The sequence below is a fragment of the Heptranchias perlo genome, chromosome 14 (assembly GCF_035084215.1).
Source record: "Heptranchias perlo isolate sHepPer1 chromosome 14, sHepPer1.hap1, whole genome shotgun sequence".
NCBI lineage: Eukaryota > Metazoa > Chordata > Chondrichthyes > Hexanchiformes > Hexanchidae > Heptranchias > Heptranchias perlo.
This window is the reverse complement of record NC_090338.1, coordinates 32436868-32497815: the sequence shown is the minus strand read 5'-3', so window position 1 is coordinate 32497815 and position 60948 is coordinate 32436868. Positions and strand designations below refer to the sequence as shown.

Below are 60948 nucleotides of genomic sequence, written 5' to 3'. Positions count from 1 at the left end.
TGGCTCCAACTTTTCAAATTCAGGCAAGTGCACGTGAAATGTGGATGCAACCAAAAACTTGCATTACTATTGCCTAGAAACATGACTGGTTAAAGGTTCCTGCCGACGTGAATCAGGCATTCATTTAAACTAGACTAGCATCAATATTATTTTGGTATTATCCTATGGGCGCAAATAAATTTTAAATGGTTTGCCAATATCTGGGAATTTGGTGGTGGGGGAGAAGAGGAGTTATTAAACTCTCAGATTTACTCTGGAGTAAAATTCATGTCAGATTCTTGCATGAAAATACCAGGTTAACTGAGATTAAACTCAACTGATATTTTCAGCACTGACTTAACAAATGGTAGAAACAGTAGAAATGTTGAGGAAACAATAATGACCTTACAAGTCCCAAAAAGCCTAAAGGAATTAAAAATCTTATTCCAAATGAATCCCCCAAATTGTTGCTTCCATACATTGACACTTTCCAAGTCTAACATAGTCATTTTATTTTTTTTTAATCAATTACTCAGATCAGTTTCCATGCAATTATTTAGTAATAGTCACTAACCAAACTGTAGTTACTTCAAATCAAAACTCCAATATATAGCATATGCAGGCATTGCAACTTTATGAGTGCTGCCCCACAGCATTGCCTGATTTCTATTTACACTCATTAAGTTATTTCTCTGCTCCTATAGTTGCAATCTTATGATGGAGCTGAAAATCCAGATTTTACCAGGTTTACACACATACAAGTGGACCTCAAATAATATCAACTTAGAATATAACTTAAAGTTGATTGATTCAACACGTGTAAATAGGGTAGCTTAACTCAGAGTAGTATAACACTTCCAATTCTGGATAAATGCACAGAAATTGAATAGACTAAAATCTGCCTAAATGCATCCTGTGTAAATGCTGCAGCTTATTTTTAAGTTGGTACAAGAATAAAAATCACCTTAAAGCTTAACTGACATTTCTAGCACACAAACAAAATAACTAAGATTTCACAACAGGATAACCGTGCTTAGTCTAGAATTTAAAAAAAAATACCATATCGCTGTTTCTAGCTTATCACATATAAACTGGGGCAGTTATTCAAGGATACTCAGGCAGGACAAGATAGCTGATGCTACATTTTCCATAACACGGTAGTTTCAGTTCTTCTGATTTGTTTTTGTTTGCTTTTGGCAACAAGGCTTGTACATTTTAGTAAGTATACTATTGCTTGTATATACAATGTTGTAAACCCTGCCAAGGAATTAAAAAAATTCACCCACATATAGGCTAACGCAAAACCAATCTGCTTCAATGCCTCTAGTTCATTGTACACATTTAAAAGGGCATTTATTGGGTACTAGTCACAAATGAATGTCAGTTAATTTGTCGGCCTATTCAGGTTCTTTCTTCCCCATAAGCAAAGGGGAGGAAAGTATTAATCTACAGGCTCCATGGGCTTGATCACTCCACAATATTCCGTTTATTTCTGTTATTACTAAGTATAGTGGACCTTCTTCAGAGTCACAATCATTTACTGAATCAGTTCAGTCCATAAGCAGAAGCCACACAAGATCTGATTAAAAATAAGCCAACATTTCATGCTTTGAAAAATGTTAAGATACAATCTGTAAGTAATTAGACACACAGTCACATTTGTCAACATTTGAATCCTGACAACAGGCTTGAAAAGTGCATTCAAATAGGTCTTCGACTTTGCAAATATTTAGTTGCATTAATACTTATTCAGCAGTCATTTATAGTTTTCAACATGCACATTTATCATTATCAATTTATCTGTGTGCATTAGTCATTGATGAAAGCATTGTGAACCATCTCTTTGGTCCTGTTGAGCCACTAGCTTAAATAATCTGCACTTGTACAAATTTTACCAGGTGGGCATCATATCTGGGAACCATATCCTTCCTAGATAATTGGAAACCTCCCAGTGGATTTGCTCCAAGTTATATTTCTGATCTGGTATCAGCACTTCCTCCATGATGGATAGCTGAGTCAGCCGTCCTCCACACATCTTCACAAACTCCACCAACGCACTGCAAGAAATCTCACATTCACCCAGACCCACGGCAGTTAGGTTTTTGCAACGCTCTGCAATGCGGATCAGTTCGTCGTCCAGAGGCTGAAGACCATTTGCACAGACTACCAGTTCGATCAATCTTGGGCAGTTCATTCCAATACGACCCAAAATCTCCTTACTGACTGCATGGCCAAAATAGATGTGCGTGACTGGAGTTTCATCACAGAAAAATGGGTCAAACTCTTCTTCATACAGAAAGAAGTACATGACGATGTTGACTTTTGGAGAGTGTTTCACAAGAGCATCCCAGCTACACATTTTGATTCTGTGGAACTGGGTCTGTCCAGGGTTCTCACTCACCACATCGATGCGAAGGTGTTCCAGATGAACGTGCTTCTCGCTGGATAAAGCTAACAGCAACTCATCGTTCAGAAGGTAATAGCTTAGTGCCAGCTCTCTGAGGCCATGGCACTGATCTGCCACACAAAGGACACCTGTAGAGGAAATAAAATTTAATACCAATGTTCCATATGACTAACAAAAATGCACAGTCAATATAAAAATAAATTTACAAATTAGGCACTGGTAATTTGAACTAGATGGTCAAGAGGGCCAGGATGATTATATTTTTTCCACTTTATAGACTTAGGACGAAATTCTCCTTTCTCTGCTAACCAAGTGTTTCAAGCGAAATGAGCTTTGGCAATTTCATTTCAGTTCATGGTGGGAATAGCCCATATTCTCAAACAAAATTAGCAATCGCCCCGAGATACAAATAGAGACTAGCAATGGAAATGTCACTTTAGTGCAAAAGGGGTGTTTTCTGAAGTTATCATTATTCATAAATATTTACATCAATTTTATTTATTTGTGCAATTAAAAGATTTTGTTTGGGGAGGAAATAGATGTGTAATCAAGATGAAGAAGGCTTCTCTACTTTCTGACAAACTTAGTTATATTAGCACACCTGATCTCAATTGCATCAGCAAAATACACAAAATATTTAGTAACTTCCTCTACCATACAGGACTCGGTCAGTACGGAATTCAGGAATGAGCAATGTGCGCCATTGGTTTCCTGTTTGAAAGGATTTAGTTATCAGTGCAAGTGCTCCCTAACCCACCCCATGGATCTTTTACAATCAGTAAGCCAAGAGAAGGAACAGTTGAATTTTTTAAGATCACAGGCAAAGTCTAGAGAACAGCATTATTTCTTAGTAAAACTGTCAGACAACTAACTCTTATTACAACTTTTCTCTAGCATCATGTAGCCACAAAAGTGGTGACATTACTTAAAATAGTAGAGCTGCAACACAAAAATTCTGCAAAAAGTAAACTAAAATCAATTTACCCTATAAAAATAAATCATACTTGATATTTGTTCAACTTCAATTATACAAGATTCCAAAGCTGTATTAATCAAACTATGCTTTTTGTGAATCATCCCATCCACTCGAATGGCTTGAGTATGTCATCAATAGTCTAACACACTAAACATTACTGCTCTCTTCAGAACAGCAAAATCATTTGAGCAATCATTACATAATGTAATGCAATTTTTGCATGACAAACTAAATTAGAAAATGGGAACTTCCAATGTTATTCAATAAAAATGACGACCTGATGTAGTAGGGCTCCATGAAAAGGAGTTGACATAGATTCCACAGGCCCCTCTGTATTGACTTCCCAATATCAGTACGCAGTGGAAGAGAGACACAAGACACATCATTTCAGTACTCCTAAAACATTTCTTGCTGATTTGCAAATTACATTGTGAGCAAGCTTGGATTTACCTGCAGGAGAAACATGAGGGCAACTGCACATTTTCAACAATTTCAGGGTGTCACTGTTATTAGCCACCAAAACTTTGAGAGATGGATCATCTACCGGTGTATCATCAATCTTGATTGATGACAGTGACTTTGAGTTCACAAATACCACAGTCAGAGCCGACACAAAACGTGACTGTGAAAGCAAAAAGGAAGGTAATGAATATTGTGTAATTGTAGTCAGAATTTTTATGACAGTTAAACTAGATTTAACATTTTTAAAAAGCTACCTTTAACAAATTCATGAAACTAGGTTTTGCTGTGGAGATCAACCCTAAGGTCTTTATGGAACAGTTGACCAGTTGTGAAAGAATATCACAGGCTGCCTCTGCAGACTCAGTGCTACTGTCAACCTGGAAAAGGCAAGAAAGGAGATTTAAATGATGCAAATTAGGCTACACAGTACACTCAATTCTGTAATTTATAGTACAACCAGATATATGTTGCTACTAATAACTAAAGGAGGGACAAAAAACATTCAAAACACCACTCAAGACAGTATTGAAGCTGTTATTAATATTGCTTAGTGGATGAACTTGGTATTTTGCCTATAGTAGCAACTTTTGTGGTGCCTTTATCTTACATAAACTATGAAAACTTAATTAAAATATCACAGAAATAAGGTTGAGGACACAATGGTCACTTTACTGCTTTACATGCAGTTTGTAAAATGTTAACTTGGACCAATCCCAACTCTCATGAATGCATTGATCAATTTCAATCATGCCCCACTTCATAGTAACACTCCCGACTATTGAAGTGTTTCACGGACAATTGTAACCTTAAAGGACTTAGTTGCAGTTACAGGAATCATGGGATGAAAGGAAATCTAATAGGCGCTCAACTAGTCCACTCCCTTCCACATTAAATCACAGAAATGAACACTACAGAATTTTGATAGTAGAGCGGAACCTCCCCATTATTCACCATAATCAAGAATTTCTCTCCCCCCAAATGAAAATTGGCAGATAATTAAATTCCCAAATTTTGGTCTTGCATCTATGGCACAGTAATACCCTAGTCATCAGAATGAAGTAAAGTACAATACAAATGAATCTAATGACCCAGGTTATCAACCTCCTCCCCAGTTACATTTTGTTTTTGGCAGACCTGGGGCATGAGGAAACAGAATGTACTGTTGTTTCCCCGCCACTTTCTGATGGTCGGACTTCTCAACTGCCCAATGTGGGAGGGGAGGAGTCAAATGGCAACTATAAGTAAATGAGGCAAATACAATGTCCACCATGTTTCCTCTCTGTATACTAGCACGAGCATCCAAACATCAGAAGAGGGGTTGTGCAAGAGCTCTCAGAGCACTGTCATTCACAGACCCCATTATCCAAGTTAACATTTTTTTGCAAACAAAAAAAGTTATCTTTTGTTTAAATTTCTGCAGCGACCCCTACGCCCTCTCTCCTCCCCTCCTTCCAACACCACCCCCGCCCCACAGAAGACCTGCCTTAGAAACTCTCTGCTTCCACACTGGTGAGATCCTTGGCAGGGACTGGGAAGCTAACCTTCTGTATATATATTTTTTTATTCGTTCATGGGATGTGGGCATCCCTGGCGAGGCCACCATTTATTGCCCATCCCTAATTGCCCTCGAGATGGTGGTGGTGAGCTGCCTTCTTGAACTGATGCAGTCCGTGTGGTGAAGGTTCTCCCACAGTGCTGTTAGGAAGGGAGTTCCAGGATTTTGACCCAGCGACGATGAAGGAACGGCGATATATTTCCAAGTCGGGATGGTGTGTGACTTGGAGGGGAACGTGCAGGTGGTGTTGTTCCCATGTGCCTGCCGCCCTTGTCCTTCTAGGTGGAAGAGGTCGCGGGTTTGGGAGGTGCTGTCGAAGAAGCCTTGGCAAGTTGCTGCAGTGCATCCTGTGGATGGTACACACTGCAGCCACAGTGCGCAGATGGTGAAGGGAGTGAATGTTTAGGGTGGTGGATGGGGTGCCAATCAAGCGGGCTGCTTTGTCCTGGATGGTGTCGAGCTTCTTGAGGGTTGTTGGAGCTGCACTCATCCAGGCAAGTGGAGAGTATTCCATCACACTCCTGACTTGTGCCTTGTAAATGGTGGAAAAGCTTTGGGGAGTCAGGAGGTGAATCACTCGCCGTAGAATACCCAGCCTCTGACCTGCTCTTGTAGCCACAGTATTTATGTGGCTGGTCCAGTTAAGTTTCTGGTCAATGGTGACCCCCAGGATGTTGATGGTGGGGGATTCGGCGATGGCAATGCCGTTGAATGTCAAGGGGAGGTGGTTAGACTCTCTCTTGTTGGAGATGGTCATTGCTTGGCACTTGTCTGGCATGATTGTTACTTGCCACTTATCAGCCCAAGCCTGGATGTTGACCAGGTCTTGCTGCATGTGGGCACGAACTGCTTCATTATCTGAGGGGTTGCAAATGGAACTGAACACTGCAATCATCAGCAAGCATCCCCATTTCTGACCTTATGATGGAGGGAAGGTCATTGATGAAGCAGCTGAAGATGGTTGGGCCTAGGACACTGCCCTGAGGAACTCCTGCAGCAATGTCTTGGGGCTGAGATGATTGGCCTCCAACAACCACTACCATCTTCCTTTGTGCTCGGTAAGACTCCAGCCACTGGAGAGTTTTCTCGGATTCCCATTGACTTCAATTTTAATAGGGCTCCTTGGTGCCACACTCAGTCAAATGCTGCCTTGATGTCAAGGGCAGTCACTCTCACCTCACCTCTGGAATTCAGCTCTTTTGTCCATGTTTGGACCAAGGCTGTAATGAGGTCTAGAGCTGAGTGGTCCTGGCGGAACCCAAACTGAGCATGGGTGAGCAGGTTATTGGTGAGTAAGTGCCGCTTGATAGCACTGTCGACGACACCTTCCATCACTTTGCTGATGATTGAGAGTAGGCTGATGGGATGGTAATTGGCCAGATTGGATGTGTCCTGCTTTTTGTGGACAGGACATACCTGGGCAATTTTCCACATTGTCGGGTAGATGCCAGTGTTGTAGCTGTACTGGAACAGTTTGGCTAAAGGCGTGGCTAGTTCTGGAGCACAAGTCTGCAGCACTGCAGCCGGGATGCTGTCGGGGCCCATAGCCTTTGCTAGATCCAGTGCACTCAGCCGTTTCTTGATATCACGTCGGTGTGAATTGAATTGGCAGAAGACCGGCTTCTGTGATGGTGGGGATATCGGGAAGAAGCAGAGATGGATCATCCACTCGGCACTTCTGGCTGAAGATGGTTGCAAACACTTCAGCCTTGTCTTTTGCACTCACGTGCTGGACTCTGCCATCATTGAGGATGGGGATATTTACAGAGCCTCCTCTTCCCGTTAGTTGTTTAATTGTCCACCACCATTCACGACTGGATGTGGCAGGACTGCACAGCTTTGATCTGATCCATTGGTTGTGGAATCGCTTAGCTCTGTCTATAGCATGTTGCTTCCGCTGTTGACCCTGTGACCGGATATACAGCCAGGATCAAATGGGACATCTCAGGTGGTGGTGGGGGGTTTGGGGTAGGGGACAGGGGAGTCCTGTCCCACCAGAATTGTTGCCCAATCAGGGAAGGGAATTGCCCAGGCCAAGCTTTCTTGGGTTAAGGTCAATTTACATCAGACATCGTAAAATTGTGTTTGGTGAACTGTGGAACGAGGAGACATAACATGCAAGGCATTATCCTGCAAAAATTCTAGTGGTAACCACAGTACAGAAAATGGAGGTTCTGCTGTACAAAGCTTTAAGACTTAAGATATGTACCTCCAAAATAAATCTGATTGAGAACTGATAAAATAATATCAGCGCACATTCGAGAGCAAAATTTCCTTGGTTATTTCTGAGTTGCAATTCATAGATATTCAGCATTTTTTAAATAAACAATTTGGATTCTCCTCCCCCCACATGGCCAACTTCTACCCCCTTCCCCCACTCCCACACATATTGCATCTTGAGAGTGCTTTTAAAAAAACAATTAGGCTTAGAATCAGATTTTACGGGAGGCAGCCATTTGCCCATTGTACCTGTAATGGCTCTCTGAAGGAGGTACCCAGTTGGTCCTATTCCCAGATCCTTAGAATCCTTCACATTTTCTTTTTCAAATATTTATCCACTTCTATTAAAAACTATTATGGGTTCTGTTTCCACTACTGATTCTGGTAGGGCATTCATTTATATTCATCCACTTCTCTTTTAAAAGCTATTATTGGTTCTGCTTCCACTACTGTTTTTGGTAGTGCATTGCATGTCCTAATAATCCTATGCATAAAAACATTCTCCTAATCTCTTCCTTTGTTCCGATGTGAGTTTGGCAATGATCTTACGTCAGACTTCATTAAATTGAGTTTGGTGAACTCCAAATTCATTCACTAAGGTGATACCAGGCATAAGAGGCTTTAGTTATGAGGATGAGAGAAACTGGTTTCATTAGAACAAAGAGTACGAGGGTATCAATTTGTTGTGTTCAAAATTATTAAATTTATGACCGAGTTACCAACTCACTAACCAGTAAAAATAGGTTTTCCCGATTTACCTTAATCAAACCTTTCATAATTCTCCTGATTTTTGTTCTGTTATTGTGCCTCTTATACCCAAGTCTAGATCATGTGTTTAAAATGATTAAGGGATTTGAAAGGATAGATGCAGAGAAATTATTCTCCTGAACTATTTTCTCTGATGAGGAATTTCATAGCAAGGGTGCATAACCTTAAAAGAGTTAGGCCATTTAGGAGTGAAATCAGGATTTTCACACTAAGGGTAGTGGAAATATGAAACTCTCTTCCCCCAAAGGGACGTGGTTGGTGGGTCAATTGAAATTTTCAAGACTGAGATCATAATGGACTCTTAAGGGGGTGAGGGAAGGAGAAGAGATTGGGGCCAAATAATGGTCTCAATATCTTCTCCCCCCCCACCCCCACCACCTTAAAATTTAACTACTTAATAATGTCCTTTCCTTATTCTTCCTCTCCCAAATGTGTATACATGCATACTTCTAGATTTCCCAGGAACTAGGGTGCAGCTTTGGGTGCTTATCTCAGTTCCACAGCTCCCTAAAAATAACAATAGTTCAGTTACACATCATTGGAAGACTGTAAATTTATTGGAGGTATCACACTGACTATAGGCAAACTGTTTATACATAATACCATTTACCTAATTCTTTAGCAAAATTAAGATGCAAGCAGCTCTCATTTATTCTTCCCATCTCAAAATCTCATTCACATTATACAATTTTTTGCCTTAGCGTATTTACTTAAAATGAAAGTTGTTATTTATTGTTTTACTCTTTTATCCTCTCAGTTCAAACCTTTTTAAAAAATATTTAAGTATCAGTCCCTCCTTTTTAAAACATTTATATGTTTTTTCCCCCATTATCCTTACTCTCCACAGTGGACTTGAAGCTCTTGCTGTGGATATCTGTATAGTAGTGCAACTTTAAAATTTCTTGCAACAGCACTCCCTCACCCCACCCCCCTCCCACCGCAGTACGTTCCAGTCACAAAGACCACAAATGGTAGTTCTTCACCCTGCCCCAGGCTTGGCTCACTGTCTCTGAACGCAATGCCTGAACTAAGCACCAAAGCCTCACATTTCCCTTTCTGGCTCCACTGCCGACATTGCTACCAACACCACCCCACCCCCTCATCCCCGCAACACAAACACTAATCCCACCATCAACTTTAGGTCAAATTTTTTATTTAATTGCTTAAGCTATATAAATGCCTAAAAAAAAAACCTTTATTTTTGATTCTCACTCTGCCCCTAACTGCTTGTACCTCTCAGATACTGGTGTGTTTATCAGTTTTTTTTTGCTGTTCCCAGAACTTAGAGAGGGGTAGAGAGAGATGAAGAAAAGCACTAGCAATCCTGCCTTTGATCACAATCAAGTGATTTCTTCCATGAAGTGGAAGAATGGATAGGATTAAACTCAGCTGTGATGTCCCCCACAGTCAACCAGTCTTCTGACACTCTCTCAACTGAACTCATTTCCACACCACCTGAGGAAGGAGGAAGCCTCCGAAAGCTTGTGGAATTAAAAATAAAATTGTTGGACTATAACTTGGTGTTGTAAAATTGTTTACAATTGTCAACCCCAGTCCATCACCGGCATCTCCACATCAGCAACTAAATAGTCACTGTTAAGGTACCAGAGGACTGCCAGCACACTGGCCTTCAGAAAAGGAGAGAGACGTATTGGGGGATGGGAAAGAAAGAGAAGGATGAATTCTGTATGTCAAAATAAATATTAGCATTATATTTTTAAAACTGTATGGTTCACACTATCTTTTATACCTTAAAACTGACATACTGCAGATGACCTGCATGCCTTTTGATTATCTGCTGGATCAGACCTGGGTGGGTTGATTTCAGATAGGACGTGGCTGGCTGGTTCAGTTCAAACTCAAATCGTCTCCATAGCTCAGGCATGTGAAAGACTTCATGCCATGTTCTACATACTGATGACGCATAGGCCCGATCTACCAATGGCAAGTACTGAAAGATGTGCAGAATCACATCGTAGTGCAGGTTTCCCCAGTCTACATGAGAACCAGCCAAAGTCTCAAAGGTTTGAGCTGAGCTAGTCTTCTGTCTTTTATTTCCTTTATCAACACATGAAGCAGGTTGGGTCTCAACTTTTAGGTCAACTCTATTTTGCTTCATTCTGAAAAAAAATGAGGAACAAGAAGTGATTTGTTATTTTTGTTGAAGGTGAGCATTTTGTACTCATCAGTTGTAATTAGCAAATCTTGTATCCAGATAATCAGCTTCAAACTTAGCTGTATTTAAATAAAATCAGTCTAGTCCATGGGCTGATGCAGTTTAACAAAGTAAAAGATGGGATGTGATTTTGTTAAGTTTATCCAACACCAAAAGGTGTAGATTAATATGTAGTTTCAAAGAATTTTTAAAAAATTTCCGTCGCATTTTTTCTCTCAAATATGTCATTGAAATAGCATGTTATTTTGATTTCATACAGAAAACTGCCAAGAGAATTTCAGCAGTTAATGCATTTCTCTCTATTGACAATTTGCTCCTTCACAGTGTTGGCTCAACAGTGCAGTCGTCCCAAATGATATCAATGCTTGAAGCAGGATAAAAATGTACAAATCTTTGTAACAATTCTTTGGTTCAGATTAATAGTACAGTATGAGTTCAAAGATCAATCAACTAAGATCAAGGTCATATTAAAACTAAAACTGTGGCTTGGCTGAGCAAAAAAGCAGAGATGTTCAGATACAAAAAAAACTGTTGATAATAAAAACTTTATCTTTTAATCTGTAGATAACATTCATTCTGCCAGGAAACAATGCAATTGCCAAGTACTGTAATGGATACACCAACTGCTTTGTTCTCGTGACTAGCACATCACCTAATAAATGTTACCAGAATCCCAAAGTTTAAAACTTCAAACAAGTCATGGAACAAACTGGCAACAATGCATAAAGATAAATCCTGAAATGAGCTAAATATGCCAAACATGGACTTTCTTCCACATTTCTAATACATAAGATTAATTAATTATTGCTTGAGTGAACATTGCAGCCAGACAGATGTATTACGACATCAGTCTAATGAGGGGGTAAACTTTAAGAAGGGACAGTTTCCAGTTTATTTGGCAATGTGCTCCACAATAAAAAGAACTTGCATTCTCTGATACAACTTATCAGAGCCTCAGGATGTCCCAAAGTGGTGTACAGCCATTGGATTCTTTTAAGTGCAATCACTATTGTTGTAGGCAAATTCAGCAATCAATTTTGGCACAGCAAAGTCCAACAAACAGCAAATAAGTGAATGACCATCACCACAAGGACTGCAGCAGTTCAAGGAGTAGGCCCATCACCACCTCAGCGCAACTAGGGATGGGCAATAAATGCTGCCTTTCCAACGTCTTCCATATCCTAGAAACAAAATAATTAAGAAACAATCTGTTTCTGGTGGTGGTTGAGCTGGAAATGTTGGCAGGATATCAAAAGAACTTCTTGATCTCCTCTCAATAACCTATCCAAACATGCAGACAGGGATGCAGTTTAACATCGCATACAAAAGCCTTACAAAAATACATGACCAATATACAAAAATTATTTATGGTGATGGTAAATTTAATGTTTGTCACTCCAAATTTAGCCAGAAGCAAGTTCAATAGAAATGATCTCTGAGGCCTTTAAAATAAAAAAGCAATCAACCCAAATAGACAGCTTATATTGTTCAAATGATTTATTTGCATGTGGAATTTTGAATATCATTCACCTAACTACAGTAATCCCTAATGTTTGGATAGCAATTCTGGACAAGGATACAACCAACTGCCCTACTATAATTTTGTGATCAAAACTAAAACAATTGTGCACAAGTACCTTTTAAGCAGTTGCCATTATACAGCACATTACAATTATATAAAACAAGTCATATTTTCTGCTAATACAGGGCAAGCAATTATATAATACGAAAACATAGAAACATAGAAAATAGGAGCAAGAGTAGGCCATTCGGCCCTTTGGGCCTGCTCCGCCATTCAAAATGATCATGGCTGATCGTCTAACTCAGTACCCTGTTCCCGCTTTCTCCCCATATCCCTTGATCCCTTTAGCATTAAGAGTATATCAATCTCCTTCTTGAATACATCTAATGACTTGGCCTCCACTGCCTTCTGTGGTAGAGAATTCCACAGGTTCACCACCCTCTGAGTGAAGAAATTTCTCCTCATCTCGGTTCTAAAAGGTATACCCCGTATCCTGAGACTGTGACCCCTGGTTCTGGACTCCCCAGCCATCGGGAACATCTTCCCTGCATCTAGTCTGTCTAGTCCTGTTAGAATTTTATATGTTTCGATGAGATCATCTCTCATTCTTCTAAATTCTAGTGAATATAGGCCTAGTCGACCCAATCTCTCCTATACATCAGTCCTGCCATCCCAGGAATCAGTCTGGTAAACCTTCATTGCACTCCCTCCATGGGAAGGACATCCTTCCTCAGAACCAAAACTGCACACAATACTCCAGATGTGGTCTCACCAAGGATCCGTATAACTGCAGTAAGACATCCCTGCACCTATACTCAAATCCTCTTGCAATGATGGCTAACATACCATTCGCTTTCCTAACTGCTTGCTGCGCCTGAATGCTCGCTTTCAGCGACTGGTGTACCCAGCCCAGCACTGAGGTCTCGTTGCACCTCCCCTTTTCCCAATCTATCACCATTCAGATAATAATCTGCCTTTCTGTTTTTACAACCAAAGTGGATAACCTCACGTTTATCCACGTTATACTGCATCTGCCATGTTCTTGCCCACTCACCCAACTTGTCTAAATCACATTGGAGCCTCTTCGCATCCTCCTCACAGCTCACATTCCACCTCAGCTTTGTGTCGCCTGCAAACTTGGAAATGTTACATTTAGTTCCCTCATCCAAATCATTGATATATATTGTGAATAGCTAGGGCCCAAGCACTGATCCCTGCGGTACCCCACTAGTCACTGCCTGCCACCCGGAAAAAGACCCATTTATTCCTACTCTCTGTTTCCTGCCTGTCAACCAATTCTCACTCCATGCCAGTATATTCCCCCCAATCCCATGTGCTTTAATTTTGCACACTAACCTCTTGTGTGTGACCTTATCAAAAGCCTTCTGAAAATCCAAATACACCACATCCACTGGTTCTCCCCTACCTATTCTACTAGTTACATCCTCAACAAACTCCAGTAGATTTGTTAGGCATGATTTCCCTTTCATAAACCCATGCTGACTTTGTCCAATCCCGTTAATGCCCTCCAAGTGTTCTGTTATCACATCTTTTATAATAGACTCTAGCATTTTTCCCACTACTGATGTTAGGCTAACTGGTCTGTAATTTCCTGTTTTTTCTCTCCCTCCTTTTTTAAATAGTGGGGTTACATTTGCCACCCTCCAATCTGTAGGAACTGTTCCAGAATCTATAGAATTTTGGAAGATGACCACCAATGCATCCACTATTTCCAGGGCCACTTCCTTTAGTTCTCTGGGATGTAGATTATCAGGCCCTGGGGGTTTGTCAGCCTTTAGCCCCATTAATTTCCCTAGCACTATTTTTTTTTAACTAATACTGGTTTCCTTCAGTTCCTCCCTCTCACTAGACCCTTGGTTCCCTAAGATTTCTGGCAGGTTATTTGTCTCCTCCTTTGTGAAGACAGAACCAAAGTATGTGTTTAATTGTTCTGCCATTTCTTTGTTCCCCATTATAATTTCCCCCATTTCTGACTGTAAGGGACCTACATTTGTCTTCACTAATCTTTTTCTCTTGACATATTTATAGAAGCTTTTACAGTCAGTTTTTATGTTCCCTGCCAGTTTACTCTCATACTCTATTTTCCCCCTCTTAATCAATCTCTTTGTCCTCCTTTGCTGAATTCTGAACTGCTCCCAATCCTCAGGCTTGCCGCTTTTCCTGGCAATTTTATTTGTCTCCTCTTTGGATCTAATACTATCCCTAATTTCTTTTGTAAGCCACGGTTGAGCCACCTTTCCTGTTTTATTTTTGCGCAAGACAGGAATGAATAATTGTTGTAATTCCTGCACACGTTCTTTAAATATTACCCATTGCCTACCCACCGTCATCCCTTTCAGTAAAGTTCCCCAATCTATCATAGCCAACTCGCACCTCATACTTTCGTAATTTCCTTTATTTAGATTCAGGACCCTAGTTTCGGATTCAACTACTTCACTCTCCATCTTAATGGGGAATTCTATCATGTTATGGTCGCTCTTCCCTAAGGGACCCCGCACAACAAGATTGTTAATTAATCCTTTCTCATTGCACAATACCCAGTCTAGAATTGCCTGTTCTCTCGTTGGTTCCTCAACGTAATGGTCTAGAAAACCAGCACGTACACACTCCAGGAATTCCTCCCCCACAGTATTATTGCTAATTTGGTTTGACCAATCTATGTGTAGATTAAAGTCACCCATGATTATAGTTGTACCCTTCTTGCATGCATCTCTAATTTCCTATTTAATGCTCTCCCCTACATCTCCACTGCTGTTTGGGGTCCTATAGACAACTCCCACCGTTTTCTTAGCTCCACCCATACAGATTCCACATAGTGATTTTCCGAGCCAATATCCTTCCTCACTATTGCATTGATTTCCTCCTTTACTAACAACGCTACCCCACCACCTTTCCCTTTTTACCTGTCCTTCTTAAATATTGAATACCCCTGGATGTTCAGCTCCCATCCTTGGTCACCCTGCAGCCATGTCTCTGTAATCGCAACTATATCATAACCGTTAATATCTATCTGCACTGTTAATTCATCTACCTTATTGCGAATGCTCTGCGCATTTAGACACAATGCATTTAGACTTGTCTTTTTAAGATTGTTAGTCATCTTCGTTTTATTTTGCACTATGGCCCTATTTGTTTTTTGCCCTTATTTTCTATGCCTTCCATTATTGCTTCTTCCCTTTCTGGCTTTTGTTTCTATCCTTGTTTCCCCCTCCTCTGTCTCCCTGCTCAGATTCCCATCCCCCTGCCATTCTAGTTTAAACCTTCCCCAACAGCACTAGCAAACACTCCCGCAAGGACATCGGTCCCGGTCCTGCTCGGGTGTAACCCGTCACGCTTGTACAGGTCCCACCTTCCCCAGAACCGGTCCCAATGTCCCAGGAATCTAAATCCCTCCCTCCTACACCATCCCTGCAGCCACGCATTCACCTGGTCTATTCTCCTGTTCCTATACTCACTAGCACGTGGCACTGGTAGTAATCCTGAGATCACTACCTTTGAGGTCCTGCTTTTTAATTTATCTCCTAACTCCTTAAATTCACCTTGCAGGACCTCATCCCTTTTTTTTTAACCTATGTTGTTGGTACCGCTATGGACCATGACAACTGGCTGTTCACCCTCCCCCTCCAGAATGCCCTGCAGCCGCTCCGTGACATCCTTGACCCTAGCACCAGGGAGGCAACATACCATTCTGGAATCACGTTTGCGGCCGCAGAAATGCTTATCGGTTCCCCAGAAAAGTAATTATTCATCCAAGACCCATTAGGTGCCAAGGAGAAAAAAAAACTGGATCAACTTTAGAAGTTGGGGCACTTGGGTTGATTCTGCTCGTGCTCACACAGGTTGGCTAATTTGAAAATATTAATGTTAAGCAAATTTTTTATGTGCATAGGGTGGACTTTTTCACCTAATTTGGGGGAGGGGGCAGGCAATTGAGTGCAGCAGCTCCTAAAGGCTGCCTGCACTTAAAATGGAGGTGGCTGTTCTTGTTTGCCGGCTAAGTGTTTTCGTGGACAACATGGCTAGAGGAGCAGATAGTACTGCCCCTTCACAGAAGAGAGCCAAGAGGTCCTTCTGGATGAGGGGCACTATACGGGAAAGTGGCCATTTTAGGGCAGAAGGGACCCGGTTAAGAGTTATGGCAGGAAGTAGCAAGTACATGACAAAACAATTGCACATTCAGCTCTAAAGTGAACATATTGTTTCCTGGTAATCGCTGATTACTTGATAAACATGCAGCAATTACCTCAATTAAAGCTTCAGCATTTGGTCATTGTGCATCAACTACAATTAGCATGCTGTCCATTTACATCTACTGGAACCAAAGCTAAATAAAAATCCATAGCATGTGCATTACAAAATCAGATACACGGGAGCTATAAATTTAATTTCAGCTTCAGGTTACATATATGAAAATCAACAGCAAAGGTTCAAGTACATCATTGGAACCATTGAGAATATTGCCTTATCCACCTTAACTATGCATGTTTTCTTTGTATTAGCTAACAAATAAAACATTAATTGTAATATGTTGTAAGAGTAAAAAAGGCAAAGTATTACAAATACTTCAGCAGATACACAATACCTCCCACTGTGCAACAAAACAGAAAAATGCTTGAAACATTCAGGTCAGGCAGTATCTCCTAGGTTTCGCTCTAATACTAGGAGAGGCTTTGGGGAGTCAGGAGGTAGGCCACTCACTGCAGAATACCCAGCCTCTGACCTGCTCTAGTAGCCATGCACTTATATGCTGGTCCTGTTGAGTTCTGGGCAATGGTAACCCCCATGATGTTGCTGGAGGGGGATTTGGCAATGGTAATGCCATTGAATGTCAAGGAGAGCTGGTTAGACTCTCACATGTTGGAGATGGTTATTGCCTGGCACATGTGTGGCCCGAATGTTACTTGCCACCTATCAGTCCAATCACCTGGGTGTTGCCTGGGTCTTGCTGCATGCGAGACCTGGAATTTGTAGTGAAGCCTGCCAAGCCAACTAGATCTAATCACTCAATAGCATCCAATAGTATACAATTCTGAACTAAGCAAATCTCACTGCAGCTCCATCTGATTTTTTTTTGTCTGTTCTATTGATATGTTAACCCTTAATGTTTTGTCTAAATTCAGTACAGGTTGCACAACAAATTCAATGCAAACAATACTGTTTGAACCTGAAATCAGAATGCTATATTAAAACAGAGATGCTACAGGTTTTCTCAGTCTAAACAAACAGCCTAAATAAAATAAAGAAATACAGAAGGTAATGATTTTTTAAAAATTCACATAGGCATGCTACAACATCATGACAACTTCAGAACAAATTCCATGACTGAAGATCAGCCATAATCCGATTGAATGGCGGAGCAGCCTGAGGGGCCACATGGCCTACTCCTGCTCCTATTTCTTACGTTCTTACATCACTTCTGGATTCAGATGGATCAGCAAGTAAACAAGCAGAAATTAAGAATTATTTTTTCCACTCAATTTAGAGTGTAGCAAATAAATTGAGGAAACAATGCCCTAAGTCAATTTTTATTAGTTCAAAAGTTACTCTTTAAAAGGACATGGACAGATGAGATTTGTTTCGCTGTTGCTGCTTTCTGGCTTCACTATAAATGGACCCATTATTAACAAGTAGGTTTCATCCTTGAGTATGAAAGGCTCCAGTCATTATATGTGAAGGTCAAAAAATAGTTTATCATCTTTTATTTAATGGTACAATAAAGATCTATTTTTTTTAAAAACTCAAGATACACATATAAAAGTGGCAAAACTGTTTCTCCTCCTAATGACAACTTGCATTTATATAGCACCTTTAATGTAGTAAAACATCTCAAGGCGCTTCACAGGAGTGTTATCAAACAAAACTTTAAGCCGAGCCACATAAGGAGATATTAGGACAGGTGACCAAAAGCTTGGTCAAAGCGGTAGGTTTTAAGCAGCACAAAGTAAAGAATCAAACAGAACATAGAGAATAGTAACATCATTGTACTGTTAAGTGACATCCTGAGTGCCTAGATTATAAAAACTGGTAGTTTACACAATGCTTTTCTTTTATTAAAAAAGTAAACAATTAACTGCTGTATCATTAGATCTTATTCTTTACATTGAAATATAACAAACAGAAAGTTAAGTCAACATTCTGGTGGCTAATTTACTTAGAAAATGCAGTACTTTTGCATTTCATTTGCTTTATCAAGTGACAAATGGGGAGGCATCATAGTTTTCATTTAGTGGGCAAGACAGGGGTGCACCTTTACAAAGCATGATCCTCCTGAACAAAACTAATAAAAGAGCCCCTAATCTGGAACTTGTGCATGCTTGTGACTAGTGACTTGTCCAAAACCAACTCTGTATTAAATACACATCTGTCCATCACATCATACCATAAACTGTATGAAAACTTTATCCCTTACCATGTTCTCAAATTTACAATTACACATTCTTACATAGAATAATAGAGTTGCCTCCTTTAACCTTCAATTTCATACGTCCATGGAGCTACTGAAACTCTGATGTAATACACCACCACCACTAACAATCTCCTCATCCCTAAACAATGCCATCTAAATGTTTCCTCTTAAAATTTGTTTGAAAAGGAAATTTGAAAAGCAAACAATGTAAATCCACATTATACAACAGCCAATTAAGCATTTGCTCAGCCGATGGCTGCAATTAAACCATTTCATGAAGGAAGATATCGGATTAATTTTTAATATATGCTGTAAACAGAACACATGCTAAAGGCCTACTAAATATTTATACATCACTCACTTCACTAACCATAATTAATTAAAAATTGCAACCCAAAGGCCTTTGCAGTGTTTCTTTTATACTCTGGACTCATTCAGAACCACATGCACATCACATTGTTGTCGAGATCTACAAGCAACACCTCTTTTGTAGTTTCAACTTACTTTTGAAAGAATGAACAGTAGACTTCATGTTCTTAAATTTTAAAAGTACAAAAAATGAACTCACACAGATTTTTACTGTTTTACCATCTCCTTATAATGCATGAAGTATAGATAATAAAGATTATACCATATGTCCAACAGCAACACTGTAGAACAAGTGTAACATCACACCAAGGGCTCGATTTTCGCACCCGCGATCGGGTGCGTTCGTGGCGGGGGGGCTGCGAAAATCGGGGATTCCCGGGGCGGGTCTGGAGCCCGGCTCCAACCCGCCCACTTCCGGGTTTCCCACTGACACACTCACATGCGCGCGCAGCCCCCGCATGTGGGACTCCCGCCGGCAATTAAAGCCGGCGGGGTGCCACTTAAATTACTTGAACAGGTACTTCAGGCTGTTTACAGACCTGATTGACCTGTTATTTTAGCAGGGATGGGATTTTGCAATTGACTGAGACTGTTTCCCATACCCCAGTTCAAATGGACGTGTTGCAGCCACCAGCCTGTGGCAGCTGCAAAGGTCCATTTGACAGGTTGGGGGGGGGGAGACCCTCACTCATCGCAGGAGGCCACTCTGTTAATTGGGACAAAGTTTTGGCCTCCACCACCCTCCTCCGAACAAGAAAATTCACAAACTTACACACTTACCCCGGTGTCCAGACACATTTACCTACCTTGCGGTCCCCTCAGATGTACATCTTCTGGATGGGGGCCGCCGTAGCTGCAGTCATGACCTCCTCGGAGGGCGAACAGCATCACCAGCCTCGCCATCCACGCCGTCCACCTCTGACACGTGGAGCTCCACAACACAGTGCTGTGACACATCCACCTGCACAGCAGGAGGGAGGGCAACCGCAGAGAAAGATGTGTCGCAGGAGGCACTACCCTCGCCACAGGGTCCACAGACCGAGGCTCAGCTTCCTGGACCTCTCTGACCAGCAGGGCACACGGAGGCTCAAAGTCACTCGACAAGTAGTCGTGGACATCTGCAGCCTCCTTCATGCCGAGCTGCTCCCGGCTGGCCCAAACACCATCTTCTTACCTGTCGCTGTCAAAGTCACCACTGCCCTCAACAACTTCTCCTCCGCATCCTTCCATGGTGCCACCAGGGACACCGCTGACATCTCTCAGTCGTCTGCACAAAAGAGCCCTGCAAATACACCTACGCCCACTCTGCAGTGACACAATGGGTGGCATCAGGTGTGGGTCTTCATCGTGATCCTCAGGAAAGGGCATTATTGCACAAACCAGACAAGATTCGCAAAGACGTGGCAGTAGTGGTGACAATATAATATGTGATGTGAGTTGGTCAGAAATTAAATATAAGTAAAAACCATGACAAACCCTCAAACACCCTTGTGCATCCCCTTCATGCTCACGACACATTTGCCTTACGCTTCCTACTGCACATATGTGATGCATGCCCTGTGGCTGCAGCACCGGTAGTGGCAGGTTGAGTGAGGCTGACCGTGAAAGAGATGCATGAGAGGGTGAGTAAGGGAAAGAGATTATATGAGGATTGGGTTGAGTGGTAGTGGCGGAATGAGTACTGGCGAGGTGAGTAAGCGCAGGTAAGATGAGGATGAGCTTTGAGTGGGTGTGAGGGGTGATGTGACAGAGTAGCGTTGGCATTGCAGAAGGAGATGTGGGGTGGGGGCGGTGATGTGGCAGACGGAAGTATAGGGGAATGAGTAAGTGTACTCACTTCGGCTGACCCACTTAGGTCATTGAAGCGCCTCCTGCACTGTATGCAGGTGGGCGATACGTTGGTGGTGCTGGTGACCTCCTCTGCCACCTCGAGCCAGGCCTTCTTGGTGGCAGAGGCAGGCTGCTTCCTCCCGCCCGCTGGGGGGAAGATCTCTGTCCTCCCCCTCCTCCTCACCCCATCCAATAATACCTGGAGTGAGGCATCTTTAAACCTGGGAGCAGCCTTCCCCCTGGGCTGCTCCAGGCTGTAATTTTTCCTATTTCCTGCAGCATCAGTCAGTGGAGGACTGCTCCTTTAAATAGTGCTCCTCCAGCAGACAGACCTTACTGCGCATGCGCAGTCCGCCCGCCGCACAGCTTAGCAGCTGGAAACCCGGAAGCACAGGTAAGTGGCTCCAATTAGCCTGCGATTGCGTGCGGAACAGACTGATTTCACCAGGCATTCGACCCCCTGCTGCGAACCCGCCGCCATGCTAATATCAGGCCCCAAATCTATTTTCAGTCAAAACAAGGCTTACTATCCACTTTTTCTGCAAGTCTTGTAAATTCCGTAACACTTAACTTTTTTCCAAAAGTTACAAAAGCAGCTTGCAACTTCTAAGACTGCTCTCCAAAATGTATACCTTTCATAAGACTGCTACCATAACCAAACTGCAAATTAGTCACTTGTTACTAACACAAATTTTCTAATTAATAGCTACCACGGGAATCATAATATTTATAGGGATGAGAGCAAGGGGTTGTTATATGTAATTGCAGGAAGAAATTTGATATTAACAAATACTCATTATGACTTTAGGTCTTCGTAAGTGCCTTACTTATGTTAAATAGATACACATCATTACGAAGCACATATCTCCCTTTAAGAGAATTAAATTTCACAGAAATCAATTTCTAAGACACAAAAAAAATACTGAAATCTACCACTCCCTTTAACCTGTTGGCAAGTCAGGGAAACTTATTTCTCTCTGCAGGATTTTTGAAGTGTTCAGCTCATACGCTCTGATGCTGAAGTAGAGATGAATAAAGCTACTGAAAGATCAGGACTCACTTTAATACTGCAATTATACAGTACTAATTGAAAAAAAATTCTCATTTTGTTGCCTCTTCCATTCCAACTCTGGCCTGTTTTTAACTTTTTCTTCTAATCAATCCAAAAAAAAACTTGCTTTTTTCCTTTCTAACTCCCACCCTAGCTAGAAGGAACCTTAACAGAAAAAGTAGAGTTGATTGGCTAAAATAATTTCTCCAAAGACCATCTTAGGTCAACCCAAAGCCAGAACTATGAAAATTAACGTAGCAACATCATAGATCCAATCAAGTCAGTCTCAGACATTTTTTATGCATCATCATAGAAATGAACTGAATATCTTCATTAGTGGTCCCCAAAGCAGCGGTCGGTGCAAACAGATAAATAGTTTCTTCCGCAATCTGCTAAGGCTATTTTTATCCTTTAATAAATGCTGTCCTGGCTTGATTTTAGATGAATGACCTTATCTGCTAAATTTTCTATCATGTACCAAGAAAATAAATGTTTAAAGGATTACATCATACTCTACTTCAAAAACAATACCATGTCAATAATGACAAGCCATTGTGTATGTTACGTTATCACAGGCTATCTGATAACAGATTCAGGCTCTAGAGCATGTATTTTTAATCTGTCCATTCTTTGAATGACAGCCATGACAAACAATGAGCATTATTATGCCTGTATATAATTTTTAATTGCGTATATATTTTAATTTCTAGACAGAATTTTAATGATTCTACAACCAACAATTTTATTTAAGGCACACAGCTCCTCCAAGTTGTCACATAAAAAATGTTTTTAAACTGGAGCATGAAAGTAAAAATCATTTGTTCGTAAAAGGATTAAAAAAAAATTCTTAGCAAAATTTCTGTGAAAGTACTAAGTATGATTAACATCAGCGATTTCTGCATTTTTGGCTCCTTCTGCAGGTAACAAGTGGTTTGCATTAGGAATTACCTTGCTTAAAGTTTAAAAAATACATTCCAATTTTAGAATACAGATAATTGATACATTTATAGCAATGGTTTATGTCTCCAATGAACTTCTACAGCTTTTTTTCAAAACAAAAACTGCTACTAAAACTAAGCACCAAGTCAAGATGCATTAAAAAAAGCTGAGCACCAATTTACTATTGACTTATATATCATTGCACAGATTAACTTCAAATAAGTGGCTGGCCAAAAAATGCAAAAGGTAAAAAAAAGTTACCAAAAACTTTAGACTTTTCAACTTCCAGTTTTCAACTAATACATAAGCTCAGATTGTACCATGTGGTGTGCGAAAATCTTCAACTACAGAATGCCAATTAAGATCCTTTCCCCAAAAATGAAGGCTGTAAACAAAATATAAATTAAAATCTCAATCTACGTATTGTATAATGTATATATATATATTATATTTTGCAGAAAATACACCATTAAATGCCACATTGGGTGATAAAAGATTTACTTTTGTTTGTTTGGAAATTAAGGTAATATAAAAGAAAATTCATAGCAAGACATTAATGTAGGATTTATGCCAGAAACAAAGCAGGAAAAATAACAAATGCTACATGCGTAAGTTGCACCAGGGGAATTCCACTTGGAAGCGTGATAAACTCCATATTCAATGGTTTATGGCTTAGTCTGTTAATTCCACGTGTGATATAAAAATCAATTACAAAAAAAAACTACATCAATTGAATTTTAGGGTAGACTATTATTAAAGTGCTTAATACCTCCCAGGCTTTTATGTGATGAAGCTTCCAATTTTCTCCAGAAGATTGTCCGCAATCTTGAAAATTCTGTTAGTAGGGATTAAAGTTAGAAATTACAGATAAGTACAGCCCCAACAACTGTAAAGGTTCAAATATCATTAATAAGAGCTCAGTTCTAGCAGTTTATCACAGGTAATCCTAAACTCAAAAGTTAACATTAATTTTGATCTCCTTCAAATCTTTATTATACTATGGTATTAAATTTGTACTTTTGACTGCTCTTAAATGTTAATGAAATAACTATTTCATCTTGCAAGTTATTCTTTATACAAGACACTAAAACAATGAAAACCATTTAGTTTATTCATTCTAAAGACAACTTGGGTAATGTTTCAGTCTCACACGCCCTCCCCCGCAAAGAGAACATAGTATGCACATATACTTCCAGAGAGACAAATACGCCCACAAAAAGTCAATGTCAAACTCAAGCTCTGTGTCACAGCACATCCCCAGTACTTCTATCTATCTCCACAAAATATACCATAAAATTACACTCATGTAGCAGCTTTCAACCAGGGGCGGCACTACCTTGTGGAACCCTCTGGGTTACATTTACATTTGCACTAAACTATAGTGTATTAAATCAAATAAACACCAAGACAAATAACATTTTTGATACATTAAGGCAGTTTCAATGGCAGCACAGTAACAGGCCATTGGGTCGCACCGATGTTTTTCTTCACGTTAAGTCATCTAGTGTAATTCCATTCTCCTGCTAGGTCCGCGAACCGTTGAATTTTGCTCTTTTTCAAGCAACTATCTCATTCCCTTTTAAAAGAAATTATGGATTCTGATCAACAATGATTTATGTAAAGAGAATTCCACATTCTAACCACCCCTTGCGCAAAGAAACTTTTCCAAACTTCCCCTTTAATCTAGCTCCAACCAAGTGCTGCAAATGGAGCCCCAAAATGAGAAAACAATTTCAAGCAATTTATTCTGATTTTTTAATGGATTTCTTGAAAGTCTATCATATGCATGCACTGGACACACATACAATTTTTATACATCTTAATCGATTTCCCACGACATCGATCATAGTGATAATATATTGTGTGTTACATGTATAATCACTGGAGTATATACTGTTTTATGCTATGTACAGTAGATCAGAACACTGATTTATGGTGATTGAATAAGTTACATTGTGTTTCTATTGCGGAGCATTGTAGAAGTGTTAATATCTTCAGAATCAAATTCTATTGTTATGTGCATGTGTGGAAACTGTAAATCAGTGGCCTCGATTACTATTTTTCTCAAGGCAGTAGTGACTACCGTGTTTAAAGGGGTAGTATAATTCAATTTGTCTTTATAAGCAGCAGAATCATTAATACTGACCTTCTATTTATTGCACATGACCTGCCAAGTAAAAAATTAACTTACCTATCTACACTGTTCCCAAAATCTGAACATGGGAATCACATGATTAGTAAATCTCAGTCACAATTAGTCAATGTCAACAATGGGACCATTGACTTTTTAATAATCACGAAGTTAAGGACAAATCCCGATATTTGCAGCAGAAATCTCATTCTGCAGCCACCATCCCAGTTTCCGCTGCTCCCTCCAAGCACCCTAGACCACCCCAGTCACCTCACTGATTCTTCCCTTCAAATCAAAGCTTTCTCTTAGCCCAAGGCATGAGACTCGCCACCTCCAAATATTCTCCAACTTGCACACACTGCACCAGTTCCTGGATTGGCCACATTAGCTGTGGCTTTGGTTCCAGATATAATGCAACAGTGAGATAAATACCGTCCGACCTGGAATACAAATGCATCCCAACTTCAGCTCCCTTGCTAATACCCCTTTAAACCCCTCTCCTTTCAACCCAGTCCTCCAGCCTCCTTTTCCCTTTTATTTCTCCAGCCATTAGAAGATCAGAGTCTTGATCCAGGTTTTCATAGGAGGCAAGAAATGGACCACATACAAAGGGGAAATGTCATGATGTGGAGATGTCGGTGATGGACTGGGGTGGACAAATGTAAGGAGACGCACAACACCAGGTTATAGTCCAACAGCTTTATTTGAAATCACAAGCTTTCGGAGCTTTGCTCCTTCATCAGGTGAAGTCACTGCCCTTCACCTGACGAAGGAGCAAAGCTCCGAAAGCTTGTGATTTAAAATAAAGCTGTTGGACTATAACCTAGTGTTGTGCGACTCCTTACATAGGGGAAATGTGTGAGAGAGACAGAGGGGTAAATTTTAACCGCCAAGAACAGGGGGTTGGGGATGGGTGGGAGGTTAAAATAACAAGCTTTTGGAGCGGGACCGCATCCCAGCTCCAACTCGCCCATTTCTGGGTTTAACCCAGGCAGGTTTGGATGCATGTGAACAGCAAACACCAAGAAGTCCCGCCCCACTTAATGCCAGAGGGGCCGATACTTAAAAGGGCAATGTACCTCATTGAGATACTTGAGGGACTTAATATTTTGTGTATTGGAAAATGAAAATGAATTTAACCTTACTTGGTCGGGTTTCCGATCGCTTCTGAGTCACGTCAGGTGAAAGCAGGCGGGAAGGGCCAGATCCATGTGGTGAGTGCCTTTAGTGCACTGCTTGTGGGCCCGGAGGAGCAGGAGTATTTCATCAAGGCTCAACAAGCTCACCTGACCAAAAGGAACCCTGAGATCGGTCATCCCCCTCTCCCATTAACATGATGGACCCCACCTACCTCCGACTCTTCATCCAACCTCCTCCCCACGCCGCCGACCCCCTACCGGATCACCTCCCTGTGCCCCCAGGTCTCCTCCCCGCGCCCGCACCCCCCACACCGGATCTCCTCCCCGCGCCCCCCACACCGGATCTCCTCCCCGCGCTGCCCCACCGGATCAACTCCCCGCGCCACCCCACCGGATCACCTCCCCGCGCCGCGGCCCCCCCCACCGGATCTCCTCCCCGCGCCGCCCCACCGGATCACCTCCCCGTGCCTCCCCACCGGATCACCTCCCCGCGCCGCGGCCCCCCCCACCGGATCACCTCCCCGCGCCGCCCCACCGGATCACCTCCCCGCGCCGCCCCACACCGGATCTCCTCCCCGCGCCCCCCCCACACCGGATCTCCTCCCCGCGCCCCCCACACCGGATCTCCTCCCCGCGCCCCCCACACCGGATCGCCTCCCCGCGCCGCCCCACCGGATCGCCTCCCCGCGCCGCCCCACCGGATCACCTCCCCGCGCCGCCCCACCGGATCGCCTCCCCGCGCCGCCCCACCGGATCGCCTCCCCGCGCCCCCCACCGGATCACCTCCCCGCGCCGCGCCGCCCCACCGGATCACCTCCCCGCGCCGCCCCACCGGATCACCTCCCCGCGCCGCCCCACCGGATCACCTCCCCGCGCCCCCCCACCGGATCACCTCCCCGCGCCCCCCTACCGGATCACCTCCCCGCGCCCCCCCACCGGATCACCTCCCCGCGCCACACCCCCCACCGGATCGCCTCCCCGCGCCACGCCCCCACCACCGGATCGCCTCCCCGCGCCGCGCCCCCACCACCGGATCACCTCCCCGCGCCGCCCCCCACCACCACCGGATCACCTCCCCGCGCCGCCCCCCCACCACCGGATCACCTCCCCGCGCTGCGCCCCTCCCCGGATCTTCTCCCCGCGCCACGCAACCCCCCCCCCCCCGATCTCCTCCCCGTGATCTCCTCCCCATAACACCCCCACTGGATCACTTCCCCGCGTAGCCCCCCTTCCTGGATCTCCTCTCCGATCCATCAACCCTCCATCCCTCTGATCCCCGGGTGCGGCCTGCGGCAGCAGGCCTTCCTGCCTGACAGCAAGCCAGCCTGTCAATCAGGCTGGTTGCCGAGTACGAAACCCATAAGTAAAATTTATTGGCCTCATTAAAGTCACGATTTGTCTGCTCACTTATCTTCCGGGTTTCGCACCTGATAACCTGCCCCCCACCCCCCCACCGCTCCCTTCCCTACTCAAAGTGAAAATTCTGCCTGGAGTGTGGATAGGAGACGTCCACAAGAAAGACTGGGAGAAAAGAGAAACTTATAGTGAAACACACAAAAAGACAGAAAGAGACAGAAATAACCGGAGAATGAAAGAAACTATTACATTTTGTCCATGATCATTACCACAAGATCAACTGGTAAACATAAAGACATTGACTGAAACTAAAGCTTCACAAAGAATAGACTTAGGAAACTGCAACTCCATGTTTCCACTCACCTGCAATATGACCCCTATTTCCCAGGCAGAATGCTTTACTGACCCAGAAGCAGTAGGACTAGCTATGTCAGGAATATACTTACACAACTTTTTAAAAAAAAAAAAAAGTTACAATAATAATATTGAGAGTGATGAGCAAGCAGCTCAGTTAGCATCATAACCAAGAGTATAAAGTTCAAATAGTTTACAACTGCCAACCAACTGAACCAAATATAAAAAAATGTTTTGCTGTTGGCCCCTTTTTTAGAGCACTTATTAGTCCACAAAAACCACATGATATGAAAAATTCTAGTTACCAGGAAGCCTATATGTGGAGAAAAGTAAATGAGCTGTGCTGAAGTAGGGAGCTGCTTCAAATATAATCAACTTGGCACTTTTCTCACACACTGTACCAGGGGTTGAAGTTAACTATTTAAATTAGATTCTCCAAATTATGGGAAGAAATTACTTATAAGTTTAGTTTACAGCTAATTACTAGAATGATAAAATGGAGAAAACAAGATGCCGCTTTCCAGAACATTCCTGGCAGCAGTGCAAGCACTTCTTCCGGCTTAAAGCAGCCAGGTGTGACACATAGCTCAAAAGTCTCAGACTGGGACCGTCGCATACAGGGAGATACAGGGACCATCTTACCCCAGGAAAAGGGATCCTGACAATTTACACTTCATGTTGCCCTTATGCAAAGTGCCCAAACACAACGGCTTGAGCCGGTTCTGAAGTCTCTCTCTGGGAGCTTCACTCAAATGCTATATATCTGCCACCTTTTAAAAAGTTATGTTGGAAAGAAAGATCTGAGGAGAGAAGAAGGAATAATGGGCGGGATTTTTTTTACTGATTTAAGAGCTGTTTAATAGTGTCTACTTTTTCTGGATGTGAATTGATGACTGCTAAATGGGGCCTCAACTTTTACCATATATATTAATGACTTGAATGAAGGAATAGAGAATGGTATATCCAAGTTACGAAGCACAGTAACTTGTGTGGATGGAAGCAAGAAGTTATAAAGACTAAGGGAGTGTGCAAAACTATGGCAGATGAAGTTCAATGGGAGGAAGTGTGAGGACATCCACTTCGTATCTAAGAAAGACAAATCAGAATATTTTCTTAATGGTGAGAGAATAGGGTCTGTGGAGGAGCAAAGGTATTTAGGTGTCCATTTACACAAATCACTAAAAGCTTGTGCACAGATACAAAAAGTAATTAAAAAGGCAAATAGAATGTTAACCTTTATCTCAAGGGGGCTTGAATACAAAGGGGAGGAAGTTATGCTTCAGTTGTAGAGCCTTGGTCAGAAACCATCTGGAGTACTGCGTTCAGTAGAGCAGATTCATCAGAATGATACCAGAACTTAAAGGGTTAAATTATAAAGAGAGAAGCCTAGAGTTTCCACTCGATTGCACTGGTGTTTTCAGTGCAATCCGGCCAAATCAGCGCAAAATATTGAGGAATTTTGAATTACACCGGGTGTAACTTGCACCTGGTATAAGTCATGTTTCCGCAATGTTTTGCACTGGCTAAAAAACCCCGCTGAAATTAGCCCCGCCCACAAAACTAGTCACCCCCCCCCCCAGCTCGAAACACCAAGGATGGCAAGTTTCCACCGATTGCGCCCGCCTGTGGCCATTCGAGAGGGGTTTTAAAGTTAAGCTAGCTTTCTTAGGCGCAAAGGCACTGTTTAAATGTTTTTAAATATTAAAAAATATTAATTTAGTAAGAAACTGACTAGTGTACACAATGAAAGTAGTAAATAGTTCAGTATAGCTATTTTGAGTCATTTTCAGTGATTTTAAATCAGGTTACTCACAAAGAACTGGAGACCATTATCAAAAATGCTTATTTTTAGTGATAAATGCATTTTCAGCTGTTTTAATGAAATGGCATTGGGTTACCACTCTTAAATACATCAATGAATAATTTTTATTGCAAAAAAAATCACATTATGTTAAGCTGCCAAATTGCGCTGATTCATGGCAGATTTTACGTTTGCGATTATGTTAATGCATTTTAGCGGAAACTTGGCAATTCTTGGTCTAATTTGCGTCAGCGCTGTATAAACTTGGTTTGGAATCCTTTGAGTTTAAAAGGTGTGATCTAATTGAGGTCTGTACTGATAAAGGGATTCAATAGGGTAGATACTGAAAAACTATTTCCCCTGGTGGGGGAATCCAGAACAGGGGGCATAATCTTAAGACTAGATCTAGGTCATTTAGGAGTGAAAACAAAAAGCATTTTTTCTCACAAAGGGTAGTCAAAATCTGGAACTCCCTCCCTGAAAAGGCTGTGGATGCTGGGTCAATTGAAATTTCAAGACTTAGATCGATAGATTTTTGTTAAGTAATGGTATCAAGGGAAATGGAGCTAAGGTGGGTAAATGGAATGGAGGTACATCAGCCGCAATCTAAATGAATGGGGGGCTGAATTTCCTACTCCTGTTCCTATCTTCTATGTTGCTATGTTCCCACACAATTTTTTTTTCCTGTGAGCAACACCACAAAAGATTAACTAGTACACAACTCCTGCAACAAAAACTTGTATTTATATAACATTTTTAATGCAAAAAATACCTAGGCACTTTAAAAAAAGGGGAAAACAATGGACAAATGGAGAGATGACCAAAAACTTGACTGAAGACCTGAGTTTTAGTAGGTTTTTAAAAGTGGAGAGGTAAGTCAAGAGGTATAGAAGTTTAGGTCATGGGATCCAGGCAGTTGGACGGAGGCAGCTGATGGCTCTGGTGCCAATGCTGGGGTGAAGTGAGGGAGAAAAATTCAAAGGTGCAGGAAGGAATGCAAGGCTGGAGGAAATTGCAGAGATAGGATGGAGCCAGGTCATGGAGGGATTTGAGGCTAAGGACAAGAATTTTAAATTAATGTTAAGGGATGGAATCGTAGGTAAGCAAATATAGGGCTGATTGGTGAATGGGAATTAGTGTAAGGCAGGATGTTGGTAGACGATTTTTGGACAAATTGGGCCAGAATTGACTGTCAAAATAAGGGTCAGGCTAACGACGCTCACCATCATTTATGTGCAAATCGCACAGCAACTTCAGGAGAGGGCAGATGCGAGGTTAAACGCAAAAATCCGGAAGTTGTTGTCTGAGATGCGCCATTCCACCGTTAGCTTCACGAAAACAGCATCTAACTGTCTGACTCACCATTCAAATGCATTGAACGGTGTGAAGTTCCTGTACTTGCATGGTAGAAACGAAATAAACTCGCCACAGAAAGTTAGGGCTTGTTCATTTCAGTTTATATACTCTTTTTAACAGCATGAAGTCTTAATGACTGCCAAACAACCTCTCTGGCACTGAAAATTAACTTTTACAAGTGTGGAGTCTCATTCCTTCAGATTTTAATTGTTGTTGGAGTTTTAAAAAAAAAATTCAATTAATTTTTTTTACTTTTTCTTTGTCTCTTGTTTCTCTCTCTTACTCCAATCTTTCTTTCCCTCTCTATTTCACTTTCTGTACCTGATTTGACATTGAATTCACTAGTCTAACTGGTTCAAGCTCTGCGCCGTTCATTAACAATGCTTCAATCTGATTGGTTGAGGAGATACACAGCTGCTTGCCCTGTTCACCCAGTCCCAGGTGCCCTTGTAGAGGGTGCCGTGCTGTGCTGTGTGGATCTCTCACACACAGCAACTTGCCATGCAAAAGCTCATGGAAATTAAACGGACAAGGGAAAGTCGCCTGCCGTTCGTTCGCTGGCTACTGTAAATTCTAGCTTGTTGAGTTTTATGAGTGTACAGGATGGGTGTCTAGCAAGGAAGGCAATGCAAAAAATAGTCTAAAAGTGTGAATAAGAGGATGAGGATGGGGTCAGGGTCACAGAGAGATAATCTCGCAAAGGTGGAATTAAGCAATCTTGGCAGGATATGGAAGTTGAAGCTCAACTCTGGGTCAAACAGAACACCAAGGTTTGCACAATCGGATTCAGCCTAAGGGAGTGGCCGGTGAGGTGAATGGGGTCAGTGCTAAGAAGCCAGAGCTTGTGTCAGGGGACAAAAGTGAAATTGGAGGAAGTTTTGATTCATCCACAACTCTAACAGCTTAAAAGTTAAAAGCATATACTGTGTAGCTGTTTCATTATCACTCTGGTTTTTATTGATTGCAAGGACATTTCTAGTAGACTGCTGATGATGGCCTGATCAAAAGGTTAAGTATTGTCACAGTCAGGGCAAGTTTAACAAGTACTGATCTGCAGTAGAGAAAAACTTGCACAGCTACATAATTCAGGAAGAACTCCAAATACAGCCATCAAAGTGGTAAAACTGTTTTCTCCTCCCAAAAAAAAACAATGGGCACTAATGTTAAGTCAATGAGATAGCGAGTAGGGATATAAACAAACAGCACGTTACCAGCACAAATGCCATAATGCAGCCATGTCAGAATGGGTTGTATTAGGGTTACCAATCCTCCCTGAATGACTGGGAGTTACCTAGAATCGGGGGTTCCTATCCCAAATGCTGCCTCTAGCAGCCCGGAAGATAAACGATTTAAATTTCCCGTTGTCGTGCGCCTTCATGAACAACACTTGTGAGCTACTGTAAATAATTACTGACTGTTGGCCTGGCGTCGAAAGGTTAAACCACATTAATTTTAAACAGAATAATTTCCCAGCTTTTTCCACGGAACTCATCATCAGCTGCTGCTCAGTGCTGGCACCTGCAGAGAACCGCAAACGGCCAGGCGGGGGTCTCTGAAATCAGGGTCGCCCGAGATAGTGGAGGTGGGGAAGAGAGGGAGACTTGAGAATCAGGGAGAGATGGTGACTGGGGAATGAGGGTTCGGGGGCACAGATGGACTCTGGGGAATGGGAGCTGGGGGGGAGAAGAGATTGAATGGGGGCTCGGAGAGGAAGGCTGGGGAATGGAGGTTTTTTTTGGAGGGGCGGGGAAGAGAAACAGATGGAGACTGGAGGGTTCGAGGAACAGGTGGAGACTGGTGAATGGGGACTCGGGGAAAGAGGGAGACTGGTGAATGGGGGGTTGCGGGGAGGGGAGGGGGGGCAGATGGTGACTGGGGAAGAGAGGTTCGGGGATGGGGATGGTATTTCCCGCAGAGCCGGGAGCAGCAACGTGGTGAATGGGAGCGGCACTGAGAGAGGAGCAGCCAGTAAAGGGGTAAATGAAATCTGGGGACCTTACTGTGGATAAACAAAAGATTATTTCCAATGGTGGGCGAATGGGGAACTAGGGAACAGAAACCAAGGAGTCTCACTGGAAGAAACAAAGGAGAAGGGAGGAGGTATGTTCTTGAACTGAGGGCGATTAAATTGTGGGATCCTTCACCGCATGTGGCTATTAATGTAAGGAATCTTACAACACCAGGTTATAGTCCAACAAATTTATTTTAAAATCACAAGCTTTCGGAGATTATCCCCTTCGTCAGGTGAATGAGTGAAAAGGTTCTCAAATCGCATATCTTATACTAGTCATGATGTGGAGATGCCGGTGATGGACTGGGGTTGACAATTGTAAACAATTTTACAACACCAAGTTATAGTCCAACAATTTTTATTTGAAATCTACAAGCTTTCGGAGGCTTCCTCCTTCGTCAGGTAAACAGGCCAGTCACGGAGTGGCTATTAAGGTAGAGACTAAAACTTCATTTCAAGGGGAATTGGATAAATATTTGATCATGTGATCCAATGTCACGTGAACGAGAATGGTCAAATGTCAAATGGTCAGAAAGTTACATGATCAAACCTTCAGGATTGCCTACAACCTAGGTCTGCATGAATATTGTTGCAGCGATAGTGATACTGCAGAGTATTCAGCCCAGGTTTAGCCTCCCCTCGACAGACCTGCCTGATGATTAACGTTCAGAGCAACCCTAGTATTGCTGGAGGCATTGACTCATTACAAGACTTTGTTTATTTAAACTGTCCACTCATTAAACCCCAAGGAACCTCTCTGCACAGCAACCCATTCGGAAGCCTTCAACTTCTAGTTCCAAAGTCTGACTCCGTTCTTAGCGGCAAGGCCCTGACCTCCTTCTGCAGCTCCACACGCATTCCCTAATATATCACATCAAGACTGCCTCCTTCCCCATCACAAAACAGTTCGTTATTACAGTAACGAACAACGGTAATTGCTTACGTTCCTACATACTGCGCCAACCTCCATTTCACCACCTAGCGATGGTCGACGGCACTTACCGCTAAACACCGTCTTTCTGATTGACGTGAGAACTAGCCATTCAGAAGTGAACTGGGAAAGAAACAACCAATCGACATGCCTCATAGGCGGGCACACTTCGTAACCTGGACAATTCGCAAATTACGGTGAAAGAGGAGGTTCTTTAATGATTGACATCTAAAGTGACCAGTGAGAAGTCGCCTGTTGCCTAAACGGGTGAGAAGCAGTCCCAATGACGATTATCTGGAGGGCCGCGCGATGCACTGCGGGAGCTGTGGTCCAATTCCCAATAGGCGCTGCGAAAAACGGTTTTAGTAAACTACAATCCCAGGATGCAACGGTGTCAGAAGAGCCGTTCCCTGGCTGATGGCCCTGTCACGTGGCTCAGACCCTGTGTTGAACGTGGATGGCTGTCACGTGCAGTTTCTCGTGTTGTCTTGTCGCGCTCGTGTCTGCTACGCATGCCCAGACAAGCAAATTGTTTAACAAATACTCAAAACAGAAAATATTCAGCAAAGTCAGGTGGCATCTTTGGAGAAAGAAACAGAGTTAACGTTTCAGGTGATGACCCTTAGAACTGGAGGAAGTTGAAGAGTAAACAGTTTTTAAGGAAGTACAGAGCCATGCAAAAGGGGAGGAAAGAACAAAAAAAATGATAGGGTGGAGGGCAGGAGTGATTAAATGACAAAAGGGATGATGGTGCAAGGCAAGGAGGGTGGTAATGGGACAAGTAAAGAAATAAAAGATGGGTCTAGAGGAGCTGTAAATGACAACATCATCACCAGCACTTGCCTGAAAAAAATGGGAGCAATGGTTATGATCTGAAGTTATAAATCAATGTTGAGTCAGGAAGGTTGTAAAGTGCCTAATGGAAAGTTTAGGTGCTGTTTCTCGACCTTCCGTTGAGCTTCACTGGAACAGTGTAAGAGGCCGAGGATAGAGAGGTCAGAGTGGGAGTGGGATGGGGAATTAAAATGGTAAGTGACCGGCAGGTCAGGGTCACGCTTGCTGACTGAGCAAAGGTGTTCAGCAAAGCGATCACCCAATCTGAGTTTGGTCTCCCCACTGCACACCGCATTGTGTACAGTGAATACAGTATACTAAATTGAAAGAAGTACAAGTAAATTGCTATTTCACCTGGAAGGAGTGTTTGGGATCCTGGATGGTGGGAAGGGAGGAGGTGAAGGGGCAGGTGTTGCATGGGACGTACACGGTCGAGGGCCCTGTCAACTACAGTAGAGGGGAATCCTTGGCTGAAAAAAATGGAAGACACATCAGAAGCACTGGTGTGGAAGGTGGCATCGTCAGAACAGATGTGGCTGAGACAGAGAATCTGGAGAATGGAATAGAGTCCTTTCAGGAAGCCGGGTGGGAGGAAATGTAATCAAGGTAACTGTGGGAGTCGGTGGACTTATAATAGATATTGGTTGACGGCCTATCCCCAGAAATGGAGATAGAGGAGTCGGGGAAGGGAAGGGAAGAGTCGGAGATGGACCATGTGAAGGCAAGGGAAGGGTGGAAATTGGAAGCAAAGTTGATGAAATTTTTCTGTTCGGGGCGAGAGCAGGAAATGGCACTGATCCAGTCATCAATATACCGGAAAAAGAGGTGAGGGAGGGGAACCTGAGTAAGACTGGAACAAAGAATGTTCCATGTATCCCACAAAAAGGCAGGCCTGGCTAGGACCCTTACGGGTTCCCATAGCAACAGCTTTTATTTGGAGGAAGTGACTGGAGTCAAAGGAGAAGTTGTTCAACGTAAGAACAAGTTCAGCCAGGTGGAGGAGGGTGGTGGTGGATGGGGACTGGTTGGGTGTCCATTCATGGAAGAAGCGGAGGGCCCGCAGAGGGATTGGACATCTATGATGAAAAGGAGACGGTTAGTGCTGGGGAACTGGAAACTGTTAAAGTGGAGGAGGGTGTTAGAAGAGCCGCAGATGTAAGTTGGAAGAGACTGGACAAGGGGAGAAAAAATAGAGTTGAGATAGGAGGAAATAAGTTTCGCGGGGCAAGAACAGGCTGAAACGATGGGTCTCCCGGGGCAGTCCTGTTTGTGGATCTTGGGAAGGAGGTAGTAGCGGGCTGTACAGGCTTGGGGGACTATGAGGTTGGAGGCCGTGGGAGGAAGATCTCCAGAGATAGCATAATCAGGTCAGATAATAAGTGGGAATGGCAAGGTTTTTTGTGAGTTTCTTTTAAACAATCTTGTGTATAAAAAGCAACATGACTTTAATTATAGATTTAATTCCCATGATCTACCTTCTTCCTCTGAAGACTTAGTTAAGACTTTACAATTCCCTTATTTTAAGAGTCAGAACCTGAGTAAATTCTTCACAATCATCAACAATTTTAATTTAAATATAGTTAACAACTTGCATAGTTCACTGGTATTGTCCACATGGATTTTAGTAAAGCATTTGACAAGGTCCCAAATGGCAGACTGGTCAGAAAGGTAAAAGCCCATGGGATACAGGGAAATGTGGCGAATTGGATCCAAAATTGGCTCAGTAACAAGAAACAAAGGGTAAAAGTCGATGGATGTCTTTGTGAATGGAAATCCGTTTCCAGTGGTGTGCCACAGAGCTCAGTGTTGGGTCCCTTGCTGTTTGGGGTATATATTAATGACTTGGACTTGAATGTAAAGGGCATGATTGGCAAATTTGCAGACAACACAAAAATTGGCTGTGTAGTTGATAGCGAAGAGGATAGCTGTAGACTCTAAGAATTTATCAATGGGTTGGTGGAGTGGGCGGAAAAGTGGCAAATGAAGTTCAACCTGGAGAAGTGTGAGGTAATGCACTTAGGGAGGACAAACAGTAAAAGGGAATACGCAGTAAATGGGAATATATTGAGAGGGGTAGAGGAAGTGAGAGACCTTGGAGTGCATGTGCACAGGTCCCTGAAAGTGGCAGAACAGGTAGATAAGGTTGTGAAGAAGGCATACGGAATTCTCTCCGTTATTAGCCGGAATACAAAAGCAGGGATGTAATGATGGAACTGTATAAAACACTGGTAAGGCCACAGCTGGAGTATTGTGCGCAGTTCTGGTCACCACATTACAGGAAGGACGTAATTGCTCTGGAGAGAGTGCAGAGAAGATTTACAAGAATGTTGCCAGGGCTTGAAAATTGCAGCTACGAGGAGAGATTGGATAGGCTGGGGTTGTTTTGCTTGGAGCAGAGGAGGCTGAGGGGGACTTGATTGAGGTGTACAAAATTATGAGGGGCCCAGATAGAGTAGACAGGAAGTACCTGTTTCCCCTAGCGGAGAGTTCAAGAACTAGAGAACCTAGATTTAAGCTGATTGGCGGAAGGATTAGAGGGGACACGACGAAAAACTTTTTTACCCAGAGGGTGGTGGGTGTATGGAATTCGCTGCCCGAATTGGTGGTAGAGGCAGGGACCCTCAACACTTTTAAAAAGTACCTGGACCTGCACCTAAAGTGCTGAAAGCTGCAGGGCTACGGACCGGGTGCTGGAAGGTGGGAGTAGAATGGGCACCTGGTTGTTCTTCGAGCTGGCGCGGACACGAAGGGCCGAATGGCCCCCTTCTGTATCTTTTCTATGGTTCTATTTTTTTTATATCAAAGATAAATGTAGGATTTATGAAGCCGTCCCTGAAACCCCAGAAAATAAATGCTATATTTTACCCCGATAACATTTTCCTCAGATTTAAAAGTCTGGTGCAGCCTAAGGAAAATATTGTAAAGATAAAAATTCAACCAACTGTTGAAGGCTTGAGGTGTAGCCAAACCCACTGAAGATTTGGAGGCCACATTAGTTCCCTCTGAGCTGTTAAAAGCATAATTCAAAGCCCTTTCTCTTTTTGCATTTATTAATGCTGTGGCCATCATGCTTGAAATCCACCCTCAACTCTAAAACTCTCCATTTCAATCATTTTTTAAAAATGTGTTCTCAGGATGTGGGCAATGCTGGCTGGGCCGCATTTATTACCTATCCATACTTGCCCTTAGAAGGTGGTGGTCGGCCTTCTCCTTGAACGGCTACAGTCTTTGTGGTGATGGTGCTCCCACAGTGGTGTAATGTGGGGAATCCCTTTCTAAGGTTCTGTTCCATGAAGACAGCTCACTCTCCAGCTTTTTGTCAAAATGACCAATCTTCATGTGTGAGCTTAGAATGTGAGTGCCATCAGGCTAATTTCCACTAAGGAAACTGGATCATATGATGCCCATAAACAATTGATTTTTAAATGTAAGCAAAGTATGATTTTTACATAGGTCACACCGAGATCATTGGATCATCAGTCAATTTGTGCCATTTGTTTTGTTTACAGGTAGGCACTCATATGTGCCTAGTACAATTTTTTATTTGCTCCGAGGATGTGGATGACACCAGTAAAGCAGCATTTTTATTGCTCCTTCCTCTTTATCCTGAGGGCATTAGCTGTTATCCACGTAGTACATTCACAATATATATCAATGATTAGGATGAGGGAACCAAATGTAATATTTCCAACTTTGATGACGTCACAAAACTAGGTGGGATTGTGAGTTGTGAGGAGGATGCAAAAAGGCTTCAAGGCAATTTAGACAAGTTGAGTGAGTGGGCAAAAACATGGCAGATGCAGTATAATGTGGATAAATGTGAAGTTATCCACTTCAGAAGGAAAAACAGAAAGGCAAAGTATTATTTAAATGGTGATAGATTAGGAAATGTTGATGTACAAAGGTGTCCTTGTACACCAGTCACTGAAAGCAAACATGCAGGTGCAGCAAGCAGTTAGGAAGGCAAATGGTATCTTCGCCTTCATTGCAAGAGGATTTGAGTACAGGAGCAAGGATGTCTTACTGCAGTTATACAAGGCCTTGGTGAGACCACATCTGGAGTATTATATGCAGTTTTGGTCTCCTTACCTAAGAAAGGATATACTTGCCATAGAGGGAGTGCAGCGAAGGTTCACCAGACTGATTCCTGGGATGGCAGGACTGTCGTATGAGGAGAGATTGGGTTGACTCGGCCTGTATTGACTAGAGTTTAGAAGAATGAGAGGGGATCTCATTGAAACGTATAAAATTCTGACCGGGCTAGACAGACTGGATGCAGGGAGGATGTTTCCCCTGGCTGTGGGCTCTGGAACAAGGGGTCACAGTCTCAGGATAAGGGGTAGAACATTTAGGACTGAGATGAGGAGAAATTTCTTCACTCAGAGGGTGGTGAACCTGTCTTTTCTTGCGCAGTAAATTATGCTAATTATTCCCAATTATTTTTTGATATGTCAGTCTATTTTCTTGATTTTTAAAAAATATTATTTCCTCCCTTTGCTCATCACACTATACACCTCCCTGGCTAAAAATCAAACCAGCATATCAAACCAATGCTGCTGTCTGATTAGCCCTCAACTGAGGCAGGAAAACATCCTGAGAATGGCTCTTCTTATACATTTTCTCCCTCCCAGTGTGGTCCACCAACATCTCTACACAATGTCACAGCTGAGGTCAAAACTTAACCCTGTGGAAAATCTTCGACACAAGCATATGACCTGACACACCATTGCAGTCTTCTCAGGCTCACATCTCTAACGGTGAGGAATCTTGGTGCATACATTTCACAAGTTTGTGTACAGGCCATGGCTCATGGCCCAAGAACAGGAAGACTTGCACAGGAATGTGGTAAGACAAATTGTTCATGTACTGATATCCTAGAGTACAATGGTATTTTTTATCTTATAATTAGCAAAATAATTGATTAATCTGAATACTAGTACTGTATTATAAGTCAAATGGTATAATGCCACTAAATTTGACCCCAACATGGTCAGCACCTACCTATCTGAAATCACTGCAGTAAATACATGACAGTGTAATAATTTCCTATTTTGGAAAATTGCATCTTTTTCCAAAATGCTTCTATATTGTATGAAAAAAGAGAAAAGCTTAAAAATTACTTTTGGCAATATCAGCAGATGAATCCTTAACAAGTCTGGGTGATATTCACTTGTGCTATATTTTAATATAAGCATTAACACTCATTTGAAATGGATTGATGCTGCTGCTAAAACAGCATTTGTCCACTAAAATCAGCAACAGTAATATCTAGGCTTAATTTTTTTTAGAAGGGAACAACTATGAATGAGGCTATCTTTTCATACAGTAGAATAAAGCATTTAAGATGCACTATGGAAGATAATGCAAGGATTATGATAGCAGTCCTTCTTCTGTACTTCAGTAAATTTATACATCATCTTTAAAACCTTGCAAAGTTACTGTCTGAGCTCATTCAGCTGCTTCTGCATCCAGGTAATCCAGTGTGTTTGAGGAAAGTGAACCTTGTGGTTCCTGTTGGTTGGTAAATGAGTAATGGGTTGTTTTATCTGTGATGAGAACTGTTTATATGGTGCACCAGTTTTGTCCCTGTTATCATGGTATATCTATCTTGAGTATTTCCATTCAGATACAAGTGCTTTTCTGGCCCTTCTTTACCATAGTGTGTGCAATAGTCTGAACAGCATTCACTGCTGAATGTAGTGAATAGAATCCCTCTGGTTGTTATGTGTAACAACATCGTAAATGCATTTAAAAAACAGGGTAACTCTTACTTTGTCATGCAGTGAAACATCTGGAAATGACACCGAGGGCAGAAGAAAATTAAAATGGTTTGGGAGCATCATGTAGGTTGATCTAAAGCAGGAACCACATGAGGTCCCCAAGCCCTGACAATCCAGCCCTCGAAGCCCAAGAAGCTTATTCATATATTCAGCTAGTCCTCAATTCACTGGTTTGACAAGTTTGAATTTTGTGAGTCCAGAGACCTGGAAAGATCTATTTTTAGCAATTTGCCTCTCATGGATAAATCCTGAATCAAACCATCTAGATTTGTTAGCGCCAGCAACTTCAGAAATATGGGAGTAAATTTTATTCCCAAGAACAGGTGGGTTGGGGGCGGGTGGGCAGTGAAAATACTCAGTTTTTGTAGCGGGACCCCAAACTGGCTCCAACGTGCCCACTTTTCCAAGTTTGACCTAGGTGAGTTTGGACTTGTGCACACTTCTGACACCCGGAAATACAGGCTGATATTTAAAGGGCCAATTTAGGTATTTAAACCACTTAAGGAGATTAACTTTCTGTGTATTGAATTACACAAACCATTTTAACTTCACCTGAACATATGTAAGGAGTTGCACAACACCAGGTTATAGTCCAACAGCTTTATTTGAATTCACAAGCTTTCGGAGCTTAGCTCCTTCGTCAGGTGATGAAGGAGCAAAGCTCCGAAAGCTTGTGTTGTGCAACTCCTTACATTTGTCCACCCCAGTCCATCACCGGCATCTCCACATCACCTGAACATGTCTCCTGTGGCCTCTGAAACACGCCATGGAAATCGAGTCGAGTTGCAGCCGACCCTCATTTCGACTATTAAACTAGTGATTGATATATCTGAATAAAAGGTGAGTTTTTGCAGCGGGGCAATCAGTTCTCTCATACTTTGGCTGGGAGTTCTTTGTGCTTGGACTGAGATTTCTTGGTTCACAAGGACTTGCAGAAGAACTGAAAGGGGACCAACAGAGGGGCTGATGTCGCAGGAGGCATTACCCACATAAGAGGGTGTACAGGCAGAGGTTGAGTTTCTTGGACCTCTCTGAGGAGCAATGCCTACGCAGGCTCAGATTGAGTCACCAGGTAGTTGCAGACATCTGCACGCTCCTTCATGCAGAGCTGTTCGAGGCTGGGCCTGATGGCCATACGTTGCCCATTGCACTCAAAGTAGCCACTGTCCTCAATTTCTTCGCCTCCGGATCCTTCCAGGGCACCACCGGTGACATCTCCAGGGTCCCTCAGTCGTCTGCACATAAGGTCATGGATGACTTGTTTGCCCGGGCATCCAACTACGTCAACTTCTTCTGCAACGACGTCAGCCAGATTGAGATGGCAGTGGGTTTCAACTCTCTCGCTGGCTTCCCATGGATGCAGGGCATTATTGATTGCACACACGTAGCGATCCGAGGACCTCCACGTGAGCCAGGACTGTTCGTCAATCAAAAGAGATATCACTCCATCAAAGCACAGTTGGTTTGCGACCGCCGGAGGAGATTTCTGCAGACGTGTGCCAAATTCCCTGGCAGTTGCCGTGATTCCTTCGTTTTGCGCGAGTCCAACATCCAGGCCCTCTTCCACGCACAAGACAGGCTTAAGGGCTGGCTCCTTGGAGGCAAGGGATACCCCCTGCAGACGTGGCAGACCCCACCAATGAGGCACGGCAGTGGTACAATGACGGTCACATCACCACCAGGTCTGTCACTGAACAAGCCGTAGGAATGCTGAAGATATGCTTTAGGTGCCTGGATCGATCTGGGGGAGCCCTTCAATACCCACCAGCAAAGGTGAACAGAATAATAATAATAATCAAAAAGGCTAATGGAATGCTGGCCTTTATATCTAGAGGACTAGAGTACAAGGGGGTAGAAGTTATGCTACAACTGTACAGTTCTGGGCACCGCACCGTAGGAAGGATATATTGGCCTTGGAGGGAGTGCAAGGTAGATTTAGTAGAATGATACCTGGACTCCAAGGGTTAAATTATGAGGAGCGATTACACAATCTAGTGTTGTATTCCCTGGAATTTAGAAGATTAAGGGGTGATTTGATCGAAGTTTTCAAGATATTAAGGGGAACTGATAGGGTAGATAGAGATAAGCTATTTCTGCTGGTTGAGGAGTGTAGGGGACATAGCCTAAATATTAGAGCCAGGACTTTCAGGAGTGAAGTTAGGAAACACTTCTACAATGGGTGGTAGAAGTTTGGAACTCTCTTCCACAAACGGCAGTTGATGCTAGCTCAATTGCTAATTTTAAATCTGAGATTGATAGATTTTTGTTGACCAAAGGTATTAAGGGATTTTGGAGCTAGGCCACAGATCAGCTATGATCTCATTGAATGGTGGAACAGGCTCGAGAGGCTAAATGGCCTACTCCTATTCCTATGTTCCTAATAGTGGTGTGTTGCATCCTGCACAACATTGCTCAACAGAGAGGGTTACAGGTGGAGGAGCTCGAATGCGCCCATGAAGCATCCTCATCTGCCGGCAACATTGAAAAAGACGACGATGAGGAGGAGGAGGAGGAGGAGGAGGACGATGATGGGCAACCCATCGCAGGAGCAGCGGCTGCTCGCTATGCCGGGGATTCACTTGTATCGAACAGGTTCCTCATAATGAGATCTGAAAACTGAAGTTAGTGAACTACTCAGACCACCTGGAACAACCACCAGCCCACCCCCTCCCCCCACATTCCACTCACACAAAACAGTCCTTCAACCTTGCATACACCCATTGTAAACACGCCCAATGGGTAGAATCATGTCTTGCCGTTCATGATGAAGCACATGAAAGGGCATTTTCACAAAAGGGACTCAAGAATGGACAAGACGTGGCAGGGTGGTGAGAATTATCACATTTAATGTGCATGTATGAAAAAATAAATATGTGAAAAACATGACATTGCGTCAGACACCCTTGTGCATACCCTTGGTGATTACAAAACCTTAGCCTGCCTCTTCCTAACGTTTCTACATAGTGCATCCCCTGTGGTTTCAGCAGAGCTAGTGGCAAGTTGCTCAGGTCCCTGCTCCGACTGCTGCGATGCTCTCAGCCTATGACCTCTGTGTTTTGGAGCCTGTGGGGGCCCCTCCATAGACTGCTCCACCTGCACCTGTGCAGGGGCAGACTCACCCATCAGGAGAGGAAGCAGCATTGCGGGTACTGGTTGGGGAGGGAGGCAATGGGTGAGACAAGGGAGCGCTTGAGTGGAGTCCCTACTTCCATGTCCCCTTTTGCCATCATCCCTCTCCTGGACCAGGCCCACATCCGTCCTACCAATCTGCTGGACAGCACCTTGGAGCAGATTTGTGACACGTTCTAAGGCCACGCCTAAAGTATCTGTATGCCTGTTTAAGGCAGCAGACATGTTGGCATCCAGAGTCTTCACAGCCATTATCATGGACTCATTTGAGAACCATGCTTGAAGCTCAATGGAGGCTACCATGCTCTCCATCGCAGACATTCCCACACTTACCTGTGCCACCATTCCATTAATGTTGGAGGTGCACTCCTCCATCCTCTCCGCTATTGTGGAGAGTGTGCGTGTCACTTTTTCCAGTACGTCGCAAAGGTACAGCTGTACCTCTATTATTCTCATTCTCAACAATGACCCCCGGGGTTCAACATCTGTGTCCAGCTGGGAAGAACTAGGAGTGGAGTGTGCCCACCAACGTGGACTCTCCACAGCTGCCCCTGCCACCAGTGTCTGCTCATGCACACTTGTGAGTGGGGAATCGTCAGGTGAAAACCCAACTATCTGCCTAACAGGACCCACCGAACTGCGAGTACCTGCGCTTGGTGCATGGCTGAATGTGATGTGACTGTGCGTCCTCAGAAGAATTGAGCTCCTCTGAGGAATCGCCCTCTTCCATGGTGCGTCCCTCCTCATCAATCTTCAAAGACGCTAGAAAAGAACATAAAGCAATATTAAAAAATCATCGCAGAAGTTAGTTTGCAATGAGTGTACTGAGGTGTGCAACAGGTCAATCATTGATAACATCAATTCATGATGCGTGTGAAGGATGTTAAAGTTCTGTCACCGGACGTTTGTGGGTTGCTAGTCTCCACATCTCTGACAGTCAGGCATTCAACCGTGCGGCTGAGCTCCAGGGCCTCCTCCTCTGCCCCTGTCAGGAGCACTATTTGTGGATGCCCCCCTCCAGTCCTACTCCTCTCTCGTGCAATTAGCGCTCTATTCAACAAGGGGAGAAAGAACAGACGTGTGAGTGAGTGAAGGTGACGTGGTCACCCGATGGATGCATTGCTTTGAGTGAGGCGTCCAATGCAACAGATGCATCGTGGTAAGTATTAGACAGATTCATCACATTGCATCAGGATTGGGGTGAGTGGGAGTGGTGGGTTCACAAATGGGGAGGTGAGGAAGTGCACAGAAATTGAAGGTAAGTTGATAATGAGCCTTAAGTGAATGTGAGGAGTGATGTGATGGCAAGACAGAGTGAGATGGGGTGGGGGGGGGGGGGGGGTGGTAATGTACACCACAGGATGTAGGTGAATCAGTAACTGTGTTCACTTTTCCTGACCTGATTAGCTCATTAAAGCGCTTCCTACACTGTACCCTAAGCTTGCCACCGTGCTCCTGCTGCTCAGCTCCTCTGCAACCTCCAGCCATGTCGTCTTGGTGGCAGAAGCAGGGTGCTTCCTCCGATCAGCCAGGTAGAGTATCTCCCTCCTTCTCCTCACATCAACCAGTAGCAACTCAAGAGAAGAGTCATTAAAGCGTGGTGCTGCCTTACTCCTTTGATGCTGCATCTCTGCACGTTCCACCTTTCTCCCTCAAAATCCATGGTTGCAATGACCCTTTAAATACTTCAGTTCACAGCACATCATTCGGGTGCACAGACCACCCATTGCGCAGCTTGGAGACATGAAACTCAGAAGTTACATTAAGGGCCTTCAATTTAGTCCCGATCGCTCGAGCCAACGCACAGAAAAGTTTTCCGGGTTTCTCACCCAACTATTCAACCCCCTGCTGAGTTCCTGCTGCTATGTTAAAATTATGCCCATGCAAATTGATAGAAACATGCACTTAACCTCTATGGGCTCGATTTTACAATGTTGGCAGCGGGGGGGTGGGGGTGAAGGTGCGCGTGGCAAACCCGCATGAGCAAAATTTACCGTTTCCGACGTGATCGCATGTTGATTGATGATTTACATCCTCTTTGGGTTTCGCACCTGGCAGCTAGCCTGATTGACAGGCTGGTTGCCGTCAGGAGCCGCAACGCGAGGGGGGGAGGGGCGAGAAAGAGAGCGAGCGAGACTGGCGCAGGAACGGAAGACCGCTGGGGGGGCGCGGGAGAATGGAAGATCCGGCGCTGGACTGGAAGACCCTGGGGTGGGGGGGGGGGGGGAGAGAGAGAGAGAGAGAGAGAGGGGAAGATGGGAAGATCGGGTGGAGGGGTGGAGAGGGGAAGATCGGGCAGGGGGTGGAGAGGGGAAGATCAGGGAGTGACAGGGGAAGATCGGGGGATGAAGAGGGGGACATCGGGGGGGTGAAGAGCGGGACTTCGGGGGGGTGAAGAGTGGGAGATCGGGGGAGGGTGAAGAGGGGGACATCGGTGGGGGTTGAAGAGGGGGACATCGGAGCGGGAGACATAGGACATCGGAGCAGGGTGCAAAGGTAGGTTCATTTAGTGTTTTCACTTCCTTCCATGGTTTCTTACTTAATTTATTTAGTTTCTTGTTCCCTGATCCAGTCCTTCAATCAGAGGCGGTGGGCAAGCTGCCCATATAAGTTAAAAATCATTCTAATGACTTACTCTGTCACAGGTAAAGTGCCTTAAGAAACTCAGTGAGGTCCACTTTGCTCTTTAACTGTCATCCCGCCGGCTTTAATTGCCAGCGGGACTTCCGTTTTAGGGTTACCCGCGCGCACACAGGTGGGTCCCTGGGAAACTCGGAAGTCGGCGGATTGGAGCTGGCTTCCGAACCTGAACGGGATTTCCACGATTTTTGGAGCCCCCCCCCCGCCCCCAATGCACCCGCAATTACCTCCTAAAATGACCCCCTATATGTGGCCCTCAAGGCTGCATGGTATGCACCTGTGCGGTCCACAAAGTCAAAAATTTAAAGTTCAGGATGTGCTAGATAAAAAGAATGACATTTATTTTCATTTCTACCTTATAGGGTAGGGAATAAGGATAGGTGATAAGTGTGTTTGTTAAAATAAATTAAGTGAATGCTCCCTGTACTTTTAACACTAAAACATTTGCTATTAGCCTAAACTCTAGAGCAATATGTTTATGTATATTTGGTTACAAAGTGACATGTTGTAATGTAAATGGTTATCAATTAGCTGTTCATAATGTATGTGTGGAAGGAGTCATGTTGACAAATGGCATTCTTTAGCACTGACTAAAAATAGTGTTGCAGCAGATATTAGCACTTCAGCTTTAATTTTTATTCAGGGTGCATTGATTGATCATCATTTGTGTACACTTTCTAATTTTCTGGGAGCGTCAGAAATGAGCGCCATTTCCTGTTGCACCCCTCAGTGCCCCTTCTGACTTCTTGCTGGTTGGAAGGCCTCCTCCCGATATCCCCACCATCACAGAAGCCAGTCTTTGGCCAATTCAATTCACTCCACATGATATCAAGAAACGGCTGAGTGCACTGGATACAGCAAAGGCTATGGGCCCCGACAACATCCCGGCTGTAGTGCTGAAGACTTGTGCTCCAGAACTAGCCACGCCTCTAGCCAAGCTGTTCCAGTACAGCTACAACGCTGGCATCTACCCGACAATGTGGAAAATTGCCCAGGTATGTCCTGTCCACAAGAAGCAGGACAAATCCAATCCGGCCAATTACCGCCCTATCAGTCTACTCTCAATCATCAGCAAAGTGATGGAAGGTGTCGTCGACAGTGCTATAAAGGGGCACTTACTCACCAATAACCTGCTCACCGATGCTCAGTTTGGGTTCCGCCAGGACCGCTCGGCTCCAGACCTCATTACAGCCTTGGTCCAAACATGGACAAAAGAGCTGAATTCCAGAGGTGAGGGGAGAGTGACTGCCCTTGACATCAAGGCAGCATTTGACAGAGTGTGGCACCAAGAAGCCCTAGTAAAATTGAAGTCAATGGGAATCAGGGGGAAACTCTCCAGTGGCTGGAGTCATACCTAGCACAAAGGAAGATGGTAGTGGTTGTTGGAGGCCAAATCTCTCAGCCCCAGGACATTGCTGCAGGAGTTCCTCGGGGCATTGTCCTAGGCCCGACCATCTTCAGCTGCTTCATCAATGACCTTCCCTCCATCATAAGGTCAGAAATGGTGATGTTCGCTGATGATTGCACAGTGTTCAGTTCCATTCACAACCCTTCAAATAATGAAGCAGTCCGAGCCCGCATGCAGCATGACCTGGATAAACATCCAGGCTTGGGCTGATATGTGGCAAGTAACATTCGCGCCAGACAAGTGCCAAGCAATGACCATCTCCAACAAGAGAGAGTCTAACCACCTCCCCTTGACATTCAACGGCATTACCATCGCCGAATCCCCCACCATCAACATCCTGGGGGTCACCATTGACCAGAAACTTAACTGGACCAGCCATATAAATACTGTGACTACAAAAGCAGGTCAGAGGCTGGGTATTCTGCGGCGAGTGACTCACCTCCTGACTCCTCAAAGCCTTTCCACCATCTACAAGGCACAAGTCAGGAGTGTGATGGAATACTCTCCACTTGCCTGGATGAGTGCAGCTCCAACAACACTCAAGAAGCTCGACACCATCCAGGACAAAGCAGCCCGCTTGATTGGCTCCCCATCCACCACCCTAAATATTCACTCCCTTCACCACCGGCGCACTGTGGCTGCAGTGTGCACCATCCACAGGATGCACTGCAGCAACTCGCCAAGGCTTCTTCGACAGCACCTCCCAAACCCGCGACCTCTACCTTCTAGAAGGACAAGGGCAGCAGGCACATGGGAACAACACCACCTGCACGTTCCCCTCCAAGTCACACATCCCGACTTGGAAATATATCGTCGTTCCTTCATCGTCGCTGGGTCAAAATCCTGGAACTCCCTTCCTAACAGCACTGTGGGAGAACCTTCACCACACGGACTGCAGCGATTCAAGAAGGCGGCTCACCACCACCTTCTCAAGGGCAATTAGGGATGGGCAATAAATGCTGGCCTTGCCAGCGATGCCCACATCCCATGAGCGAATTTTTAAAAAAGGATAAAATGCTGCTGTGGGTGGGAATTTTAGTGATATTTTTCTAAGACTGAGAAAAGGTAGGAACAGGGAGCAGATTTGAGGTGGTAAACTCTAAGAATCTATTTTACTCTGTTTACCACCCCAAAATGGGCAGTAATTCAAATGAAAATCCAGGCCATTATTCCAGTTGGAAGATGGGGGCAGTATTGGATGTAATACATGCTGCAATCGATGACCAAATGATCCATAGCAGTTAAATATGTTCTTTTCGAGTTAAATATGCCTTTTAACAGTAACAACCAATGCATTTCAAATATGGCCTCTTTTTGCAAAGTTTTCACGTTTGAAGGTAAGATTGAAAATGTTTTAATGCACTTTGATTGCAAATTGCTGACCTCCACTATTCATTGTTAATTCTGGCTTCATGACCAGCAGTTGCAAACAGAATTGAGGGAAAATTGACACCAGTGGTTTGCAATACGTAAGAGTGACCATTCGAGTTTTACTTATGCCCTTGAATGCGTTAATCTGCCAGGAAATGTGCCATTCATTTGCATAACGCCCTCCCCTCATTATCAGATGAACAACATTACTAAAGGACCTAGCAAAGATAATATTAGCTGTATATGGAGTTTTACTGGGATTTCAGTGCAACTTTCCTTAAAGTAGTTTAAAATCCAGAAGCATTTCCAGATATTGCAGAGGAAGAGAGAAGGTCCAAATGAATTATTGTGCACTGTGCCTCAATTTAATCATTGGTTAAATAACTGAAGTTCAAACCAACAAATCGTTCAACGTACTGCCTGACTAACCTGTCATAAAGCATAGAAAAATGGGAACATGTATCTTGGAAATGGCTTATATTTGCACCATGATTCTTGGTAAGTGGTATTATTTAATGATAAACTTAATCCTGGTGAACTATTGTAGATTTGGAGTATCAAATAACCTATTTAAGATTATTGACTTTGATCTGTCACACTGTTTGTAACGTGTCCCAGTCAATAACATTTCCTCCATTAGAGCCATGTATTCGTTAACTGCTTTTTATTGTTTGACCTACCTTGCAAGTTGTGTTTTCTATTACTGTCTGAGCTACGGTTGAGCATTTTTGTTTTTAATTTCTACTTTTGTTATTAACAAATGCATTCTTTAACATTTTATAATAAGTGGGCAAGTTTTTTCTTAGTGAGGATTCAATGCAGTCAGTATCGGAAAATAAGTCTGTGAGAAATGTGTTGTATTATAAACTAGTTGCTGTTGGAAATTTGATGATAATCAGTAACTCTTCAACCCCGAACTGATTTTATCTGAATCTTGTAGAAAACTGATGGCTGTGCTTTTAATTATTCAAATATGTGTCAACTGGTAAGACACTAGTACATGCATGTTTTTTTTTATTTGTTCATGGGATGTGGGCGTCGCTGGCGAGGCCGGCATTTATTGCCCATCCTTAATTGCCATTGAGAAGGTGGTGGTGAGCCGCCTTCATGAACCGCTGCAGTCCGTGTGGTGAAGGTTCTCCCACAGTGCTGTTACGTAGGGAGTTCCAGGATTTTGACCCAGCGACGATGAAGGAACGGTGATATATTTCCAAGTCGGGATGGTGTGTGACTTGGAGGGGAATGTGCAGGTGGTGTTGTTCCCATGTACCTGCTGCTCTTGTCCTTCTAGGTGGTAGAGGTCGTGGGTTTGGGAGGTGCTGTCGAAGAAGCCTTGGCGAGTTGCTGCAGTACATCCTGTGGATGGTACACACTGCAGCCACAGTGCGCCGGTGGTGAAGGGAGTGAATGTTTAGGCTGGTGGATGAGGTGCCAATCAAGCGGGCTGCTTTGTCCTGGATGGTGTCGAGCTTCTTGAGTGTTGTTGGAGCTGCACTCATCCAGGCAAGTGGAGAGTATTCCATCACACTCCTGACTTGTGCCTTGTAGATGGTGGAAAGGCTTTGTGGAGTCAGGAGGTGAGTTACTCGCCACAGAATACCCAGCCTCTGACCTGCTCTTATAGCCACAGTATTTACATGGCAGGTCCAGTTAAGTTTCTGGTCAATGGTGACCCCCAGGATGTTGATGGTGGGGGATTCGGCGATGGTAATGCCGTTGAATGTCAAGGGGAGGTGGTCATTGCCTGGCACTTGTCTGGCGCGAATGTTATTTGTTACTTATGAGCCCAAGCCTGGATGTTGTCCAGGTCTTGCTGCATGCGGGCTCGGACTGCTTCATTATCTGAGGGGTTGCGAATGGAACTGAACACTGCAATCATCAGCGAACATCCCCATTTCTGACCTTATGATGGAGGGAAGGTCATTGATGAAGCAGCTGAAGATGGTCGGGCCTAGGACACTGCCCTGAGGAACTCCTGCAGCAATGTCCCGGGGCTGAGATGATTGGCCTCCAACAACCACTACCATCGTCCTTTGTGCTAGGTATGACTCCAGCCACTGGAGAGTTTTCCCCCTGATTCCCATTGACTTCAGTTTTACTCGGGCTCCTTGGTGCCACACTCGGTCAAATACTGCCTTGATGTCAAGGGCAGTCACTCGCATCTCACCTCTGGAATTCAGCTCTTTTGTCCATGTTTGGACCAAGGCTGTAATGAGGTCTGGCCACCGAGTGGTCCTGGCGGAACCCAAACTGCACATCGGTGAGCAGGTTATTGGTGAGTAAGTGCCGCTTGATAGCACTGTCGACGACACCTTCCATCACTTTGCTGATGATTGAGAGTAGACTGATGGGGCGGTAATTGGCCGGATTGGATTTATCCTACTTTTTGTGGACAGGACATACCTGGGCAATTTTCCACCCCTCAGATAATGAAGCAGTCCGAGCCTGCATGCAGCAAGACCTGGACAACATCCAGGCTTGGGCTCATAAGTGGCAAGTAACATTCGCGCCAGATAAGTGCCAGGCAATGACCATCTCCAACAAGAGAGAGTCTAACCACCTCCCCTTGACATTCAACGGCATTACCATCGCCGAATCCCCCACCATCAACATCCTGGGTGTCACCATTGACCAGAAACTTAACTGGACCAGCCATATAAATACTGTGGCTACGAGAGCAGGTCAGAGGCTGGGTATTCTGCGGCGAGTGACTCATCTCCTGACTCCCCAAAGCCTTTCCACTATCTACAAGGCACAAGTCAGGAGTGTGATGGAATACTCTCCACTTGCCTGGATGAGTGCAGCTCCAACAGCACTCAAGAAGCTCGACACCATCCAAGATAAAGCAGCCCGCTTGATTGGCACCCCATCCACCACCCTAAACATTCACTCCCTTCACCACCGGCGCACTGTGGCTGCAGTGTGCACCATCCACAGGATGCACTGCAGCAACTCGCCAAGGCTTCTTCGACAGCACCTCCCAAACCCGCGACCTCTACCACCTAGAAGGACAAGGGCAGCAGGCGCATGGGAACAACACCACCTGCACGTTCCCCTCCAAGTCACACACCATCCCGACTTGGAAATATATCGCCGTTCCTTCATTGTCGCTGGGTCAAAATCCTGGAACTCCCTTCCTAACAGCACTGTGGGAGAACCGTCACCACACGGACTGCAGCGGTTCAAGAAGGCGGCTCACCACCACCTTCTCTAGGGCAATTAGGGATGGGCAAAAAATGCCGGCCTTGCCAGCGACGCCCACATCCCGTGAACGAATAAAAAAAAAACATTGTCGGGTAGATGCCAGTGTTGTAGCTGTACTGGAAAAGCTTGGCTAGAGGCGCAGCTAGTTCTGGAGCACAAGTCTTCAGCACTAGAGGTGGGATGTTGTCGGGGCCCATAGCCTTTGCTGTATCCAGTACACTCAGCCATTTCTTGATATTACGTGGAGTGAATCGAAATGGCTGAAGACTGGCTTCTGTGATGGTGGGGATATCGGGAGGAGGCTGAGATGGATCATCTACTCAGCACTTCTGGCTGAAGATGTTTGCAAATGCTTCAGCCTTGTCTTTTACACTCACGTGCTGGACTCCGCTATCATTAAAGATGGGGATGTTTGCCGAGCCGCCTCCTCCCGTTAGTTGTTTAATTGTCCACCACCATTCACGACTGGATGTGGCAGCACTGCAGAGCTGTGGAATCGCTTAGCTCTGTCTATAGCATGTTGCTTCCGCTGTTTAGCATGCATGTAGTCCTGAGTTGTAGCTTCACCAGGTTGGCACCTCATTTTTAGGTACGCTTGGTGCTACTCCTGGCATGCTCTTCTACACTCCTCATTGAACCAGGGTTGTTCCCCTGGCTTGTTGGTAATGGTTGAGTGAGGAATATGCTGGGCCATGAAGTTACAGATTGTGCTGGAATATAATTCTGTTGCTGCTGATGGCCCACAGCACCTCATGGATGCCCAGTTTTGAGCTGCTAGATCTGTTCTGAATCTATCCCATTCAGCACGGTGGTAGTGCCACGCAACACGTTGGATGGTGTCCTCAGTGCGAAGACGGGACTTCGTCTCCATGAGGACTGTGCAGTGGTCACTCCTACCAATGCTGTCATCGACAGATGCATTTGCGACAGGTAGGTTGGTGAGGACGAGGTCAAGTAAGTTTTTCCCTCATGTTGGTTCGCTCACCACCTGCCGCAGGCCCAGTCTGGCAGCTATGTCCTTCAGGACTCGGCCAGCTCGGTCAGTGGTGGTGCTACCGAGCCACTCTTGGTGATGGACATTGAAATCCCCCACCCAGAGTACATTCTGTACCCTTGCTACCCTCAGTGCTTCCTCCAAGTGGTGGTCAACATGGAGGAGGACTGATTCATCAGCTGAGGGAGGGCGGTAGGTGGTAATCAGCAGGAGGTTTCTTTGCCCATGTTTGATCTGATGTCATGAGATTTCATGGGGTCCGGAGTCAATGTTGAGGACTCTCAGGGCCACTCCCTCCTGACTGTATATCACTGTACCGCCACCTCTGGTCGGTCTGTCCTGCCGGTGGGACAGGACATACTCAGGGATGGTGATGGAAGAGTCTGGGACGTTGGCTGAAAGGTATGATTCTGTGAGTATGGCTATGTCAGGCTGTTGCTTGACTAGTCTGTGGGACAGCTTTCCCAATTTTGGCACAAGTCCCCAGATGTTAGTGAGGAGGACTTTGCAAGGTCGACAGGGCTTGGTTTGCCTTTGTCGTGTCCGGTGCCTAGTGGTCCGGTTTTGTTCTTATGTTTGAGGTATAAGCTCCACTTAGCACTAAATATAAATTAAATAAAATATAGCTATTCCCACCCTTGTTTTACAAACAAAAGGAAATCATTGATGAATAATAGGGAAGAATAACATATCAAATTTATTCCACTTTTGAGAAAGATTCTCACTCTAAGAGCAATTAACCTTTCACTGGCCTGATGATGTTGCAGTAATTTATACCTTGAAGTCTGAAAGGGGGAGGCTAGCTTATATACAGCTGTTCTTTAGCAACAGAATAATACATTGTACATTATGTGGTATAATAGTCCTGTCCTTATTAAATGGTATGTCTTCTGATTTGCCATGAGCAGCACCATATGGGTAGATCTGCTAATACATGTACAAATTTTAATTGTAATTCATAGAATTTTAACAAACTCGATTTTTATGTAAGTGGAGATAATTTTCCCTCCTTCGGCATGCTCTCCTGAAGAAGACTCAAACTGAAGTATGGGGCATGATTTTACCATGGCAGCGGGGGGTGGGTCGGGGGTGGTGGTTGGGGGTCAGTGGGCATGTGGGAGACCCAGAAAAAAATGTCCTACCTTTTCCATGTCCCCTTTCGCCATCATTGCTCTCCTGGGCCAGGGCCACATCACTCTTGCCACACAGCTAGTCAACAGCTTGGAGCAGATTTGTGACGCATTCTCAGGCCACTGCTAAAGTATCTGTCTGCCTGTTTAAGTTGGCAGACATGTTGGCATCCAGAGTCCGCACGGCTATTGTTGGGGCCTGAATGGACTCATTTATGAGCCGTGCTTGAAGCCCAATGTAGGCGGCCAATCTCTCCATTGCAGATATTCCCACACTTACCTGTGTCCCAATTCCACTAATGCAGGAGGTGCATTCCTCCATCCTCTCTGCCATTGTGGAGAGTGTGCATGGCACATTTCTAAGCACCTTCCAAAGGTGCTGCTGTCCCTCGATCATTTTTCTTTTCAATGCTGGCCCCCCCGCGATTTAGCGTCTGCGTCCAGCTGAGCATAGCTTGGAGAGGTGTGTGCCCACCGACGCGGACTCTCCACAGCTGCCCCTGCCACCGGTGTCTGCTCGTGCTCACTTGTGTGTAGTGAATCACCAGGTGACAACCCAACTACCTCTCTAATAGGATCCACCGAGGTGTGAGTATCTATGCTGGTGGATGGCTCACTGAGATGTGACGGTGCACCCTCAGAGGCAGGGAACTCCTCTGAGCAATTGCCCTCTTCCATGACTTCAGATGAGCATACTGAGGTGTGCAACATGTCAATCATTAATAACATCAATTCATGTTGTGTATGATGAATGTTAAAGGTCTGTTATCAGACGTTTGCGGAGGGGCGGTCTCAGCATCCGCGATGGCCAGGCACTCCACTGTCCAGCTCAGTTTCACCGCCTCCTTCTCCGCCTCTGTGAGGACCACTATTTGTGGCGGCCCCCCTCCGGCCCTCACCCTTTCCCGTGCATTCTGAGTTCTCTTCTCTTACAAGGGGAGAAAGTACAGACGTGCGAGTGACTGAGGGTGAAGTGGTCACCCAATGGATGAGTTGCTTTGGGTGAGGCTGCCAATGAAAGCGATGCATCAGAGGGTGACAACACGGCAGATCTATCACATTGCATCAGGATTGGGGTGAGTGGTAGTGGTAGGTTCACAAATAGGGAGGTGAGGAAGTGCATAGAAAGTGAAGGTAAGTTGACGATGAGCCTTAAGTGGGAGTGAGGAGTGATGTGATGAAGTAGGCTTCGCAGGGCAGAGTGTGAGGGGAGGTGATGTGCACCATAGAATGCAGGTGAATCGAGTAACTTTACTCACTTTTCCTGACCTGGTCAGGTCATTGAAATGCTTCCTGCATTAGACCCAACTCCGGGGAGATGTTGCCGCTGCTGGTCACTTCCTCTGCCACCTTGAGCCAGGCCTTCTTGGTGGCAGAGGCAGGGCGCTTCCTCCTGTCTGTCGGGTACAGCGTCTCCGTCCTCCTGCTCCTCACCCCGGCCAATAGAATCTCAAGTGAGGAGTCACTAAACCTTGGTGCCGGCTTGGTTCTCCGCTGTTCCATTTTCATAAGTTATTTCTCTCTCCCACGAAACCCATTCATGCAATGGCCCTTTAAATACTTCAGTTGACAGCACGTCATTCCGGTGTGCAGTGCGCCCACTGCGAAGCTTGGAGGCGCCAAACCCAGAAGCCACATTAATGTGCATCAATTATATCGTGATCGCTCGAGAAAAGGTAGGAAATTTTTTTCCTGGTTTCCCATGCGTCCATTGACACCACCGCCCCCCCACTGCTGACATCCCGCTGCCGTGATAAAATCATGCCCGCTGAATACAATCATCGTGCTACCCTTCCTGATGTCAGTTAGAGGGTGTCCAAAATGTAGGTAAACGTGTGAACACAAGAATTCTGAGTGTGAACAAAGAAATCTGAGTCTAAACACAAAGAACTCCCAGCTTAAAGGTTTGTCTGAGAGAATTGCATGCCCTGCTGCAAAAACTCACCTTTTATCCCCATCTGTCAAACAGGGATTTAAATGTCCGAATGGCTGCCGGCTGCAACTCGCCTCCGTTTCTATGGAGTGTTTCAGAGACCATGGGAAACATGTTGAGCCAGAGTTAAAATCCTTTCCCTGCCTCAATACACAAAAAATTAAACAGTTTAACAAGTTTAACTATCTTGATCACTGTTTTAAGTATTGGCCGGCGGGACTTCTGGCTCCCTGAAGCGCGCTCGCACCCAGATGCATCTGGGTCAAACACGGAAGTTGGCGGGTTGGAGCCGGGATTCGTTCCCGCTCCAGAATGCTCTGATTTTGATTGCTCCCCCAGCCCCCAACCCACCCCAGCTTGGGGGCTAAAATTGTGCCCACGATACCACATTTGACAGCTGTTCTCTGGTAACGCATCCAAGTGACCATTCTTGATTATGTGAACCAGAACAGTGAATGGTATTATTGTCACAGTCAATCTGACCCTGTTTTCATCCAGTGTTCAATTCATGGGAACCCTGGCTAAGTTTCTATTCCCTTGCCCAGCGATGCTGAAGATTATTATTTTTTAAACTCATTCTGCATTTTAAGACCTGGATTTAAGACAAATCTTAAACACTGCAATATGAAAAAGCTATAGCTCACCTCAATATGGGAGAAGAATTGAGCTCCACCTTCAAGAAGGGCATTACATTGGGTTAAGCTCACTATTTTGACTTCTGGGATCCAACTTGGATTTATAAAATGAAAGTCTCCTCCCTGACATATTGTTGAAGCAGCATAGAGAGAGTTTTACTCTGCAGTATGCCTGTGCTGTACTTGATCTTGGAATGTTTGATGGGGCAGCGCCAAAGTAATGTTACTTTGCATTTAATCCATGCTATAAATGCACTGGGAGTTCTTGATACTGACACCAGGAGCAAAACTTTTAAAAGTTCCACTCACCAATATCCCTCATCAGAATGGATAATAATATACTTCATCAAATATTTAACAAATTAAACTTTAAACAAGTCCAACATTTCTGTTGCTCCAGAGAGGATGAAGGGGAGTTTTGATTTCTGTCAGTTTAGTGAGAGTAGAGCACTTGATTTTTGTCAGCCTGGGGAGTAGAGTGTCCATTCCCTGATAGTTTTTTGGTGTATGTGTCCATCTTTTGGAGGAGGTGGGTGCCTGACCTCTACCAATGCAAGGTGCAGAAATATACATTTTCCCTTAGTGTGAAATGCATCCTTGTCCCCTAGAGGTTAAAGAGGCTTGTATTCTAGAACTGGATAATGTAATGGCTGTGAGAGCACCTGAATTTTACAAACTGCTTAACTGAAACCCAAAATCATGCAGGCTCATCACTACCAGTAAAATACAACGGTAATGCAATTAAACAGTGCAAAATAAACCACAAGTATCAGATAAGTGAGGGACTGTCATTTCTTCTTAATTTAAGAAAATGCACTCAAGTAGTCAAAAGTTTGTTCCTTCTCTTCAGACTAAAGAATGTGACCATCATTGTGTTTATCAGTATGCATACTGATCTTATCTGATGCACATTCTGATTATTTTTTACTGTTAAAGTGAATATATTTATTTGAAAGTTGTTGATTTAGTATTTAGAATATTTGCACCAAAGAAGGCACAATTTGAGTGTTATCATAACTGTCATCAGTGTCAGAAGGAACTTAATCGGGGAAAGAACATTCATTGTTTCTGTTAGGCCTAAGAATAGATGCAGATGATATCACAAAAGCTTTCTCTTTTTTGAAAAAAATGGATTTTTGATGTTCGCATTGACTGCTAACACCACAGGCTTGACACCCACCCATCTGAGGTGCTAAAACAATTGGTCTTGTCATAATGATGAGCAATTGAAACAGTCATTTTGTTTTACCTAACTTTCTTCTGAGATAATTCTGCATTAGTTACAGATATGGTGCTGAGTAGACTGAGAGGGACACTCTGATAAAAGATTTTTCCTGTATGTTGTGGGAGTACCAGACAAAATAATCATTTCAGTTTGTTCTTCAATTAGGATTTAGATTCTCTTTAAGGTGCTGAATAGATTGATCGCAATATTTAGATAGTTGACACAGGGTCTAAACAGAAGCTTAAAATGTTTGAAATGATGGATTCCTCAACTCTGGACATAAGAACAGAAGTAGGCCACTTAGCCACTTGAGCTTGTTACGCCATTCAGTTAGATCATGGCTGATCTGTATCTCCACTCCATTTACCTGCCTTTGTTCCATATCCCTTGATACCCTTAACTAACAAAATCTATCGATCTCAGTTTTAAATTTCAATTGACCCAGCGTCTACAGCTTTTGGGGGGGGAACGAGTACCAGATTTCCAATAGCCTTTATGTGAAAAAATGCTTCCTGATTTCACTCCTAAATGGCCTAGCTCTAATTTTAAGATTATGCCCCTTGTTTTTTTGCTGTGTTGGAAGTTTATTGTAGACTGCTGAAAACTGGAAATTAAGTGGGGAAAGAAATATGTGGACAAATTAGAGAAACATAGAATCACAGAATGATACAGCACAGAAGGAAGCCATTCGGCCCATCGTGCCTGTGCCAGCTCTTTGAAAGAGCTACCCAATTAGTCCCACTCTCCAGTACTTTCCCCATAGCCCTGCAATTTTTTCCCTTTCAAGTATTTATCTAATTCTATTTTGAAAGTTATTATTGAATCTGCTTCCACCACCCTTTCAGGCAGTGCATTCCAGATCACAACAACTTGCGCCTAAATGATTTTTCCTTCATCTCGCCTCTGGTTCTTTTTCCAGTTACCTTAAATCTGTGTCCTCTGTTTACCGACCCTTCTGCCACTGGAAACAGTTTCTCCTTATTTACTCTATCAAAATCCTTCATAATTTTAAACACCTCTATCAAATCTCCCCTTAACCACCTCAGTTCCAAGGAGAACAACCCCGATTTCTCTAGTCTCCCCACATGACTGAAGTCTTTCCCTGGTACCATTCTAGTAAATCTCCTCTGCACCCTCTCTAGGTTCTTGACATCCTTCCTAAAGTGTGGTGCCCAGAATACATGGAGGAAGAACAGGGCCATAATAATAGGTAACTTTAATTATTCAAAAATAGACTGAAGTAAAAGTAATGTAAGTGGCAAATAAGGCGAAGGGTTTCTACAATGTGTCTTAAGATTGCTTTCTAGGTCAATATGGGATGGAAAATACAGGGCAGTTCCAGCAAACACCTGCCATAAGTTCACCAAATGTCAACTGGAATAGTAAAAGCTCTGACCATTTGTCCCTGAAAATCATAATTGTGGTCCTAATTATGTAATTGGATGCCGATTTGCATAATAGAGGCCTACTGCCTGAAGCAGGTGGGCGTTCTGGCTGCCCAAGGGAAGACCCCTTTAAAATAGCGACAGACAGAATTTCGGGATTAAATGGGGAAGTAAGTCAGCTGACCCCTTTTGAGGCTCCAACTGTCCCGTTAAGGCTTATTTGGCCGGGTGAAAATTGGCCCCATCGTCTAAATGAACTTAAACAGAAATTCTTCTCTGAGATTAACCCTGATTCTAGGATTGAACTGCTTGCTGGGCCTACTCACTGGAGAGTGAGCCCCCCCCCCCACCCTCACTCCGCAATGAGCAGGCTCTCTCTACTAACTGAGGCAAAGTACAGCCGTCCCTACAAAGAAACATGTGGCTGGAGCGCATGGGACATATCCCAATCAGAACAAGTGATATTCGGTCTCTGCCTTGAACTGGGGAATTATCAAGCAGTCTGAAGCTCGTTCTTGACTTACTCAGGACAAACAGCTCACCAGCACACCATGACCAGGAAGAGCAATGACCCCAACCAATATGACCACTAGTAAGCAAAGCCTCCCCCCCCACGTTCCCAGACCTTAGCTGATCCCTAAAAATCAGGAGCAAACAAGTTGCCTGAGACCCGAAAAGCACCATCAAAACCAAGAAACGTATGTGTGCCAATGCATTCTGCCTGAAAGTTCCATGCAATAAAAATGTGCGATGGCTTCATAAAATATGTGGGTGGAAAAGAACTGCAATGTTGCTGCAGGACCACAGTGTGGTGCTATGAACACTAGTTACATGCTGCAATGCTGCTGTATTCGCTTAGTGTGGTGCTATGAACTTTGGAGTGAACCTAGCCAACTTCAAATGAATTAGGGCATTTTTTTCTCCTTGTTCTTGGTTATATGATGTGGTGCATACAATGGTACTTCGTGTAGTGAGTAAGCTTTACAAAGTACCTTGAACTTTGAACGATCGTGGATATTAATTCCACTTAGTGACAATGACGTTAGTGTATGCTCTTTTGCTTGTCTGTGTCAGTGCCTGGTGAGTTTTAGTTATGCCACCATTGCGTTGACACTTACTCTACTAGGATAGGGTGGAACATGAGTGAAATGGGATGTTGTTGACATGCCAACCAGCTGATGAAAGTGGGCCAGAAATGAGGACCAGATTGCAAAGAATTTCTCCTGATTTACCCTCAGGAAGCACTTTTTTTTTACACTAGGTTATCTTTCATATTGTCTCAATCCACATTGAGAGGGTAGGGAATGGTCCTGCCATCAGCTCAGTGGGATGCACTAGAAGGAAATCCAAGAATTTGTCTGCTTTGACTACGGGAAGGCCTATGAAGCAGTGTGCTGGATCTGGTGCCAGTGTGGGGGGGGATGTTTGGTGATCTTTTGAAATTCACACTGCGTCTTTTCATACTTAGAAAACCAGGAACAGCTAACTGACAATTTCAAAAATGCTGACACAGGCCCCAA

The 60948-nt window shown here is 44.0% G+C and overlaps 1 protein-coding gene across 2 annotated transcripts; it reads right to left on the bottom strand.

The window, feature by feature from the left end:
- Window positions 1-1442: 1442 nt before the first annotated feature.
- LOC137332411 (F-box/LRR-repeat protein 3-like) lies at window positions 1443-33858 on the bottom strand. Of its 2 annotated transcripts, none has more exons than XM_067996222.1 (6): window positions 33832-33858; window positions 23451-23516; window positions 10118-10487; window positions 4079-4201; window positions 3813-3984; window positions 1443-2514 (listed from the first exon to the last, which is right to left on the bottom strand). In XM_067996222.1, the coding sequence occupies exons 3-6, from the start codon at window positions 10484-10486 to the stop codon at window positions 1871-1873; spliced, it is 1308 nt and encodes a 435-aa protein (XP_067852323.1). In that variant the 5' UTR covers window position 10487; window positions 23451-23516; window positions 33832-33858; the 3' UTR covers window positions 1443-1870. The 2 variants fall into 2 exon arrangements, with proteins under 2 accessions (XP_067852323.1, XP_067852322.1); XM_067996221.1 differs by lacking the exon at window positions 33832-33858 and adding an exon at window positions 33773-33820.
- Window positions 33859-60948: the final 27090 nt, after the last annotated feature.

What these genes read in the sequence shown, in the direction of transcription:
- LOC137332411 (XM_067996222.1), bottom strand. Translation starts at nt 10,486, where the DNA reads ATGAAGCAAAATAGAGTTGACCTAAAAGTTGAGACCCAACCTGCTTCA. An exon ending in GTTTCATGAATTTGTTAAAG is followed by an intron (nt 3,985 to 4,078) that starts GTAGCTTTTTAA and finishes TTGCTTTCACAG; the next exon opens with TCACGTTTTGTGTCGGCTCT. An exon ending in CCCTCATGTTTCTCCTGCAG is followed by an intron (nt 2,515 to 3,812) that starts GTAAATCCAAGC and finishes TTTCCTCTACAG; the next exon opens with GTGTCCTTTGTGTGGCAGAT.